This window comes from Rhinopithecus roxellana, chromosome 21 (genome assembly GCF_007565055.1).
Source record: "Rhinopithecus roxellana isolate Shanxi Qingling chromosome 21, ASM756505v1, whole genome shotgun sequence".
In the NCBI taxonomy this organism is placed as follows: Eukaryota; Metazoa; Chordata; class Mammalia; order Primates; family Cercopithecidae; genus Rhinopithecus; species Rhinopithecus roxellana.
In genome coordinates this window covers 51,234,666-51,306,754 of record NC_044569.1, presented here as the reverse complement: position 1 = coordinate 51,306,754, position 72,089 = coordinate 51,234,666, and positions in this window count along the sequence as shown.

Here is a 72,089-nt window from a genome sequence, read left to right as displayed (position 1 = left end):
AAATCTGTGTGATGAAGTCACAGATCAGAAAGCAATCTCTCAGAAACCTTCTCTCTAGTTTTTATGTCAAGATATTTCCTTTTTCTCCAGGGACCCTATGGGCTCCCCAATATCACTTTGCAAATTCCACGAAAAGAGTGTTAGCAAACTGCCTCCTGGCGTCTATGTTGTAACTTTGTGAGACGAATTCACAGATCAGAAAGAAGTTTCTCAGAAATCTCCTTTCACGTTTTGAACTGATGGTATTTCCTTTATTCGCGTAGGAATCAATACGATCCAAAGAAGCCCTTCTCAGGTTCCTCAAAGACAGTGTTAACGGACTGGTCCCTGAAACATAAGTGTAACTCTGTGAGATGGATTCACACATCACCAAGAAGTTTCTTTTTTTTTTTTTTTTTTTTTTTTGAGACGGAGTCTCGCTCTGTCACCCAGGTTGGAGTGCAGGGGCCGGATCTCAGCTCACTGCAAGCTCCGCCTCCCGGGTTTACGCCATTCTCCTGCCTCAGCCTCCCGAGTAGCTGGGACTACAGGCGCCAGCCACCTCGCCCGGCTAGCTTTTTGTATTTTTTTAGTAGAGACGGGGTTTCACCGTGTTAGGCAGGATGATCTCGAACTCCTGACCTCGTGATCCGCCCGTCTCGGCCTCTCAAAGTGCTGGGATTACAGGCTTGAGCCACCGCGCCCGGTCACCAAGAAGTTTCTAAGAAAGCTTCTTTCTAGTTTTCATCTGAGTATATTTCCTTTGTCACCGTAAGCTTCACTGCGCTCAGAAGTATCCCATTGTAGATTTCCAGAAAACTTTGTTAGCAAACTGATCACTGAAGAGAAACGTGTAACTCTGTGAGTTGCATTCACATAAGGCAATGCAGTTTCTCAGGAAGCTTCTTTCCAGTTTTGATCTGAGGATATTTCCTTTTTCACCATAACCCACAATGAGCTCCAAATATCACTTTGCAGAATCCACGACAACACTTTTAGCCAACGGTTCGGAGAAGGGAAGGGTGGGACACTGGGTGATGGAGTCATACATCAGAAAGTAATATCTCAGAAAGCTTCTCTCTAGTTATTATGTGAGGATATTTCCTTTTTCACCATGGGACCCTATCGGCTCCCAAATATCACTTTGCAGAATTTACGACAACAGTGTTAGCAAACAGTTCCAAGAAGGAAAGAGTGGAACCCTGTGTGTTGAAGTCACACAACAGAAAGCAATCTCTCAGAAAGCTTCTCTCTAGTAGTTATCTCAGTGTTTTTCCTTTTTCACCATGGGCTCCTATGGGCTCCCAAATATCACTTTGCAGATTCCACGAAAAGAGTGTTAGCAAACTGCTCCCTTAGATCTAAGTTGTAACTCTGTGACATGAATTCACAGATCACAAAGAAGTTTCTCAGAAAGCTTCTTTCACGTTTTGAGCTGATGATATTTCCTTTATCAGCGTAGGCCTCAATACAATCCAAAGAAGCCCTTCTGAGGTTCCTCAAGGACAGTGTTAATGGACTACTCCATGAAACATCAGGGTAACTCTGTGAGATGAATTCACACATCACCAAGAAGTTTCTAAGAGAGCTTATTTCTAGTTTTCATCTGAGTACATTTCCTTTGTCACCGTAAGCTTCATTGCACTAAGAAGTATCCAATTGCAGATTTCCAGAAAACTGTGTTAGTAAACTGATCAGTGAAGAGAAACGTGTAACACTGTGAGTTGCATTCACGCATGGCAATGCAGTTTCCCATAAGGCTTCTTTCAAATTTTGATCAAAGGATATTTCCTTTTTCAAGATAGCCTCCAATGAGCTCCCAAATATCACTTTGCAAAATCCACGACAACAGTGTTAGCAAACTGTTCCAAGAAGGGAAGGGTGGAACTCTGTGTGATGAAGTCACACATCCGAAAGAAATCTCTCAGAAAGCTTCTGTCTAGTTATTATGTGAGGATATTTGCTTTTTGACAACGGGCCCCGATGGTCTCCCAAATATCACTTTGCAGATTCCACGAAAAGAGTGTTAGCAAACTGCTTCCTGAGGTCTAAGTTGTAACTCTGTGAGATGAATTCACAGATCAGAAAGAAGTTTCTCAGAAAGTTTCTTTCACGTTTTAAACTGATGATATTTCCTTTGTCAGCGTTGGCCTCAATAGGATCCAAAGAAGCCCTTCTCAGGTTCTTCAAAGACTGTGTTAATGGACTGCTCCTTGAAACATAAGTGTAACTCTGTGAGATGAATTCATGCATCGCCACGAAGTTTCTAAGATAGCTTCTTTCTAGTTTTCATCTGAGGATATTTCCTTTGTCACCGTAAGCTTCATTGCGCTAAGAAGTATTTAATTGCAGATTTCCGGAAAATTTTATTGGCAAACAAAATTCTTTTCAATGAAAAGAAACGTGTAACTCTGTGAGTTACATTCACACATGGCAATGCAGTTTCTCCAAAGGCTTCTTTTCAGTTTTGATCTGAGGATGTTTCCTTTTTCACCGTAGCCCTCAATAAGCTCCCAAATATCACTTTGCCGAATCCACGACGACAGTGTTTGCAAACTGTTCCAAGAAGGGAAGGGTGGAACTCAGTGTGATGAAGTTACCCATCAGAAAGCCACCTGTCAGAAAGCGTCTCTCTAGTTCTTATATGAGGATATTTCCTTTTTCACCATGGGCCCCTATGGGCTCGCAAATATCACTTTGCAGAACCCAACACAACAGTGTTAGCAAACTGTTCCAAGAAGCGAGTGGTGGAACTCTGTGTGATGAAGTCACACATCAGAAAGCAATCTCTCTCAAAGCTTCTCTCTAGTTGTTATCTGAGAATATTTCCTTCTTCACCATGGGCCTATAGGGGCTCCCAAATATCATTTTGTACATTCCAAGACAAGAGTGTTAGCACACTGTTCCAAGAAGAGAAGTGTCGAACTCTATGTGATGAAGTCAACCATCAGAAAGTAATCTCTCAGAAAGCTTCTCTCTAGTTATGATGTGAGGATATTTCCTTTTTCACCATGGGCCCCTATGGGCTCCCAACTATCACTTTGCAGAATCCACGACAACAGTGTTAGCAAACTGCTTCCTGAGGTCCAAGTTGTATCTCTGTGTGACGAATTCACTGATCAGAAAGCAATCTCTCCGAAAGCTTCTCTCCTGTTATTATCTGGTTCACTCTTTTCGTGGAATCCGCAAATTGATATTTGGGGCCCATGGTGAAAAAGGAAATATCCTCAGGTGATTACTAGAGTTATGATATTAACTGGTTATTTTGCTCGTTAGTTGATGCAGTTTCTTCCTAGCCTCGATTGTCTTTACATTTTGGCATGTTTTTGCAATGGCTGGTACCTGTTGTTCCTTTCCATGTTTAGGGCTTCCTTCAGGGTCTCTTGTAAGGCAGGCCTGGTGGTGACAAAATCTCTAAGCATTTGCTTATCTGTAAAGGATTTTATTTCTCCCTCACTGATGAAACTTAGTTTGGCTGGATATGAAATTCTGGGTTGAAAATTCTTTTCTTTAAGAACGTTGAATATTGGCCCCCAGTCTCTTCTGGCTTGTAGAGATTCTGCCGAGAGATCTGCTGTTAGTCTGATTGGCTTCCCTTTGTGGGTAACCCGACCTTTCTCTCTGGCTGCCCTTAAGATTTTTTCCTTCATTTCAACTTTGGTGAATCTGGCAATTATGTGTCTTGGAGTTGCTCTTCTCGAGGAGTATCTTTGTCGCGTTCTCTGTATTTCCTGAATTTGAATGTTGGCCTGCCCTACTAGGTTGGGGAAGTTCTCCTGGATGATATCCTGAAGAGTGTTTTCCAACTTGGTTCCATTTTCCCCCTAACTTTCAGGCACCCCAGTGAGACGTAGATTTAGTCTTTTAACATAATCCCATACTTCTTGCAAGCTTTGTTCATTTCTTTTTCTTCTTTTTTCTTTTGGTTTCTCTTCTCGCTTCATTTCATTCATTTGATCCTCAATCGCTGATACTCTTTCTTCCAGTTGATCAAGTCGGTTACTGAAGCTTGTGCATTTGTCACGTATTTCTCGTGTCATGGTTTTCATCTCTGTCATTTCGTTTATGACCTTCTCTGCATTAATTAGTCTAGCTGTCAATTCTTCCCCTCTTTTTTCAAGATTTTTAGTTTCTTTGCCCTGGGTATGTAATTCCTCCTTTAGCTCTGAGAAGTTTGATGGACTGAAGCCTGCTTCTCTCATCTCGTCAAAGTCATTCTCTGACCAGCTTCAATCCGTTGCTGGCGATGGGCTGCGCTCCTTTGCACGGGGAGATGTGTTCTTATTTTTTGAATTTCCAGCTTTTCTGCCCTGCTTTTTCCCCATCTTTGTGGTTTTATCTGTCTCTGGTCTTTGATGATGGTGACGTACTGATGGGGTTTTGGTATAGTGTCCTTCCTGTTTGATAGTTTTCCTTCTGACAGTCTGGACCCTCAGCTGTAGGTCAGTTGGAGATTGCTTGAGGTCCACTCCAGACCCTGTTTGCCTGGGTATCAGCAGCAGAGTTTGCAGAATATAGAATATTGCTGAACAGCGAGTGTACCTGTCTGATTCTTACTTTGGAAGCTTCATCTTAGGGGTGTACTCCACCCTGTGAGGTGTGGAGTGTCAGACTGCCCCTAGTGGGGGATGTCTCCCAGTGAGGCTACTCAGGGGTCAGTGACCCACTTGAGCACGCAGTCTGTCTGTTCTCAGATCTCTACCTCCGTGTTGGGAGATCCACTGCTCTCCTCAAAGCTGTCAGACAGAGTCCTTCACGTCTGCTCAGGCCTCTGTTGCTTCCCCTGTTGTTTTTTTAGCTGAGCCCTGCCCCCAGAGGTGGAGTCTATAGAGACAGGCAGGTTTCCTTGAGCTGCTGTGAGCTCCACCCAGTTCGAGATCCCCAGCGGCTTTGTTTAACTACTTAAGCCTCAGCAATGGCGGGCGCCCCTCCCCCAGCCTCGCTGCTGCCTCGCCGTTAGATCCCTGCAGACTGCTGTGTTTACAATGAGGGAGGCTCCGTGGTCGTGGGACCCTCCCGGCCAGGTGAGGGATATATTCTTCTGGTGTGCCCGTTTGCTTAGAGCACGGTATTGGGGTGGGAGTTACCCGATTTTCCAGGTGTTGTGTGTCTCAGTTCCCCTGGCTAGGAAAAGGGATACCCTTCCCCCTTGCGCTTCCCAGGTGAGGCAATGCCTCTCCCTGATTCATTTCTCGCTGGTCAGGCTGCAGCAACTGACCAGCACCAATTGTCTGGCACTCCCTAGTGAGATGACCCCAGTACCTCAGCTGAAGATGCAGAAATCTCCGGTCTTCTGTGTCGCTCACGCAGGGAGTTGGGAGACTGGAGCTGTTCCTATTCGGCCATGGTAAAAAGAGGCTTTCTCAGAAACTTCTTGGTGATGTGTGAATTCATCTCACAGAGTTACACTTATGTTTTGTGGAGCAGTCCATTAACACTGTCTTTCAGGAGCCTGAAAAGGGCTTCTTTGGATCGTATTGAGGCCTATGCTGATAAACGAAATATCATCAGTTCACAACGTGAAAGAAGCTTTCTGAGAAACTTTCGGATCTGTGAATTCATCTCACAGAGGTACAAATTAGACCTCAGGAAGCAGTTTGCTAACACACTTTTAGTAGAATCTGCAAAGTGATATTTGGGAGCCCATAAGGGAACATAGTGAAAAAGGAAATATCCTCACATAATAACTAGAGAGAAGCTTTCTGAGAGATTGCTTTCTGATGTGTGACTCCATCACACAGAGATTCACCCTTCCTTTCTTCGAACCGTTTGCTAACACTGTTGTCGTGATTCTGCAAAGTGATATTTGGGAGCTCATTGAGGGCTATTGTGAAAAAGGAAATATCCACAGATCAAAACTGGAAAGAAGTCTTCTGAGAAACTGCATTGCCATGTGTGAATGCAACTCACAGAGTTACACGATTCTTTCATTAATCAGTTTGTTAACAAAGTTTTCTGGAAATCTGCAATTAGATATTTCTAAGCGCAATGCAGCTAACGGTGACAAAGTTAATATCCTCAGATGAAAACTAGAAAGAAGCTTTCTTAGAAACTTCTTAGCGATGTGTGAATTCATTTCACAGAGGTACACGTATGTGTCATGGAGCAGTCCATTAACACTGCCTTTGAGGAACCTGAGAAGGGCTTATTTGGATCGCACTGAGGCCTACGCTGATAAAGGAAACATCATCAGCTCAAAACGTGAAAGAAACTTTCTGAGAAACTTCTTTCTGCTCTGTGAATTCATCTCACAGAGTTACACGTTAGAACTCAGGAAACAGTTGTTAACACTTTTTTCGTGGAATCTACAAAGTGATATTTCGGAGCCCATAGGGGCCCATGGTGAAAAAGGAAATATCCTCAGATAATAACTAGAGAGAAGCTTCTGAGAGATTGCGTTCTAATGTGTGATTTCATCACACAGAGTTGCACCCTTTGCTTCTTAGAACAGTTTGCTAACACTGTTATCGTGGATTCTGCAAAGTGATATTTGGGAGCCCATAGGGGCCCAAGGTGAAAAAGAAAATATCACCACATAATAACTAGAGAGAAGCTCTCTGAGAGATAGATTTTTGATGTGTGACTTCATCACACAGAATTCCAACCTTCCCTTCTTCGAACAGTTTGCTAACACTGTTGACAAGGATTTGGCAAAGTGATATTTGGGACCTCACTGAGGGCAATGGTGAAAAAGGAAATATCCTCAGATCAAAAGTGGAGAGAAGCCTTCTGAGAAACTGCATTGCCATGTGTGAATGCAACTCACAGAATTACACGTTTCTCTTCAGTGATCAGTTTTCTAACACTTTTCTGGAAATCTGCAATGGGATGCTTCTTAGTGCAATGAAGATTACGGTGACAAAGGAAATATCCTCAGATGATAACTAGAAAGAAGCTTTTCTAGAAACTTCTGTGTGATGTTTGAATTCATCTAACAGAGTTTCACTTATGTTTCGTGGAGCAGTCCATTAACACTGTCTTTGAGGACCCTGAGAAGGGCTTCTTTGGATCGTTTTGAGGCCTATGCTGATAAAGGAAATATCATCAGTTCAAAACGTGAAGGAATCTTTCTGAGAAACTACTTTCTGATCTGTAAATTCATCTCACAGTGTTACACCTCAGACCACAGGGAGCAGTTTGCTAACACTCTTTTCGTGGAATCTGCAAAGTGAAATTACTGAGCCTGTAGGGGCCAAAGGTGAAAAAGGAAATATCCTCAGATAAGAACTAGAGAGAAGCTTTCTGAGAGATTGCTTTCTGATGTGTGATTTCATCACACAGAGTTCCACCCTTCACTTCTTGGAACAGTTTGCTAACACTGTTGTCGTGGAATCTGCACTGTGATATTTGGCATCCCATAGGGGCCCATGGTGAAAAAGGAAATATTCTCAGATAATAACTATAGAGAAGCTTTCTGAGAGATTGCTTTCTGATGTGTGACTTCATCACACAGAGTTCCACCCTTCCCTTCTTGGAAAAGTTTGCTAACACTGTTGTCGTGGATTCTGCAAGGTGATATTTGGGAGCCCATAGAGGCCCATGGGGAAAAGTAAATATCCTCACGTGATAACTAGAGAGAAGCTATCTGAGAGATTACTGTCTGCTGTGTAACTTCATCACACAGAGTTCCACACTTCCCTTCTTGGAACAGTTTGCTAACACTGTTGGCATGGATTCTGCAAAGAGATATTTGGGAGCCCTTAGGGGCCCATGGTTAAAAAGGTAATATCCTCAGATAATAACTAGAGAGAAGCTTCCTTAGAGATTGCTTTCTAATGTGTGACTTCATCACACAGAGTTACACCCTTCGCTACTTGGAACACTTTGTTAACACTGTTGTCGTGGATTCTGCAAAGTCATATTTGGGAGCTCATTTAGGGCTTTGGTGAAAAAGGAAATACCCTCAGATTAAAACTGGAACGAAGCCTTCTGAGAAACTGCAATGCCATGTGTGAATGCAACTCACAGAACTACACGATTCTCTTCAGTGATCAGTTTGCTAACAAAGTTTTCTGTAAATCTCCTATGGGATACTTCTTAGCGCATTGACGCTCACGGTGAGAAAGGAAATATACACAGATGAAAACTACAAAAAAGCTTTCTTAGAAACTTCTTGGTGATGTGTGAATTCATCTCACAGAGTTCCACTTATGTTTCATGGAGCAGTCCATTTACACTGTCTTTGAGGAATCTGAGAAGGGCTTCTTTGGATCGCATTGAGGCCTACGCTGATAAATGAAATATCATCAGTTCAAAACGTGAAAGAAGCTTTCTGAGAAACTTCTTTCTGATATGTGAATTCATCTCACAGAGTTACAACTTAGACCTCAGGAAGCCGTTTGCAAACACTCTTTTCTTGAAATCTGCAAAGTGATATTTGGGAGCCCATAGTGGCCCATGGTGAAAAAGGAAATATCCTCACCTTATAATTACAGAGCAGCTTTCTGAGAGATTGCTTTCTGATGTGTGACTTCATCATACAAAGTTCCACACTTCCCTTCTTGGAACAGTTTCCTCACCTTATAATTACAGAGCAGCTTTCTGAGAGATTGCTTTCTGATGTGTGACTTCATCATACAAAGTTCCACACTTCCCTTCTTGGAACAGTTTGCTAGCACTGTTGTCGTGGATTCTGCAAAGTGATATTTGGGAGCCCATAGGGGCCCATGGTGAAAAAGGAAATAACCTCACATAGTACCTAGAGAGAAGCTTTCTGAGAGATTGCTTTCTGATGTGTGCCTTCATCACACAGAATTCCCCCCTTCGCTCTGATGGTAGTTTCTTTTGCTGTGCAGAAACTCTTTACTTTAATTAGATCCCATTTGTCAATTTTGGCTTTTGCTGCTGTTGCTTTTCGTGTTTTAGACATGAAGTCCTTGCCCATGCCTATATCCTGAATAGTACTACCTAGATTTTCTTCTAGGGTTTTTATGGTATTAGGTCTAACATTTAAGTCTCTAATCCATCTTGAATTAATCTTCGTATAAGGAGTAAGGAAAGGATCCAGTTTCAGCTTTCTACTTACGGCTAGCCAATTTTCCCAGCACCATTTATTAAATAGGGAATCCTTTCCCCATTTCTTGTTTCTCTCAGGTTTGTCAAAGATCAGATGGCTGTAGATGTGTGGTATTATTTCTGAGGACTCTGTTCTGTTCCTTTGGTATATAGCTCTGTTTTGGTACCAGTACCATGCTGTTTTGGTTACTGTAGCCTTGTAGTATCGTTTGAAGTCAGGTAGCATGACGCCTCCAGCTTTGTCCTTTTGCTTTAGGATTGTCTCGGCAACACGGGCTCTTTTTTGGTTCCATATGAACTTTAAAGCAGTTTTTTCCAATTCTGTGAAGAAAGTCATTGGTAGCTTGATGGGGATGGCATTGAATCTATAAATAACCTTGGGCAGTATGGCCATTTTCACGATATTGATTCTTCCTATCCATGAGCATGATATGTTCTTCCATTTGTTTGTGTCCTCTTTGATTTCACTGAGCAGTGGTTTGTAGTTCTCCTTGAAGAGGTCCTTTACATCCCTTGTAAGTCGGATTCCTGGGTATTTTATTCTCTTTGAAGCAATTGTGAATGGAAGTTCATTCTTGACATGGCTCTCTGCTTGTCTGTTACTGGTGTATAAGAATGCTTGTGATTTTTGCACATTAATTTTGTATCCTGAGACTTTGCTGAAGTTGCTTATCAGCTTAAGGAGATTTTGAGCTGAGACGATGGGGTTTTCTAAATATACAATCATGTCATCTGCAAACAGGGACAATTTGACTTCTTCTTTTCCTAACTGAATACCCTTGATTTCTTTCTCTTGCCTGATTGCCCTAGCCAGAACTTCCAACTCTATGTTGAATCAGAGTGGTGAGAGGGGCATCCCTGTCTTATACCAGTTTTCAAAGGGAATTTTTCCAGTTTTTGCCCATTCAGTATGATGTTAGCTGTGGGTTTGTCGTAAATAGCTCTTATTATATTGAGGTACGTTCCATCAATACGGAATTTATTGAGCGTTTTTAGCATGAAGAGCTGTTGAATTTTGTCAAAAGCTCTTTCTGCATCTATTGAGATAATCATGTGGTTCTTGACTTTGGTTCTGTTTATATGCTGGATTATGTTTATTGATTTGTGAATGTTGAGCCAGCCTTGCATCCCAAGGATGAAGCCCACTTGATCATGGTGGATAAGCTTTTGGATGTGCTGCTGATTCCGGTATGCCAGTATTTTATTGAGGATTTCTGCATCGATGTTCATCAGGGATATTGGTCTAAAATTCTCTTTTTTTGTCGTGTCTCTGCCAGGCTTTGGTATCAGGATGATGTTGGCCTCATAAAATGCATTAGGGAGGATTCCCTCTTTTTCTATTGATTGGAATAGTTTCAGAAGGAATGGTACCAGCTCCTCCTTGTACCTCTGGTAGAATTCAGCTGTGAATCCATCTGGTCCTGGACTTTTTTTGGTGGGTAGGCTATTAATTGTTGCCCCAATTTCAGAGCCTGCTATTGTTCTATTCAGGGATTCAACTTCTTCCTTGTTTAGTCTTGGGAGAGTGTAAGTGTCCAGGAAATTATCCATTTCTTCCAGATTTTCTAGTTGATTTGTGTAGAGGTGTTAACAGTATTCTCTGATGGTAGTTTGTATTTCTGTGGGGTGGGTGGTGATATCCCCTTTATCATTTTTTATTGCATCTATTTGATTCATCTCTCTTTTCTTCTTTATTAGTCTTGCTCGTGGTCTGTCAATTTTGTTGATCTTTTCAAACAACCAACTCCTGGATTCATTGATTTTTTGGAGGGTTTTTTGTGTCTCTATCTCCTTCACTTCTGCTCTGATCTGAGTTATTTCTTCCCTTCTGCTAGCTTTTGAATGTGTTTGCTCTTGCCTCTCTAGTTCTTTTAATTGTGATGTTAGAGTGCCAATTTTAGATCTTTCCTGCTTTCTCTTGTGGGCATTTAGTGCTATAAATTTCCCTCTACACACTGCTTTAAATGTGTCCCAGAGATTCTGGCATGTTATATATTTCTTCTCATTGGTTTCAAAGAACATCTTTATTTCTGCCTTCATTTCGTTATGTACCCAGTAGTCATTCAGGAGCAGGTTGTTCATTTTCCATGTAGTTGAGTGGTTTTGAGTGAGTTTCTTTTTTTTTTTTTTTTTTTTTTTTTTTTTATCTTATACAATTTTAATTTTTGTTAATAATATACACTATTTTTCTCACAAAAGCTATTAACTCTATTGTAACAATTAACTAGTTTTAAAATTAATATATAATAATTGTACATATTTATGGGGTACACTTAATATTTTGATTCATGCATACAATGTGATCAAATTAGGGTAATTAGGATACCGTTTACCTTAAACATTGACCATTTCTTTGTGTTAGGAGTATTCCAAATTTTTTCTTACAGTTATTTTGAAATAGACAATAAGTTATTATTCACTACAGTCACCCTACTGTGCTATTGAACACTAGGCTTCATTCCTCTATCTAACTGTATTTTTGTATCCATTAACCAACCTCATTTCACCTCCTTCTCCCCTCTATGTTTTCTAGCCTTTGGTAACCACCATTCTACTCTCTTCCCTCCATGAGATCAGTATTTTTAGCTGCCATACATGAATGAGAATAAAACATGTTAACTATTAATCTATTTTTAGTGGAAGTCATATTATTGAAAATATTACATATTTTTATTACTGAATATTGTTTTGGAAAAGGCTGATTAGCATGTGACACAGTGATTCAAATGGTTCTAATTAATTTATTTTAGTTTCTGTTTTGAATGACAGCTATTGAAGATACCTCATCAAGGTCCAATATACATTATATGTAATCTACTCATAAAGCAGGTTTATCATTAATATTTGTGGCTATCACTCTATATGTGAAATAATCTTCATAAATTTCATGTTATGAAATAATCTTCCTAAATCTGATTTTGGCAGTTTCGTTAGATAGCAATTGTGCGCAGACAATGACAAGATTGTGCTAATAGAAGACGTGTCACTCTGTCATTTTCTTCTTGATAGGGCCTGCAATCTTCAATTCTCAAATGTCTGTGTTGGCATCTTGTGATGTTATGTCTATTTTGTGAGAGTGAATATAGATAAAATTAGATTATAACAATTCTTAAATCAACTTCAACTACATTATGTTATAGTATATTGAAAGTAAATGAGTGAATTAAAACAATTCTTTTAACTCATTTTTTGAAATTCCCAATCTGTCTCAGTATGTGACTTACCATACATGTCATATGACTATCTGATGCAAAGATAAATTAGGATTTTTGATATTAAATACTAGCAACTTTGAAATTAAGTAATAGTAAATCTTTCTGTTAAATATTAGTATAGTTTAGTTCTCTTACTTCTTTTATGTAGAAATGAATACGAAGTTCTAAATCACTTTCTTATGAACATGTGGTAGCATTATTACCCAAGTAACTTCCCTGACATTATATGACTCTCTTTAGAATATGCTTAGTTTCTAATTTTTTGAAATTGATAATAACTTCAGTTCCAGTCATAAAAAAAATAGTTTATTGTATCAGTGAGAGAAGTGTAGCTTATATTAAGATAACAACCTCAAAATCTTAGAGATTAAACAATAAAGTGTATTTCTTATTTCACTACATGTCCAATGCAGGTGGGTGAGGACATGATCTCTGCTAATTGCAGTCACTTAGCAACACGGGCTATTGAAGATTTCATTTTGACATAGTCTACCATGATGAAATATGTTTAATAATGAACTGGTTCTTAAAGCATCTATACCAAATTATCCATATTATTTTTGTTCTCAGTACATTCGCCAGTACAAATCATGTGATCATGTGACCATGAACGGGTTGGGAAGTACAAGCATACCATGTACTCAAAAAAGGTGGAAAAGTGGAACAGATGGACACCATTTTTTTCCTCAAATTTGTTCTTTGGTTATAAACTGCTCGCTTAAAGAACTGAAGAGGACAAGATAGCACAAGTCAATTTATCTGTGACATAGGTCTTACATAATTACCCAGAATTTTTAATTTGAGTGAGTTTCTTAATCCTGAGTACTCGTTTGATTGCACTGTGGTCTGAGAGACAGTTTGTTATAATTTCTGTTCTTTTACAGTTGCTGAGGAGTGCCTTACTTCCAATTATGTGGTCAATTTTGGAATAAGTACGATGTGGTGCTGGGAAGAATGTATATTCTGTTGATTTGGGGTGGAGAGTTCTATAGATGTCTATTAGGTCTGCTTGGTGCAGAGATGAGTTCAATTCCTGGATATCCTTGTTTACTTTCTGTCTCGTTGATCTGTCTAATGTTGACAGTGGAGTGTTGAAGTCTGCCATTATTATTGTATGGGAATCTAAGTCTCTTTGTAAGTCTCTAAGGACTTGCTTTATGAATCTGGGTGCTCCTGTATTGGGTGCATATATATTTAGGAGGGTTAGGTCTTCCTGTTGAATTCATCCCTTTACCATTATGTAATGGCCTTCTTTGTATCTTTTGACCTTTGATGGTTTCAAGTCTGTTTTATCAGAGACTAGGATTGCAACCCCTGCTTTTATTATTCTCAATTTGCTTGGTAGATCTTCCTCCATCCCTTTATTTTGAGCCTATGTATGTCTCTGCATGTGAGATGCGTCTCCTGAATACAGCAGACTGATGGGTCTTGACTCTTGATCCAGTTTGCCAGTCTGTGTCTTTTAATTGGAGCATTTAGTCCATTAACATTTAAGGTTAATATTGTTATGTGTGAACTTGACTAAAGAGTGTTAGCAAACTGCTTCCTGAGGAATAAGGTGTAACTCTGTGAGATGAATTCACAGATCAGAAAGTAGTTTCTCAGAAAGCTTCTTTCACGTTTTGAGCTGTTTATATTCCCTTTATCAGCGTAGGCCTCAATGCGATCCAAACAAGCCCTTCTCAGGTTCCTCAAAGACAGTGTTAATGGACGGCTCAACGAAACATAAGTGTAACTCTATGAGATGAATTCACACATCATCAAGAAGATTCTAAGAAAGCTTCTTTCTAGTTTTCCTCTCAGGATATTTCCTTTGTCACCGTAGGGTTCATTGAGCTTAGAAGTATCCCAATGCAGATTCCCAGAAAACTTTGTTAGCAAACTGATCACTGAATAGAAACGCGTAACTCTGTGTGTTGCATTCACACATGGCAATGCAGTTTCTCAGAAGGCTTCTTTCCAGTTTGGATCTGAGGATATTTCGTTTTTCACCATCGCCCTCAATGAGCTCCCAAATATCACTTTGCAGAATCCACGACAATAGTGTTAGCAAACTGTTAAAAGAAGAGAAGGGTTGAACTCTGTGTGCTGCAGTCAGACATTAGAAAGCAATGTCTCAGAAAACTTCTCTCTTGTTATTATCTGAGGATATTTCCTTTTTCACCATGGGCCCCTATGGGGTCCCGAATATCACTTTGCAGTTTCCACGAAAAGAGTGTTAGCAAACTGCTTCCTGAGGTCCAAATTCTTACTCTGTGAGATGAATTAACAGATCAGAAAGAAGTTCCTCAATAAGCTTCTTTCACGTTTTGAACTGATGATATTTCCTTCATCAGCGTTGGAGTCAACAAGTTCCAAAGAAGTCCTTCTCAGGTTCCTCAGAGACAGTGTTAGTGGACTGCTTCAAGAAACATAAGTGTAACTCTGTGAGATGAATTCACACATCTCCAAGAAGTTTCAAAGAGAGCTTCTTTCTAGTTTTCATCTGAGGATATTTCCTTCGTCACCATAAGCCTCATTGTGCTAACAAGTATCCCATTGCAGATTTCCAAAAACTGTGTTAGCAAACTGATCCTGAAAAGAAACGTGTAACTCTGTGAGTTGCATTCTCATTTGGCAATGCAGTTTCACAGAAGGCATGTTTCCAGTTTTGATCTGAAGATATTTCCTTTTTATCCGTAGCCCTCAATGAGCTCCCAAATATCAATTTGCACAATCCACGGCAACAGGGTTAGCAAACTGTTCCAAGAAGGGAAGGGTGGAATTCTGTGTGATGAAGTCACACATCAGAAATCAATCTCTCAGAAAGCTTCCTCTCATTATTATCTGGGTAAATTTCCTTTTTCACCATGAGCCCGTATGGGCTAGAAAATATCACTTCGCAGATTCCACGAAAAGAGTGTTAGGAATCTGCTTCCTGAGATAAAGGTGTAACTCTGTGAGATGAATTCACAGATCAGAAGGAAGTTTCTCAGAAAGCTTCTTTCACGTTTTGTACTGACGATATTTCCTTTATCAACGCAGTCCTGAATACGAACCAAATAAGCCGTTCTCAGGTTCCTCAAAGACAGTGTTAATGGACTGCTCTACGAAACATAAGTGTAACTCTGTGAGATGAATTCACACATCACCAAGAAGTTTCTAAGAAAGCTTCTTTCTTGTTTTCATCTTAGTGTATTTCCTTTGTCACCGTAAGCTTCCTTGCGCTAAGAAGTATCTAATTGCAGATTTCCAGAAAACCGTGTTAGCAAACTGATCACTGAAGGGAAACGCGTAACTCTGTGAGTTGCATTCACACATGGCAATGCAGTTTCTCAGAAGGCTACTTTCCGGTTTTGATCTTAGGATATTTGCTTTTTCACCATAGCCCTCATTGAGCTCGCAGATATCACTTTGCAGAATCCACGATTACAGTGTTAGCAAACTGTTCCAAGAAGGGAAGGGTGGAACTCTGTGAGAGGAAGTCACTCATAAGAAAGCAATCTCAAGGAAAGCTTCTCACTAGTAGTTATGTGAGGATATTTCCTTTTTCCCAATGGGACCCTATGGGTTCGGAAATAACATTTTGCAAAAATCCATGACAACAGTGTCAGCAAACTGTTCCAAGAATGGAAGGGTGGAACTCGGTGTGATGAAGTCACAAATCAGAAAGCAATCTCTGGGAAAGCTTCTCTCTAGTTATTATCTGAGGATATTTCCTTTTTCACCATGGGCCCCTATGGTCTCCCAAATATCACTTTACGGAATCCACGACAACAGTGTCAGCAAACTGTTCCAAGAATGGAAGGGTGGAACTCTGTTTGATGAAGTCACACATCAGAAAGCAATCTCTCAGAAAGCTTCTCTCTCGTTATTATCCGAGGATATTTCCTTTTTCAAAATGGCCCCTATGCGCTCCCAAATATGAGTCTGGAGATTCCACAAAAGAGTGTTAGCAAACTGCATCCTGAGGTCTAAGATGTAACTCTGTGAGACGAATTCGCAGTGTTAATGGACTGTTCCACTAAACATATGTGTAACTCTGTGAGATGAACTCACACATCACTAAGAAGTTTCTAAGAAAGCTTCTTTCTAGTTTTCATCTGAGGATATTTCCTTTGTCACCATAAGCTTCATTGCGCTAAGAAGTATTCCACTGCAGATTTCAAGAAAATTGTGTTAGCAAACTGATCACTGAAGACAAACTTGTTATGTGAGGATATTTCCTTTTTCACCATGGGCCCCTAAGGGCTCCTAAATATCACTTTGGAGAATCCACGACAACAGTGTTAGCAAACTACTCGAAGAAGGGAAGTGTGGAACTCTGTGTGATGAAGTCACACATCAGAAAGCAATCTCTCAGAAACCTTCACTCTAGTTTTTATCTGAGGATATTTCCTTTTTCCACATGGACTCCTAATCGCTCCGAAATATCACTTTGCAGATTCCACCAAGAGAGTGTTAGCAAACTGCTTCCTGAGGTCTGAGTTGTAACTCTGTGAGACAATTTCACAGATCAAAAAGAAGTTTCCCAGAAAGCTTTTTTCAAGTTTTGAACTGATCATATTTCCTTTATCAACATAGGCCTCAATACGACCCACAGAAGCCCTTTTGATTTTCCTCAAAGAAAGTGTTAATGGACTGCTCCACGAAACAGAAGTGTAACTCTGTGAGATGCATTCACACATGACCAAAAAGTTTCTAAGAAAGCTTCTTTCTAGTTTTCATCTGACGGTAATTCCTTTGTCACCGTAAGCTTCATTGCGCTAAGAAGTATCTAATTGCAGATATCCAGAATACTGCAATAGCAAAATGATCACTGAAGAGAATCGTGTAAGTCTGTGAGTTGCCTTCACACATATCAAAGCAGTTTCTCAGAAGACTTATTTCCGGTTTTGATCTGAGGATATTTCCTTTTTCACGACAGCCCTCAATGAGCTCCCAAATATCACTTTGCAGAATCCACGACAACAGTGTTAGAAAACTGTTCCAAGAAGGGAAGGGTGGAACTCTGTGTGATGAAGTCACACATCAGCAAGCAATCTATCAGAAAGCTTCTCTCTAGATATAATGTGAGGATATTTCCTTTTTTACAATGGGACCCTATTGTCTCCCAAATATCCCTTTGCAGAATCCACGACAACAGTGTTAGCAAAGTGTTCCAAGAAGGGAAGGTTGGAACTCTGAGTGATGAAGTCACACATTAGAAAGCAATCTCTCAGAAAGCTTCTGTATAGTTATTATGTGGGGATATTTCCTTTTTCACACTGGGTCCCTATGGACTCCCAAATATCACTTTGCAGTTTCCACAAAAAGAGTGGTAGCAAACTGCTTCCTGAGGTCTAAGTTGTAAGTCTGTGAGATGAACTCACTGATCAGAAAGCAGTTTCTCAGAAAGCTTCCTTCAAATTTTGAACTGATGATATTTCCTTTATCAGTGTAGGCCTCAATGTGATCCAAAGAAGCCCTTCTGAGGTTCCTCCAAGACAGTGTTATGGACGGCTCCACGAAACATAAGTGTATGTCTGTGAGATGAATTCACACATCATCAAGAAGATTCCAAGAAAGATTCTTTCTAGTACTCCTCTGAGGATATTTCCTTTGTCACCATAAGCTTCATTGGGCTAAGAAGTATCCCAATGCAGATTTCCAGAAAACTTTGTTAGCAATCTGATCACTGAATAGAAACGTGTAAATCTGTGAGTTGCATTCACACATGGCAATGCAGTTTCTCAGAAGGCTTCTTTCCGGTATTGTTCTGAGGATATGTCCTTGTTCACCACAGCCCTCAATGAGCTCCCAAATATCACTTTGCAGAATCCACGACAACAGTGTTAGCAAACTGTTCCAAGAAGGGAAGGGGGAACTATGTGTGATGAAGTCACACATCAGAAAGCAATCTCTCAGCAAGCTCCTCTTTAGTTGTTATCTCAGGATATTTCCTTTTTCACAATCGGCCCCTAGGGGCCCCAAAATATCACTTTGCGGATTCCACGAAAAGAGTGTTAGCAAACTGCTTCCAGACATCTAGGCATAACTCTTTTAGGTGAATTTACAGAGCAGAAAGAAGTTTCTCAGAAAGCTTCTTTCAGGTTTTGAACCGATGATATTTCCTTTATCAGCGTAGGCCTCAATGATATCCAAAGCAGCCATTCTCAGGTTCCTCAAAGACAGTGTTAATGGACTGCTACACGAAACATAAGTGTAACTCAGTGAGATGAAATCACACATCAAAAAGAAGTTTCTACGAAAGCTTTTTTCTAGTTTTCTCTGAGGATATTTCCTTTGTCACCGTAAGCTTCCTTGCACTAAGAAATATCCCATTGCAGATTTCCTAAAAACTTTGTTAGCAAACTGATCACTGAAGAGAAAGGTGTAACTCTGTGAGTTGCATTCACACATGGCAATGCAGTTTCTCAGAATTCTTCTTTCCAGTTTTGATCTGAGGATATTTCCTTTTTCACCATAGAGCTCAATGAGCTCCCAAATATCCCTTTGCAGAATCCACGACAACAGTGTTAGTAAACTGTTCCAAGAAGGCAAGGGTGGAGCTCGGTGTGATGAATGCACAAACCAGAAAGAAATCTCTCAGAAAGATTCTCTCTAGTTATTATCTGAGGATATTTCCTTTTTCACCATGGGCCCCTATGGACTCCCAAATATCACTTTGCAGATTCCACGAAAAGAGTGTTAGCAAACTGCTTCCTGAGGAATGAGGTGTAACTCTGTGAGATTAATTCACAGATCAGAAAGAAGTTTCTCAGAAATCTTCTTTCACGTTTTGAACTGATGATAGTTCCTTTATCAGCGTAGGCCTCAATGCAATCCAAAGAAGCCCTTCTCAGGTTCCTCAAAGACAGTGTTAATGGATGGCTCCATGAAACGTAAGTGTAAGTCTGTGAGATGAATTCACACATCATCAAGAAGATTCTAAGAAAGCTTCTTTCTAGTTTTCCTCTGAGGATATTTCTATTGTCACCGTAAGCTTCATGGCGCTAAGAAGTAATCCAATGCAGATTTCCAGAAGACTTTGTTAGCAAAGTGATCACTGAATAGAAACTTGTAACACTGTGAGTTGCATTCACACATGGCAATGCAGTTTCTCCGAAGGCTTCTTTCCAGGTTTGATCTAAAGATGTTTCCCTTTTCACCATAGCCCTCAATGAGCTCCCAAATATCACTTTGGAGAATCCATGACAGCAGTGTTAGCAAACTGTTAATAGAAGAGAAGGGAGGAACTCTGTGTGTTGCAGTCAGACATCAGAAAGCAATGTCTCAGAAAACTTCTCTCTATTTATTATCTGAGGATATTTCCTTTTTCGCCATGGGGCCCTATGGGCTCCCAAATATCACTTTGAAGATTCCACGAAAAGAGTGTTTGCAAACTGCTTCCAGAGGTCCAAAGTGTAACTCTCTGGGATGAATTCACAAATCAGAAAGAAGTTTCTCAGAAGGCATCTTTGACGTTTTGAACTGATGATATTTCCTTTATCAGTGTAGGACTCTACACGATCCAAATTAGCCCTTCACAGGTTCCTCAAAGACAGTGTTAGTGGACTGCTCCATGAAACATAAGTGTAACTCTGTGAGATGAATTCACACACCACCAAGAAGTTTCTAAGAACGCTTCTTTCTAGTTTTCATCTGAGGATATTTCCTTTGTCACCCTACGCTTCATTGCGCTAAGAAGTATCCAATTGCAGATGTCCAAAAAACTGTGTTAGCAAACTGATCACTGAAGAAAAACATGTAATTCTGTGAGTTGCATTCACACTTGGCAATGCAGTTTCTCAGAAGGCTTCTTTTCAGTTTTCATCTCAGGATATTTCCTTTTTCACCACAGAGCTCAATGAGCTCCCAAATATAACTTTGTAGAATCCACGACAACAGTGTTAGCAAACTGTTCCAAGAAGGGAAGGGTGTTACTCTGTGTGATGAAGTCACACATCAGAAAACAATCTCTCAGAAAGCTTCTCTCTAGTTATTACGTGAGGATATTTCCTTTTTCACCATGGGACCCTATGAGCTCCCAATAATCACTTGGAAGAATCCACGACAACAGTGTTAGCAAACTGTTCCAAGAAGGGAAAGGTTGAACTTTGTGTCATGAATTCACACATCAGAAAGCAATCTCTCAGAAAGCTTCTTTCTGGTTATTATGTGAGGATATTTCCTTTTTCACCATGGGCCCCTATGGGCTCCCTAATATCACTTTGCAGTATCCACGACAACAGTGTTAGCAAACTGTTCCAAGAAGGGAAGGGTGGAATTCTGTGTGATGAATGCACAAATCAGAAAGAAATCTCTCAGAAAGCTTCTCTCTAGTTTTTATCTGAGGTTATTTCGTTTTTCACCATGGGCCCCTATGGACTCCCAAATATCACTTTGCATATTCCATAAAGAGAGAGTTAGCAAACTGCTTCCTGAGGAATAATGTGTGACTCTGTGAGATGAATTCACATATCAGAAAGAAGTTTCTAAGAAAGCTTCTTTCACGTTTTGAAGTGAGGATATATCCTTTTCCAGCGTAGGCCTCAATGCGATCTAAAGAAGTCCTTCTCAGGTTCCTCAACGACAGTTTTATGGACGGCTCCACGAAACATAAGTGTAACTCTGTGAGATGAATTCACACATCACCAAGAAGATTCTAAGAAAGCTTCTTTCTAGTTTTCCTCCTAGGATATTTCCTTTTGTCACCATAAGCTTCATTGTGCTAAGAAGTATCCCATTGCAGATTTCCTGAAAACCGTGTTAGCAAGCTCATCACTGAAGAGAAAAGTGTAAATCTGTGAGTTGCATTCACACATGGCAATACAGTTTCTCAGAAGGTTCCTTTCCAGTTTTGATCTGAGGATTTTTCCTTTTTCACCATAGCCCTCTGTGAGCTCCCAAATATCACTTTGCAAAATCGACGACAACAGTGTTAGCAACCTGTTCCAAGAAGGGAAGGGTGGAACTCTGTGTGATGAAGTCAAACATCAGAAAGCAATCTATCAGAAAGCTTCTCTCTAGTTATTATGTGAGGATATTTACTTTTTCACCATGGGCCCCTATGGGCTCCCAAATATCACTTTGCAGATTCCACGAAAAGATTGATCGCAAACTGCTTCCTGAGTTCAAAGTTGCAACTCTATGAGATGAATTCACATATCAGAAAGAAGTTCCTCAGGAAGCGTCTTTCACGTTTTGAACTGATTATATTTCCTTTATCAGCATAGGCCTCGTTACGATCCCAAAAAGCCCTTCACAGGTTCCTCAAAGATAGTGTTAATGGACTGCTCCACGAAACATAAGTGTAACTCTGTGAGATGAATTCACACATCAAAAAGAAGTTTCTAAGAAAGTTTCTTTCTAGTTTTCATCTGAGGATATTTCCTTTCTCACCATAAGCTTCATTGCGCTAAGTAGTATCCCATTGCAGATTTCCAGAAAACTTTGCTAGCAAACTGATCACTGAAGAGAAACGTGTAACTCTGTGAGTTGCTTTCACACATGACAATACAGTTTCTCAGAAGGCTTCTTTCCAGTCTTCAACTGAGGATATTTCCTTTTTCACCAAACCCCTCAAAGAGCTCCCAAATATGACTTTGCAGAATCCAGAACAACAGTGTTAGTAAACTGTTCCAAGAAGGGTAGGTGGAACTCTGTGTGATGAAGTCACACAACAGAAAGCAATGTCTCAGAAAGCTTCTCTCTAGTTATTATCTGAGGATATTTCCTTTTTCATCATAGCCCTCAATGAGCCCCCAATTATCAGTTTGCACAATCCACGAAACAGTGTAAACAATCTGTTTCAAGAAGGGAAGGGTGGAACTCTGTGTGATGAAGTCACACATCAGAAAGCAATCTCACACAAAGCTTCTCTCTAGTTATTATCTGAGGATATTTCCTTTTACACCATGGGCCCCTAGGGCCCCCAACTATCACTCTGCAGATTCCATGAAAAGAGTGTTAGCAAACTGCCTCCTGAGGTCTAAGTTGTAACTCGGTGAGATGAGTTCACAATTCAGAAAGAAGTTTCTCAGAAAGCTTCTTTCACGTTTTGAACTGATGATATTTCCTTTATCAGTGTAGGCCAGAATACGAACCAAAGAAGCCCTTCTCAGATTCCTCAAAACAGTATTAATGGACTGCTCCACGAAACCTAAGTGTAATTCTGTGAGATGAATTCACACATAACTAAGAAGTTTCTAAGAAAGATTCTCTCAAGTTTTCCTGTGAGAATATTTCCTTCGTCACCGTTAGCTTCATTGTGCTAAGAAGTATCCAATTGCAGATTGCCAGAAAACTGTGTTAGCAAACTGTTCACAGAAGAGAAACGTGTAACTGTGGGAGTTGCATTCCCATATGGCAATGCCGTTTCTCAGAAGGCTTCCTTCCAGTTTTGACCTGAAGATATTTTCTTTTTCACCATAGCCCTGAATGAGCTCCCAAATATCTCTTTGCAGAATCCACGAAACAGTTTTAACAAACTGTTCCAAGAAGGGAAGGGTGGAACTCTGTGTGATGAAGTAACCCATCAGAAAGCAATCGCTCAGAAAACTTCTCTCTGGTTATTAAGTGAGGATATTTATTTTTCACCATGGGCCCCTATGGGCTCCCAAGTATCACGTTGCAGAATACACGACAACAGTGTCCTCAAATTGTTCCAAAAAGCGAAGGGTGGAATGCTGTGTGATGCAGTCACACATCAGAAAGCAATCTCTCAGAAAGGTGCTCTGTATTTCTTATGTGAGGATAATTCCTTTTTCACAATGGGCCCCTATGGGTGCCCAAATATCTCTTTGCAGGATCCACGAAAAGAGTGTTAGCAAACTACATCCTCAGGTCTAAGTTGTAACTCTGTGAGATGAATTCACAGATCAGAAAGAAGTTTCTCAGAAAGCTTCTTTCACGTTTTGAACTGACGATATTGCCTTTATCACCCTAGGCCTCAATACGATCCAAAGAAGCCCTTCTCAGGTTCCTCAGAAACAGTGTTAATGGACTGCTCCACAAAACATAAGTGTAACTCTGTGAGATGAATTCACACATCACCAAGAAGTTTCTAAGAAACCTTCTTTCTAGTTTTGATCTGAAGGTATTTCCTTTGTCACCTTAAGCTTCATTGCGCTAAGAAGTATCTAATTGCAGATATCCAGAAAACTGTGTTAGCAAACTGATCACCGAAGAGAAACGTGTAACTCTGTGAGTTGCATTCACACATGGCAATGCAGTATCTCAGAAGGCTTCTTTCCAGTTTTGATTGGAGGATATTTCCTTTTTCGCCTTAGCCCTCAAAGAGCTGCCAAATATCACTTTGCAGAATCCACGACAACAGTGTTAGCAAACTGTTCCAAGAATGGAAGGGTGGAACTCTTTGTGATGAAGTCACACATCAGAAAGCAATCTCTCAGAAAGCTTCTCTCTAGTTTTTATGTGAGGATATTTCCTTTTTCACCATGGGCCCCTATGGGCTTCCAAATATCACTCTGCAGATTCCACCACAACAGTGTTAGCAAACTGTTCCAAGAAGGGACGGGTGGAACTCTGTGTGATGAATTCACACATCAGAAAGCAATCTCTCAGAAAGCTTCCCTCTGGTTATTATGGGAGGATATATCCTTTTACACCATGGGAAACCTATGGGCTCCCAAATATCACTTTGCAGATTCCACGAAACGAGTGTTAGCAAACTGCTTCCTGAACTCTATGTTGTATCTCTGTGAGATGAATTCACAGATCAGAAAGAAGATTCTCAAAAAGTTCCATCACGTTGTGAGTTGATGATATTTCCTTTTTCAACATAGGCCTCACTACGATCCAAAGAAGCCCTTCTCAGGATCCTCAAAGGCAGTGTTAATAGAGTGTTCCAAGAAACATAAGTGTAACTCTGTGAGATGAATTCACACATCACCAAGAAGTTTCTAAGAAAGCTTCTTTCTAGTTTTCATCTGAGGATATTTCCTTTGTCACCGTAAGCTTCTTTGCGCTAAGAAGTATGTAATTGCAGATTTCCAGAAAACTGTGTTATCAAACAGACCACTGAAGAGAAACGTGTAACTCTGTGAGTTGCATTCACACATGGTAGTGCAGTTTCTCAGAAGGCTTCTTTGCAGTTTTCATCTGAGGATATTTCCTTTTTCACCAAAGCCCTCATTGAGCTCCCAAATATTACTTTGCAGAATCTATGACAACGGTGTTAGCAAACTGTTCCAAGAAGGGAAGGGTGGAACTCTGTGTGATGAAGACACACATCAGAAAGCAATCTCTCAGAAAGCTTCTCTCTAGTTATTTTCTGACGATATTTCCTTTTGCACAACAGTTCCCTATGGGCTCACAAATATCACTTTCCAGATTCCACGAAAAGAGTTTTATAAAACTGCTCCCTGAGGTCTAAGGTGTAACTGCGTGAGATGAATTCACAGTTCAGAAAAAATATTCTCAGAAAGCTTCTTTCACGTTTTGAACTGATGATATTTCCTTTATCAGCGTATGCCTCAATACGAAACAAAGAAGCCCTTCTCAGGTTCCTCAAAGACAGTGTTAATGGACTGTTCCATGAAACATAAGTGTAACTCTGTGAGGTGAATTCACAAATCACCAAGAAGTTTCTAAGAAAGCTTCTTTCTAGTTTTCATTTGACGGTATTTCCTTTGTCACTGGAAGCTTCATTGCGCTAAGGGTGGAATTCTATGTGATGTAGTCACACATCAGAAAGCAATCTCTCAGAAGGCTTCTCTCTAGTTATTATGTGAGGGTATTTGCTTTTTCACCATGGGCCCCTATGGGCTCCGAAATATCACTTTGTAGAATCCAGGACAACAGTGTTAGCAAACTGTTCCAAGAAAGGAAGGGTGGAACTATGTGTGATGAAGTCACACATCAGAAAGCAATATCTCAGAAAGCTTGTCTCTATTTATTATCTGAGGATATTTCCTTTTTCACCATGGGCCCCTATGGGCTCCCAAATATCGCTTTGCAAATTCCATGAAAAGAGTGTTAGCAAACTGCTTCCTGAGATTTAAAGTGTAATTCTGTGAGATGAATTCACAGATCAGAAAGAAGTGTCTCAGAAAGCTTCTTTCACGTTTTGACCTGATGATATTTCCCTTTTCAGCGTAGGCCTCAATATGATCCAAAGAAGCCCTTCTCAAGGTTCTCAAAGGCAGTGTGAATGGACTGTTCCAGGAATCATCAATGTAACTCTGTGAGGTGAATTCACACATCATCAAGAAGTTTCTAAGAAACCTTCTTTCTTGTTTTCATCTGAGGACATTTCCTTTGTCACAGTAAGCTTCTTTGTGCTAAGAAGTATCTAATTGTAGATTTCCAGAATACTGTGTTAGCAAACTGATCACTGAAGACAAAGTTGTAACTCTGTGAGTTGCATTCACACATGGCAATGCAGTTTCTCAGAAGGCTTCCTTCCAGATTTGATTGAGGATATTTCCTTTTTCACCATAGCCCTCAATGAGCTCCCAAATACCACTTTGCAGAATCCATGACAACAGTGTTAGCAAACTGTTCGAAGAAGGGAAGGGTGGAACTCTGTGTGATGAAGTCACACATTAGAAAGCAATCTCTTAGAAAGCTTCTCTCTAGTTATTATGTGAGGATACTTCCTTTTCACCATGGGCCTTTATGGTCTCCCATATATTTCTTTGCAGAATCCACGACAGCAGTGTTAGGAAACTGTTCTCAGAATGGTAGTGTGGAACTCTTTGTGATGAAGTCACACATCAGAAAGCAATCTCTCAGACAGCTTCTCTTTAGCCATTATCTGAGGATATTTCCTTTTTCACCATGGGCCCCTATGGGCTCCCAAATATCACATTGCAGATTCCACGAAAAGAGTGGTAGACAACTGCTTCCTGAGGTCTATGTTGTAAGATTGTGAGATGAATTCACAGATCAGAGAGAATATTCTCAGAATGTTTCTGTCACGTTTTGAATTGATGATTTTTCCTTTATCACCGTACGCCTCAATAGGATCCAAAGAAGGCATTCTCAGGTTCCTCAAAGACAGTGTTAATGGACTGCTCCATGAAACATAAGTGTAACTCTGCGAGATGAATTCACACATCACCAAGAAGTGTCTAAGAAAGCTTCTTTCTAGTTTTCCTCCGAGGATATTCCCTTTGTCACTGTAAGCTTCATTGCGCTAAGAAGTATCCCATTACAGATTTCCTGAAAACTTTGTTAGCAAAGTGATCACTGAGGAGTATCCTTTAAATCTGTGAGTTGCATTCACCCATGGCAATGCCATCTCTCAGAAGGCTTCTTTCCAATTTAGATCTGAGGATATTTTCTTTTTCACCATAGCCCTCAATGAGCTCCCAAATATCAGTTTGCAGAATCCAGGACGACAATGTCAGCAAACTGTTCCAAGAAGGGAAGGGTGCAACTCTGTGTGATGAAGTCACACATCAGAAAGCAATCTCTCAGCAAGCTTCTCTCTAGTTATTTTGTGAGGACATTTCCTTTTTCACCATGGTCCCCTGTGGGCTCCCAATATCACTTTGCAGAATCCACGACAACAGTGTTAGTAAACGGTTCCAAGAAGGGAAGAGTGGAACTCTGTGTGATGAAGTCACACATCACAAAGCAATCTCTCAGAAAGCTTCTCTCTACTTATTATTTGACGATTTTTTCTTTTTTACTATGGGCCCCTATGGGCTCCCAAATTTCACCTTGCAGATTCAACGAAAAGAGTGTTAGCAAACTGCTTCCTGAGGTTTCAGTTGTAATTCTGTGATATGAATTCACAGATCAGAAAGAAGTTTCTTAGAAAGCTTCTTTCACGTTTTGAACTGATGATATGTCCTTTATCAGCATAGGCCTCAATGCGATCTAAAGAAGCCCTTCTCAGATTCCTCAAAGACAGTGTCAGTGGACTGCTCCACGAAACATAAGTGTAGCTCTGTGAGATGAATTCACACATCACCAAGAAATTTCTAAGAAATCTTTCTAGTTTTCATCTGAGGATATTTGCTTGTCACCGTAAGCGTCGTTGCGCTAAGAAGTATCTAATTGCAGATTTCCAGAAAACTTTGTTAGCAAACTGATCAGTGAAGAGAAAAGTGTAACTCTGTGAGTTGCATTCACACATGGCAATGCAGTTTCTCAGAAGGCTTCTTTCCAGTTTTGATCTGAGGATATTTCCTTTTTCACCGTAGCCCTCACTGAGCTCCCAAATATTAAGTTGCAGAATCCACGACAACAATTTTAGTAAACTGTTCCAAGAAGGAAAGGGTGAAACTCTGTGTGATGAAGCCACACATCAGAAATGAATCCGTCAGAAAGCTTCTCTCTAGTTATTATGTGAGGATACTTTCTTTTTCACCATGGGCCCCTCCGGGCTCCTAAATATCACATTGTAGAATCCAAGACAACAGTGTTAGCAAAGTGTTCCAAGACGGGAAGTGTGGAACTCTGCGTGATGAAGTCACACAACAGAAAGCAATCTCTCACAAAGCTTCTCTCTTCTTATTATGTGAAGATATTTCCTTTTTCACCAAGGGCCCCTTTAGGCTCCCAAATATCACTTTGCGGAATCCACGACAACAGTGTTAGCAAACTGTTCCAAGAAGGGAAGGGTGGAACTCTGTGTGATGAAGTCACACAAAAAAAGTAATCTCTCAGAAAGCTTCCCTTTAGTTACTATCTTGGGATATTTCCTTATTCACCATGGCCTAGTATGTACTCCCAAATATCCCTTTGCACATTCCACGAAAACACTGTTAGCAAACTGATTCCGTAGGTCTAAGTTGTAACAATTTTAGATGAATTGACAGAACAGAAGGAAGTTACTCAGAAAGCTTCTTTCACATTTTGAACTGATGATATTTCCTTTATTAGCGTAGGCCTCAGTACGATCCAAAGAAGCCCTTCTCAGGGTCCTCAAAGACAGTGTTAATGGATTGCTCAACAAAACAGAAGACTAACTCTGAGAGGTGAATTCACACATCATCAAGAATTTTCTAAGAAAGATTCTTTTTGTTTTCATCTGAAGTTAATTCCTTTGTCAACGTAAGCTTCATTGCATTAAGATATATCTAATTGCAGATTGACAGAAAACTGTGTTAGCAAACTGATCACTGAAGAGAAACGTGTAACTCTGTGAGTTGCATTCACACATGGCAATACAGTTTCTCAGAAGGCTTCTTTCCAGCTTTGATCTGAGGATATTTCCTTTTTCACCTTAGCCCACAAAGGGCTCCCAAATATCACTTTGCAGAATCCACGAAAACAGTGTTAGCAAACTGTTCCAAGAAGGGAATAGTGGAACTCTATGTGATGAAGTCACACCTCAGAAAGCAATCTCTCAGAAAGCGTCTCTCTCGTTACTATCTGTGGATATTTCCTTTTTCACCGTGGGCCCCTATGCGCTCCCAAATATCACTTTGCAGATTCCACGAAAAGAGGGTTAGCACACTGCTTCCTGAGTTCTAAGGTGTAACTCTGTGAGATGAATTCACAGATCAGAACCAAGTTCCTCAGAAAGCTTCTTTCACGTTTTGAACTGATGATAATTCCTTTATCATCGTAGGCCTCAATGCTATCCAAAGAAGCCTTTCTCAAGATCCTCAAAGACAGTGTTAATGGACTGCTCCACGAAACATAAGTGTAACTCTGTGGGATGAATTCACACATCACCAAGAAGTTTCTGAGAAAGATTCTTTGTAGTTTTTCTCTGAGGATACTTCCTTTGTCATCGTAAGCTTCATTGTGCTTAGAAGTATCCCATTGCCGATTTCCAGAAAACTTTGTTACCAAAGTAATCCCTGAAGAGAAAAGTGTAAATTTGTGAGTTGCATTCACACATGGCAATGCAGTTTCTCAGAAGGCTTCTTTCCAGTTTTGATCTGAGGTTATTTCCTTTTTCACCATAGCCCTAAATGATCTCCCAATATCACTTTGCAGAATCCACGACAACAGTGTTAGCAAACTGTTCCAAGATGCGAAGGGTGGAACTCTGTGTGATGAAGTCGCACATCAGAAAGCAATCTCTCAGAAAGCTTCTCTCTAGATATAATCTGTGGATATTTCCTTTTTCACCATATCCCCCTATGGGCTCCCAAATATCACTTTGCAGAATGAACGACAACAGTGTTAGCAAAGTGTTCCAGGAAGGGAAGGGTGGAACTCTGTGTGATGAAGTCACACATCAGAAAGCAATCTCTCAGAAAGCTTCCTCTAGTTATTATGTGAGGATATTTCCTTTTTCACCATGGGCCCCTATGGGCTCCCAAATATCACTTTGCAGATTCCATGAAAACAGTGTTAACAAACTGCTTCCTGAGGTCTAAGTTGTAACTCTGTGGGATGAATTCACACATTATAAAGAAGAATCTCAGACAGCTTTTTTCAAGTTTTGAATTGATGATATTTCCTTTATCAGCGTAGGCCTCAATAAGATCCAAAGAAGCCCTTCCCAGGTTCCTCAAAGACAGTGCTAATGGACTGTTCCACGAAACATAAGTGTAACTCTGTGAGATGAATTCACACATCACCAAGAAGTTCCTAGGAAAGCTTCCTTCTAGTTTTCATCTGAGGACATTTCCTTTGCACCGTGAGCTTCATTGCACTAAGATGTATCTAATTGCAGATTTCCAGAAAGCTTTCTTAGCAAACTGATCACTGAAGAGAAAGTGTAACTCTGTGAGTTGCATTCACACATGGCAATGCAGTTTCTCAGAAGGCTTCTTTCCTGTTTTGATCAGTGGATATTTCCTTTTTCACCATGTTCCCCTATGGGCTCCCAAATATCACTTTGCAGAATCCACGACAACAGTGTTAGCAAAATGTTCCAGGAAGGGAAGGGTGGAACTCTGTGTGATGAAGTAACACATCAGAAACCAATCTCTCCGAAAGATTCTGTCTAGTTATTATGTGAGATTATTTCATTTTTCACCATGGGCCCCTATGGGCTCCGAAATATCACTTTGTAGATTCCACGAAAAGAGTGGTAGCATACTGCTTCCTGAGGTCTAAGTTGTAAGTCTGTGAGACGAATTCACAGATCAGAAAGAAGATTCTCAGAATGTTACTTTCACTTTTCGAACTGATGATATTTCCTTTATCAGCGTACACCTCAAAACGATCCAAAGAAGCCCTTCTCAGGTTACTCAAAGACAGTGTTAATGGACTGCTCCATGAAAGAGAAATGTAACTCTGTGAGATGAATTCACACATCACCAAGAAGTTCCTAGGAAAGCTTCCTTCTAGTTTCCATCTGACGACCTATCTTTTGTCACCGAGAGCTTCATTACGCTAAGATGGATCTAATTCCAGATTTCCAGAAAACTGTGTTAACAAACAAACTAATGAAGGGAAACGTGTAACTATTTGAGTTGCATTCACACATGGCAATGCAATTTCTCACAAGGCTTCTTTCCTGTTTTGATCTGAGGATATTCCTTTTTCACCATGTTCCCCTATGGGCTCCCAAATAACACTTTGCAGAATCCACGACAACAGTGTTAGCAAACTGTTCCACGAAGGGAACGGTGGAACTCTGTGTGATGAAGTCACACATCAGAAAGCAATCTCTCAGAAAACTTCTCTCTAGTTATTGTGTGAGGATATTTACTTTTACTCCTTGGGCCCCTATGGGCACCCAAATATCACCTTGGAGATTCCACAAAAAGAGGGTTACCACACTGCTTCCTGAGGTCTATGGTGTAACTCTGTGAGATGAATTCACAGATCAGAAGGAAGTTCCTCACCAAGCTTCTTTCACGTTTTCAACTGATGATAATTCCTTTATCAGCGTAGGCCACAATGCGATCAAAAGAAACATTTCTCAGGTTCCTCAAAGACAGTGTTAATGGACTGCTCCACGAAACATAAGTGTAACTCTGGGAGCCGAATTCACACATCATCAAGAAGTTTCTAAGAAAGATTCTTTGTAGTTTTCCTCTGAGGATACTTCCTTTGTCACCGTAAGCTTCATTGTGCTTAGAAGTATCCCATTGTCCATTTCCAGAAAATTTGTTAACAAACGGATCCCTGAAGAGAAAAGTTTAACTCTGTGATTTGCATTCACACATGGCCATGCAGTTTCTCAAAAGGCTTCTTTCAAGTTTTGATCTGAGGATATTTCCTTTTTCACCATAGCCCTCAATGAGATCCCAAATATCACTTTGCAGAATCCACGACAACAGTGTTAGCAAACTGTTCCAAAAAGGGAAGGGTGGAACTCTGTGTGATGAAGTCACACACCAGAAAGCAATCTCTCAGAAAGCTTTTCTCTAGTTATTATGTGATGATATTTCCTTTTTCACATTGGCCCCTACGTGCTCCCAAATATAACTTTGTAGATTCCACGAAAAGAGTGTTTGCAAATGGCTTCCTGAGGTCTAAGTTGTAACTCTGTAAGATGAATTCACAGATCAGAAAGAAGCTTCTCTGAAAGCTTCTTTCACGTTTTGAACTGATGATATTTCCTTTATCAGTGTAGGCCTCAATGCGATCCAAGGAAGCCCTTCTCAGGTTCCTTAGAGACAGGGTTAATGGAGTACTCCAGGAAACATAAGTGTAATTCTGTGAGATGAATTCACATATCCCCGAGAAGTTTCTACGAAAGCTTCTTTCTAGTTTTCTTCTGAGGATATTTCCTTTGTCACCGTAAGCTTCATTGCAGTAAGAAGTATCTAATTGCAGATTTCCAGAAAACTGTGTTAGCAAACTGATCACTGAAGAGAAACGTGTATCTCTGTGAGTTGCATTCTCACATGGCAATGTAGTTTCTCAGAAGGCTTCTCTCCAGTTTTTATATGAGGATATTTCCTTTTTCACCATAGCCCTCAAGGAGCTCCCAAATATCACCTTGCAGATTCCACGACAACAGTGTTTCTAAACTGTTCCAAGAAGGGAAGTGTGGAACTCTGTGTGATGAAATCACACATCAGAAAGCAATTTCTCAGAAAGCTTCTCTCTAGTTATTATCGGAGGATATTTCCTTTTTCACCATAGCCCTCAATGAGTTCACAAATATCACTTTGGGGAATCCACGACAACAGTGTTAGCAAACTGTTCCAAGTAGGGAAGTTTGGAACTCTATGTGATGAAGTCACACATCAGAAAGCAATCTCTCAGAAAGCTTATCTCTAGTTATTATCCGAGGATTTTTCCTTTTTCACCATGGGCCCCTATGGGCTCCCAAATATCACTTTGCAGATTCCACGAAAAGAGTGATAGCAAACTGCTTCCTGAGGTCTAAGTTGTACTTCGGTGAGATGAATTCACAGATCAGAAAGAAGTTTCTCAAAAAGCTTCTTTCACGTTTTGAACTGATGATATTTCCTTTATCAGCGTAGGCCTCAATACGATCCAAAGAAGCCCTTCTCAGGTTCCTCAAAGACAATGATAATGGAATGCTCCATGAAATATATTTGTAACTCTGTCAGACGAATTCACACATCACCGAGAAGTTCCTAAAAAGCTTCTTTCTAGTTTTCATCTGAGGATATTTCCTTCATCACCATAAGTTTCAATGCGCTAAGAAGTATCCCATTGCAGATTTCCAGAAAACTGTGTTAGCAAACTGATCACTGAAGGGAAAAGTGTAACTCTGTGAGTTGCATTTACTCATGGCAACTCAGTTTCTCAGAAGGCTTCTTTCCAGTTTTGATCTGAGGATATTTCCTCTTTCACCATAGCCCTCAATGAGCTCCCAAATATCACTTTGCAGAATACACGACAACAATGTTAGCAATCTGTCCCAAGAAGAGAATGGTGGATCTGTGTGTGATGAAGTCACACATCAGAAAGCAATCGCTCAGAAAACTTCTCTCTGTTTATTAAGTGAGGATATTTTCTTTTTCACCATGGGCCCCTATGGGCTCCGAAATATCACTTTGCAGAATACAGGACAACAGTGTCAGCAAACTGTTCCAAAAAAAGAAGGGTGGAACACTGTGTGATGCAGTCACACATCAGAGAGCAATCTCTCAGAAAGGTTCTCTGTATTTCTTATGTGAGGATAATTCCTTTTTCACCATGGGCCCCTATGGGCTCCCAAATATCATTTTGTAGATTCCAAGATAAGAGTGTTAGCAAACTGCATCCTCAGGTCTACGTTGTAACCCTGTGAGATGAATTCACAGATCAGAAAGAGGTTTCTCAGACTGCTTCTTTCACGTTTGGAACTGATGATATTTCCTTTATCAGCGTAGGCCTCAATACGACCCAAGAAGCTCTTCTCAGGTTCCTCAAAGACAGTGTTAATGGACTGCTCCACGAAACATAAGTGTAACTCTGTGAGATGAATTCACACATCACCAAGAAGTTTCTAAGAAGCCTTCTTTCTAGCTTTCATCTGAGGATATTTCCTTCGTCACCGAAAGCTTCACTGCACTAAGAAGTATCTCATTGCAGATTTCTAGAAAACTTTGTTAGCAAACTGAACCCTAAAGAGAAAAGTGTAAATCGGTGAGTTGCATTCACACATGGCAATGCAGTTTCTCAGAAGGCTTCTTTCCAGTTTTGATCTGAGGATATTTCCTTTTTCACCATAGCCCTCAATGAGCTGCCAAATATCAATTTACAGAATCCACGACAACAGTGTTAGCAAACTGTCCCAAGGACGGAAGGGTGGAACTGTGTGTGATGAAGTAACACATCAGAAAGCAATCTCTCAGAAAACTTCTCTCTGTTTATTAAGTGAGGATATTTTCTTTTTTACCATGGACCCCTATGGGCCCCCAAATATCACTTTGCAGAATACACGAGAACAGTGTCAGCAAACTGTTGCAATAAGGGAAGGGTGTAACTCTGTGTGATGAAGTCACACATCACAAAGCAATCTCTCAGAAAGGTTCTCTGTATTTATTATGTGAGGATAATTCCTTTTTCACCATGGGCCCCTATGGGATCCCAAATATCACTTTGCAGATTCCACGAAAAGAGTGTTAGCAAACTGCATCCTCAGGTCTAAGTTGTAACTCTGTTAGAAGAATTCACAGATAAGAAAGAGGTTTCTCAGAAAGCTTCCTTCCTTTTGAACTGATGATATTTCCTTTATCAGCGTAGGCCTCAATACGATCCAAGAAGCCCTTCTCAGGTTCCTCAAAGACAGTGTGAATGGTCTCCTCCACGAAACATAAGTGTAACACTGTGAGATGAATTCACACATCACCAAGATGTTAATAAGAAAGCTTCTTTCTAGTTTACTTTTCTTTTTTTTTTTTTAATTATACTTTAAGTTCTAGGATACATGTGCATAACGTGCAGGTTTGTTACATATGTATATTTGTGCCATGTTGTTGTGCTGCACCCATCAACTCGTCAGCACCCACGAATTCATCATTTATATGAAGTATATTTCCCCAGTGCAATCCCTCCCCCTTCCCCCCTCCCCATGATAGGCCCCAGTGTGTGATGTTCCCATTCCCGTGTCCAAGTGATCTCATTGTTCAGTTCCCACATATGAGTGAGGACATGCGGTGTTTGGTTTTCTCTTCTTGTGATAGTTTGCTAAGAATGATGGTTTCCAGCTGCATCCATGTCCCTACAAAGGACGCAAACTCATCCTTTTTTATGGCTGCCTAGTATTCCATGGTGTATATGTGCCACATTTTCTTAATCCCGACTGTCACAGATGGACATTTGGGTTGATTCCAAGTCTTTGTTATTGTGAATAGTGCCACAATAAACATACGTGTGCATGTGTCTTTGTAGTAGAATAATTTATAATCCTTTGGGTACATACGCAGTAGTAGGATGGCTTGGTCATATGGTACATCTAGTTCTAGATCCTTGAGGAATTGCCATACTGTTTTCCATAATGGTTGAACTAGTTTACAATCCCACCAACTGTGTAAAAGTGTTCCTATTTCTCCACATCCTCTCCAACACCTGTTGTTTCCTGATTTTTTAATGATTGCCATTCTAACTGGTGTGAGATGGTATCTCATTGTGGTTTTGATTTGCATTTCTCTGATGGCGAGTGATGAAGAGCATTTTTTCATGTGTCTGTTGGCTGTATGAATGTCTTCTTTTGAGAAATGTCTGTTCATATCCTTAGCCCCCTTCTTGATGGGGTTGTTTGTTTTTTCTTGTATATGTGTTTGAGTTCTTTGTAGATTCTGGATATTAGCCCTTTGTCAGATTAGTAGATTGCAAAAATTTTCTCCCATTCTGTAGGTGGCCTGTTCACTCTGATGGTAGTTTATTTTGCTGTGCAGAAACTCTTTAGTTTAATTAGATCCCATTTGTCAATTTTGGCTTTTGCTGCCATTGCTTTTGGTGTTTTAGCTATGAAGTACTTGCCCATGCCTATGTCCTGAATGGTACTACCTAGATTTTCTTCTAGGGTTTTTATGGTATTAGGTCTAACATTTAAGTCTCTAATCAATCTTGAATTAATTTTTGTATAAGGAGTAAGGAAAGGATCCAGTTTCAGCTTTCTACTTATTTCTAGCCAGTTTTCCCAGCACCATTTATTAAATAGGGAATCCTTTCCCCATTTCTTGTTTCTCTCAGGTTTGTCAAAGATCAGATGGCTGTAGATGTGTGGTATTATTTCTGAGGACTCTGTTCTGTTCCATTGGTCTATAGCTCTGTTTTGGTACCAGTACCATGCTGTTTTGGTGACTGTAGCCTTGTAGTATAGTTGAAGTCAGGTAGCACGACGCCTCCATCTTTGTCCTTTTGCCTTAGGATTTTCTTGGGAATGCGGGCTCTTTTTTGGTTCCATATGAACTTTAAAGCAGTTTTTTCCAATTCTGTGAAGGAACCCTTTGGTAGCTTGATGGGGATGGCATTGAATCTATAAATAACCTAGGGCAGTATGGCCATTTTCACGATATTGATTCTTCCTATCCATGAGCATGGTATGTTCTTCCATTTGTTTGTGTCCTCTTTGATTTCACTGAGCAGTGGTTAGTAGTTCTCCTAGAAGAGGTCCTTTACATCCCTTGTCAGTTGGATTCCTAGGTATTTTATTCTCTTTGAAGCAATTGTGAATGGAAGTTCATTCCTGACTTGGCTCTCTGCTTGTCTGTTACTGGTGTATAAGAATACTTGAGATTTTTGCACATTAATTTTGTATCCTGAGACTTTGCTGAAGTTGCTTGTCAGCTTAAGGAAATTTTGGGCTGAGACGATGGGGTTTTCTAAATATACAATCATGTCATCTGCAAACAGGGACAATTTGACTTCTTCGTTTCCTAAGTGAATACCCTTGATTTCTTTCTCTTGCCTGATTGCCCTAGCCAGAACTTCCAACACTATGTTGCATAGGAGTGGTGAGAGAGGGCATCCCTGTCTTGTACCCGTTTTCAAAGGGAATTTTTCCAGTTTTTGCCCATTCAGTATGATATTAGCTGTGGGTTCGTCATAAATAGCTCTTATTATTTTCAGGTACGTTCCATCAACACCGAAATGTATTGAGCGTTTTTAGCATGAAGAGCTGTTGAATTTTGTCAAAAGCCTTTTCTGCATCTATTGAGATAATCATGTGGTTCTTGACTTTGGTTCTGTTTATATGCTGGATAATGTTTATTGATTTGTGAATGTTGAACCAGCCTTGCATCTCAGGGATGAAGCCCACTTGATCATGGTGGATAAGCTTTTGGATGTGCTGCTGAATCCGGTTTGCCAGTATTTTATTGAGAATTTTTGCATCGATATTCATCTGGGATATTGGTCTAAAATTCTCTTTTTTTGTGTGTCTCTGCCAGGCTTTGGTATCAGGATGATGTTGGCCTCATAAAATGCGTTAGGGAGGATTCCCTCTTTTTCTATTGATTGGAATAGTTTCAGAAGGAATGGTACCAGCTCCTCCTTGTACCTCTGGTAGAATTCAGCTGTGAATCCATCTGGTCCTGGACTTTTTTTGGTGGGTAGGCGATTAATTGTTGCCTCAATTTCAGAGCCTGCTATTGGTCTATTCAGGGATTCAACTTCTTCCTGGTTTAGTCTTGGGAGAGTGTAAGTGTCCAGGAAATTATCCATTTCTTCTAGATTTTCTAGTTGGTTTGCGTAGATGAGTTTATAGTATTCTCTGATGGTAGTTTGTATTTCTGTGGGGTGGGTGGTGATATCCCCTTTATCATTTTTTATTGCATCTATTTGATTCATCTCTCTTTTCTTCTTCATTAGTCTTGCTAGCGGTCTGTCAATTTTGTTGATCTTTTCAAAAAACCAACTCCTGGATTCATTGATTTTTTGGAGGGTTTTTTGTGTCTCTATCTCCTTCACTTCTGCTCTGATCTGAGTTATTTCTTGCCTTCTGCTAGCTATTGAATGTGTTTGCTCTTGCCTCTCTAATTCTTTTAATTGTGATGTTAGAGTGTCAATTTTAGATCTTTCCTGCTTTCTCTTGTGGGCATTTACTGCTATAAATTTCCCTCTACACACTCTACACACTGCTTTAAATGTGTCCCAGAGATACTGGCATGTTGTATCTTTGTTCTCACTGGTTTCAATGAACATCTTTATTTCTGCCTTCATTTCGTTATGTACCCAGTAGTCTTTCAGGAACAGGTTGTTCAGTTTCCATGTAGTTGAGCGGTTTTGATTGTGTTTCTTAGTCGTGAGTTCTAGCTGGATTGCACTGTGGTCTGAGAGACAGTTTGTTATAATTTCTGTTTTTTACATTTGCTGAGGAATGCTTTACTTCCAATTATGTGGTCAATTTTGGAATAAGTGCGATGTGGTTCTGAGAAGAATGTATATTCTGCTGATTTGGGGTGGAGAGTTCTATAGATGTCTATTAGGTCTGCTTGGTGCAGAGATGAGTTCAATTCCTGGATATCCTTGTTAACTTTCTCTCTCGTTGATCTGTCTAATGTTGACAGTGGAGTGTTGAAGTCTCCCATTATTATTGTATGGGAGTCTAAGTCTCTTTGTAAGTCTCTAAGGACTTGCTTTATGAATCTGGGTGCGCCTGTATTGGGTGCGTATATATTTAGGATAGTTAGCTCTTCCTGTTGAACTGAACCCTTTACCATTATGTAATGGTCTTCCTTGTCTCTTTTGATCTTTGTTCGTTTAAAGTCTGTTTTACCACAGACTAGGATTGCAACCCCTGCTATTTTTTGTTCTCCATTTGCTTGGTAGATCTTCCTCCATCCCCTTATTTTGAGCCTATGTATGTCTCTGCATGTGAGATGGGTCTCCTGAATACAGCAGACTGATGGGTCTTGACTCTTTATCCAGTTTGCCAGACTGTGTCTTTTAATTGGAGCATTTAGTCCATTTACATTTAAAGTTAATATTGTTATGTGTGAACTTGATCCTGCCATTTTGATATTAGCTGGTTATTTTGCTCGTTAGTTGATGCAGTTTCTTCCTAGCCTCGATGCTCTTTACATTTTGGCATGTTTTTGCAACGGCTGGTACCGGTTGTTCCTTTCCATGTTTAGGGCTTCCTTCAGCGTCTCTCTGAGGATATTTCCTTTGTCACCGTAAACTTCATTGCGCTAAGAAGTATCCCATTGCAGATTTCCAGAAAAATGTGTTAGCAAACTGATTACTGAAGAGAAACATTTAACTCTGAGAGTTGCATTCACACATTGCAATGCAGTTTCTCAGAAGGCTTCTTTCCAGTTTTGATCGGAGGATATTTCCTTTTTCATCACAACCCTCAATGAGCTCCCAAATATCACTTTGCAGATTCCACGACAACAGTGTTAGCAATCTGTTCCAAGAAGGGAATGGTGGAACTCTGTGATGAAGTCTCACATCAGAAAGCAATCTCTCAGAAAGCTTCTCTCTGGTTATTATGTGAGGATATTTCATTTCTCACCATTTGCCTCTCTGGGCTCCCAAATATCCCTTTGCAGAATCCACGACAATAGTGTTAGCAAACTGTTCCATGAAGGAAAGGGTGGAACTCAGTGTGATGAAGTCACACATCAGAAAGCAATCTCTCAGAAAGCTTCTCTGTAGTTATGATCTGAGGCTATTTCCATTTTCACCATGGCCCCCTATGTGTTCCCAAATATCACTTTGCAGATTCCACGAAAAGAGTGTTAGCAAACTGCTTCCTGAGGTCTAAGGTGTAACTCTGTGAGAGGAATTCACAGGTCAGAAAGAAGTTTCTCAGAAAGCTTCTTTCACATTTTAAACTGATGATATTTCCTGTATCAGCCAGGCCTCAATACGATCCAATGAAGCCCTTCTCAGTTTCCTCAAAGACAGTGTTATTGGACGGCTCCACGAACATAAGTATAACACTCTGATATGAAATCACACATCACCAAGAGGTATCTAAGAAAGCTTCTTTCTAGTTTTCATCTGAGGATATTACCTTTGTCAACGTACACTCCATTCTGCTAAGAAGTATCCTATTTCAGATTTCCAGAAAACTGTGTTAGCCAGCTGAACACTGAAGACAAACGTGTAACTGTGAGTTGCATTCACACATAGCAATGCAGTTTCTCAGAAGGCTTCTTTCCAGTTTAGATCTGAGTATATTTCCTTTTTCACCATATCCCTCAATGAGCTCCCAAATAGCACTTTGCAGAATCCCCGACAACAGTGTCAGCAAACTGCTCCAAGAAAGGAAGGATGGAATTCTTTGTGATGAAGTCACACATCAGAAATCAGTCTCTGAGAAAGCTTCTCTCCAGTTATTATCTGAGGATATTTCCTTTTTCACCATGGGCCCCTATGGGTTCCCGAATATCACTTTGCAGATTCCGCGAAAAGACTGTTAGCAAACTGCCTACTGAGGTCTAAGTTGAAACCCTGGGAGATGAATTCGCAGATCAGAAAGAAGTTTCTCAGAAAGCTTCTTTCACATTGTGAACTGGTAATATTTCCTTTATCACCGTTGGCCTCAATGCGATCCAAAGATGCCCTTCTCTGGTTCCTCAAGACAGTGTTAATGGACTGCTCCAGGCAACATAAGTGTAACTCTGTGAGAAGAATTCACACATCACCAAGAAGCTTCTAAGAAAGCTTCTTTCTCATTTTCATCTGAGGTTATTGCCCTTGTCACCATAAGCTTCATAGCGCTAAGCAGTTATCCATTGCAGATTTCCAGATAACTGTGTTAGCAAAGTGATCAATGAAGAGAAACTTGTAACTCTGTGAGCTGCATTCACACATGGCAATGTAGTTTCTCAGAGGGCTTCTTTCCAATTTTAATGTGAGGATACTTCCTTTTTCACCATAGCCCTCAATGCACTCCCAAATATCACTTTGCAGAATCCACGACAACAGTGTTATCAAACTGTTCCAAGAAGAGAAGGGTGTAACTCTATGTGATGAAGTCACACATCAGAAAGCAATCTCCAAGAAAACTTCCCTCTAGATATTATGGGGGGATACTTCCTTTTTCGCAATGGGCTCCTATGGGCTCCCAAAAATCACTTTGCAGAATCCACGACAACAGTGTTGGCAAACTGCTCCAAGAAGGGAAGGGTGGAACTCTGTGTGATGAAGTCACACATCAGAAAGCAATCTCTCAGAAAGCTTCTCTCTAGTTATTATGTGAGGATATTTCCTTTTCCACCATGGGCCCCTAAGGGCTCCCAAATATCACTTTGCATTTTCCACGAAAAGAGTGTTAGCAAACTGCTTCCTGAGGTCTATGATGTAAGTCTGTGAGATGAACTCACTGATCAGAAGGAGGTTTCTCAGAAAGTTTCTAACACGTTTTGAACTGATGAAATTTCCTTTATCAGCGAAGGACTCAATGAGATCCAAAGAAGCCTTTCTCAGGTACCTCAAAGAGAGTGTTAATGGACTGCCCCACGAAACATAAGTGTAACTCTGTGAGATGAATTCACGCAACACCAAGAAGTTTCTAAGAAAGCTTCTTTCTAGGTTTCATCTGAGGATATTTCCTTTGTCACCGTAAGCTTTATTGCGCTCTGAATTATCTAATTGGAGATTTCCAGAAAAATGTGTTAACAACCTGATCACTGCAGAGAAACGTGTAACACTATGAGTGGCATTCACACATGGCAATGCAGTTTCTCAGAATGCTTCTTTCCAGTTTTAATCTGAGGATATTTCCTTTTTCACCAGAGCCCTCAATGAGCTCCAAAATATCAATTTGCAGAATCCAGGACAACAGTGTTAGCAAACTGTTCCAAGAAGGGAAGTGTGGAACTCTGTGTGATGAAGTCACACATCAGAAAGCAATCTCTCAGAAAGCTTCTCTGTAGATATTATGTGAGGATACTTCTTTCTTCACCATGGGCTCCTATGGGCTCCGATATGTCACTTTGCAGTATCCTCGACAAAAGTGTTAGCAAACTGTTCCAAGAAGGGAAGGGTGGATCTTTGTGTGATTAAGTCACACATCAGAAAGCAATCTCTCAGAAAGCTTCTCTCTAGTTATTATCTGAGGATATTCCTTTTTCACCATGGGCCCCTAAGGGCTCCCAAATATTACTTTGCAGTTTCCACGAAAAGAGTGTTAGCAAAATGCTTCCTGAGGTCTAAGTTGTAAGTCTGTGAGATGAACTTACTGATTAAAAGAGGTTTCTCAGACGGCTTCTTTCACGTATTGAACTGATGAAATTTCCTTTATTAGCGTAGGCCTCAATGCGATCCAAAGAAGCCATTCTCAGGTTCCTCAAAGACTGTGTTAATGGACTGCTCCACGAAACATAAGTGTAACTCTGTGAGATGAATTTACACATCACCAAGAAGTTTCTATGAAAGCTTCTTTCTAGTTTTCATCTGAGGATATTTCCTTTGTCACCGTAAGCTTCATTGCGCTATGAAATATCTAATTGCAGATTTTCATAAAACTGTGTTAACAAACTGCACAGTGAAAAGAAACGTGTAACTCTCTGAGTTGAATTCACACATGGCAATGCAGTTTCTCAGAAGGCTTCTTTCCAGTTTTAATCTGAGGATATATCCTTTTTCACCAATTCCCTCAATGAGCTCCCAAATATCACTTTGCACAATCCACGACAACAGTGTTATCAAACTGTTCCAAGAAGGTAAGCGTGGAACTCTGTGTGATGAAATCACATATCAGAAGGCAATCTCTCAGAAAGCTTCTGTCTTGATATTACGTGAGGATACTTCCTTTTTCACCATGGGCCGCTATGGGCTCCCAAATATCACTTTGCAGAATCCACGACAACAGTGTTAGCAAACTGTTCCATGAAGGGAAATGTTGAACTCTGTATGATGAATTCACACATCAGAAACGAATGTCTCAGAACGCATCTCTCTATTTAATATATGAGGATATTTCCTTTTTCACCATGGGCCCCCATGGGCTCCCGAATATCACTTTGCAGATTCCACGAAAAGAGTGTTGGCAAGCTGCTTCCTGAGGTCTAAGTTGTAACTCTGTGCGATGAACTCACAGATTAGAAAGTAGTTTCTCAGAAAGCTTCCTTCACGTTTTGAAAAGATGTTATTTCCTTTATCAGCGTAGGCCTTTGTCACCGTAAGCTTCGTTGCGCTAAGAAGTATCTAAACACAGATTTCTAGAAAACTGTGTTAGCAAACGGATCACTGAAGAGAAACGTGTAACTTTTTGAGTTGCATTCACACATGGCCTTGCAGTTTCTCAGAAGGCTTCTTTATAGTTTTCATCTGAGGATATTTCCTTTTTCACCACAGCCCTCAATGAGCTCCCAAATATCACTTTGCAAAATCCCCAACAACAGTGTTAGCAAACTGTTCCCGGAAGGGAAGGGTGGAAGTCTGTGTGATGAAGTCACATATCAGAAAGCAATCTCCCAGAAAGCTTCTCTCTAGTTTTTATGTGAGGATAATTCCTTTTTCACCCTGTGCCCTAAGGGCTCCCAAGTATCACTTTGTAGAATCCAAGACAATAGTGTTAGCAAACTGTTCCAAGAAGAGAAGGGTGGAACTCTGTGTGATGAAGTCACACATCCGAAAGCAATCTCTCAGAAAGCTTCTCTCTAATTTTTATGTGAGGATATTTCCTTTTTCACCAAGGGCCCCTATCAGCTCCCAAATATCACTTTGCAGTTTCCACGAAAAGAGTGTTAGCAAACTGCTTTCTGAGGTCTAAGTTGTAAGTCTGTGGTTGAACTCACTGATCAGAAAGAAGTTTCTCAGAAAACTTCTTTCACGTATTGAACTGATGATATTTCCTTTATCTGCGTAGGCCTCAATGCGATCCAAAGAAGCCCTTCTCAGTTTCCTCAAAGACAGTGTTAATGGACTGCTCCACGAAACATAAGTGTAACTCTTTGAGATTAATTCACTCATCACCAAGAAGTTTCCAGGAAAGCTTCTTTTTAGTTTTCCTCTGAGGATATTTCCTTTGTCACCATAAGATTCATTGCGCTAAGTCGTATCCCATTGCAGATTTCGCGAAAACTGTGTTGGCAAACTGATGACTGAAGAGAAAGGTGTAACTCTGTGAGATGCATTCACACATGGCAATGCAGTTTCTCAAAAGGCTTCTTTCCAGTTTTGCTCTGAGGATATTTCCTTTTTGACCATACCCCTCAATGAGCTCCCAAATATCACTTTGCAGAATCCACGACAACACTGTTCGCAAACGTTCCAAGAAGGGAAGGGTGGAACTCTGCGTGATGAATTCACACATCAGAAAGCAATCTCTCAGAAAGCTTCTCTCTAGTTATCATGTGAGGATATTTCGTTTTTCATAATAGGCCCCCATGGGCTCCCAAATATCACTTTACAGAATCCACGACCACAGTGTTAGCAAACTCCTCCAAGAAGGGAAGTGTGGAACTTTGTGTGATGAAGTCACACATCAGAAAGCAATCTCTCAGAAAACTTCTCTCTAGTTATTACGTGAGGATATTTCCTTTTTCACCATGGGCCCTTATGGGCTCCCAAATATCACTTTGCAGATCCACGACAACAGTGTTACCAAACTGCTTCCTGAAGTCCAATTTGTATCTCTGTGAGATGAATGCACAGATCAGAAAGAAGTTTCTCAGAAAGCTTCTTTCACGTTTTGAACTGATGATATTTCCTTTATGAGCATAGGCCTCATTGCAGTCCAAAGTAGCCCTTCTCAGGTTCCTCAAAGACAGTAGTAATGGACTGCTCCACGAAGCATAAGTGTAACTCTGTGAGACTAATTCACACATCACCAAGAAGTTTCTAACAAAGCTTCCTTCAACTTTTCATCTGAGGATAATTCCTTTGTCAAGATAAGCTTCATTGGGCTCAGAAGTATTTATTTGCAGATTTCCAGAAACTGTGTTAGCAAACTGATAACTGAAGAGAAACGTGTAACTCTGTTATTTGCATTCAAACATGGCAATGCAGTTTCTCAGAAGGCTTCTTTCCAGTGTTGATCTGAGGGCATTTCCTTTTTCACCATAGCCCTCAATGAGCTCCCAAATATCACTTTGCAGAATCCTCGACAACAGTGTTAGCAAACTGTTCCAAGAAGGGAAGGGTGGAACTCTGTGTGATGAAGTCACACATCAGAAATCAATCTCTCAGAAAGCTTCCCTCTAATGATTATGTGAGGATATTTCCTTTTTCACCATGGGCCCTTATGGGCTCCCAAATATCACTTTGCAGATCCACGACAACAGTGTTATCAAACTGCTTCCTGAAGTCCAAGTTGTATCTCTGTGAGATGAATGCACAGATCAGAAAGAAGTTTCTCAGAAAACTTCTTTCACGTTTTGAAGTGATGATATTTCCTTTATGAGCATAGGCCTCATTGCAGTCCAAAGTAGCCCTTCTCAGGTTCCTCAAAGATAGTGCTAATGGACTGCTCCACGAAACATAAATGTAACTCTGTGAGATGAATTCACACATCACCAAGAAGTTCCTAGGAAAGCTTCTCTCTAATTTCCATCTGTCGACATTTCTTTTGTCACCACGAGCTTCATTGCTCTAAGATGTATCCAATTGCAGATTTCCAGAAAACTTTTTTAGCAAACTGATTACTGAAGGAAAGTGTAACTCTGTGAGTTGCATTCACACATGGCAACGCAGTTTCTCAAAAGGCTTCTTTCCAGTTTTCATCTGAGGATATTTCCTTTTTCACCATAGCCCTCAATGAGCTCCCAAATATCACTTTGCAGAATCCACGACAACTGTGTCAGCAAACTGTTCCAAGAAGGGAAGGGTGGAACTCTGTGTGAAGAAGTCACACATCAGAAAGCAATCTCTCAGAAAGCTTCCCTCTATTTATTATCTAAGGATATTTCCTTTTTCACCATGGGCCCCTTCGTGTTCCCAAATATCACTTTGCAGATTCCATGAAAAGAATGTTAGCAAACTGCTAACTGTGAGATGAATTCACAGATCAGAAAGAAGTTTCTCAGAAAGCTTCTTTCACGTTTTGAACTGATGATATTTCCTTTATCAGCATAGGCCTCAAAGCGATCCAAAGAAGCCCTTCTCAGGGACCTCAAAGACAGTGTTCATGGACTGTTCCACGAACCATTTGTGTAACTCTGTGAGATGAATTCACACATCACCAAGAAGTTTCTAAGAAAGCTTCTTTCTATTTTTTATCTGAGGATAACTCCTTTGTTACCATAAGCTTCAGAGCTCAATAAGTATCCAATTGCAGATTTCCAGAAAACTGTGTTAGCAAACTGATCACTGAAGAGAAACGTGTAACTCTATGAGTTGCATTCACACAAGGGAATGTAGTTTCTCAGAAGGCTTCTTTAAAGTTTTGATCTGAGGATATTTCCTTTTTCACCATAGCCATCAAGGAGCTCCCAAATATCGCTTTTCAGAATCCACGACAACAGTGTTAGCAAACTGTTCCAAGAAGGGAAAGGTGGAACTCTGTGTGATGAAGTCACACATCAGAAAGCAATCTCTCAGAAAGCTTCTCTCTAGTTATTAAGTGAGTATGTTTCCTTTCTCAACATGGGCCCTATGGGGTCCCAAATATCACTTTGCAGAATCCATGACAACAGTGTTAGCAAACTGTTCCAAGAAGGGAAGGGTGGAACTCAGTGTGATGAAGTCACACATCAGAAAACAATCTCTCAGAAAGATTCTCTCCAGTTATTATCTGAGGATATTTCCTTTTTCACCATGGGCCCCAATGGATACCCAAATATCACTTTGCAGATTCCACGAAAAGAGTGTTATCAAACTGCCTCCTGAGGTCTAAGGTGTAACTCTGTGAGATGAATTCACAGGTCAGAAAGAAGTTTCCCAGAAAGCTTCTTTCACGTTTTGAACTGATGATATTTCCTTTATCAGCGTAGGACTAAATGAGATCCAAAGAAGCCCTTCTCAGGTTCCTCAAAGACAGTGTTAATGGACTTCTCCACGAAACATAAGTGTAACTCTGTGAGATGAATTCAAACATCACCAAGAAGTTTCTAAGAAACCTTCTTTGTAGTTTTCATCTGAGGATATTTCCTTTGTCATCGTAAGCTTCATTGCGCTTAGAAGTATCACATTGCAGATTTCCAGAAAACTGTGTTAGCAAACTGATCACTGAAGGATAACGTGTAACATTATGAGTTGCATTATCACATGGCAATGCAGTTTCTAAGAAGGCTTCTTTCCACATTTCATCTGAGGATATATCCTTTTTCACCATAGCCCTCAAAGAGCTCCCAAATACGACTTTGCAGAATCCACGAAAACAGTGTTAGCAAACTGTTCCAAGAAGGTTAGGGTAGAATTCGGTGTGATGAAGTCACACATCACAAAGCAATCTATCAGAAAGATTCTCTCTAGTTATTATCTGAGGGTATTTCCTTTTTCACCATGGGCCCCTATGGGCTCCCAAATATCACTTTGCACATTCCATGAAAAGAGGGTTAGCAAACTGCCTCCTGAGTTCTAAGTTGTAACACTGTGAGCTGAATTCAGAGATCAGAAAGAAGTTTCTCAGAAAGCTTCTTTTACATTATGAACTGATGATATTTCCTTTATCAGCGTCGGCCTCAATGCGATCCAACTAAGCCCTTCTCAGTTTCCTCAAAGACATTGTTAATGGACTGCTCCACGAAACATAATTGAAACTCTGTGAGATGAATTCACACATCACCAAGAAATTTCTAAGAAAGCTTTTTTCTAGTTTTCATCTGAGGATATTTCCTTTGTCACCGAAAGCTTCATTGCGCTACAAAGTATCCCATTGCAGATTTCCAGAAAACTGTTAGCAAACTGATCACTGAAGAGAAACGTGAAAATCTGTTAGTTGTATTCACACATGGCAATGCAGTTTCTCAGAAGGCTTCTTTCCAGTTTTGACCCGAGGATATTTACTTTTTCACCATAGCGCTCAATGAGCTCCCAAATATCACTTTGCAGAATCAACGACAACAGTCTTAGCAAACTGTTCCAAAAAGAGAAGGGGGGGGAACTATGGGTGATGAAGTCAAACATCAGAAAGCAAGCTCTCAGAAAGCTTCTCTCTAGTTATTATGTGAGGATATTTCCTTTTTCACCATGCGCCCCCATGGGCTCTGTTATATCACTTTGCAGAATCCCCGACAACAGTGTTAGCAAACTGTTCCAAGAAGGGAAGGGTGGAACTCTGTGTCATGAAGTCACACATCAGAAAGCAATCTCTCAGAATGCTTCTCTCTAGTTATTATCTGAGGATATTTCCTTTTTAACCATAGGCCCCTATGGGCTCCCAAATACCACTTTGCAGAATCCACGACCACAGTGTTAGAAATTTGTTCCAAGAAGGGAAGGGTGGAACTCCGTGTGATGAAGTCACACATCAGAAAGCAATCTCTCAGAAAGTTCTCTCTAGTTACTATGGGAGGATATTTCCTTTTTCACCATTGGCCCTTATGGGCTTCCAAATATCACTTTGCAGATTCCACGAAAAGCGTGTTAGAAAACTGCTTACTGAGGTCTAAGGTTTAACTCTGTGAGATGAATTGACAGATCGCAAAGAAGTTTCTCAGAATGCTTCTTTCACGTTTTGAACTGATGGTATTTCCTTTATTAACGTACGACTCAATGCGATACAAAGAAGCCCTTCTCAGGTTCCTCAAAAACAGTGTTAATGGACTGCTCCACGAAACATAAGTGTAACTATGTAAGATAAATTCACACAATACCAAGAAGTTTATATGAAAGCTTCTTTCTGGTTTTCACCTGAGGACATTTCCTTTGTCACCGTGAGGTTCATTGCACTAAGAAGTATCCCATTGCAGATATCCAGGAAACTGTGTTAGCAATCTGATCACTGAAGAGAAACGTGTAACTCTGTGAGTTGCATTCACACAGGGCAATGCATTTTCTCCGATGGCTTCTTTCCAGTTTTGATCTGAGGTTATTTCCTTTTTCACCATAACCCTCAATGAGCTCCCAAATATCACTTTGCACAATCCGCGACAACAGCGTTAGCAAACTGTTCCAAGAAGGGAAGGGTGGAACTCTGTGTGATGAAGTCACACATCAGAAAGCAATCTCTCAGAAAGCTTCTCTGTAATTATTATCTGAGGATATTTCCTTTTTCACCATAGCCCTTAATGAGCTCCCAAATATCACTTTGCAGAATTGACGACAACAGTGTTAGCCAACTGTTCCAATACGGGTACGGTGAAACTCTCTGTGATGAAGTCACACAACAGAAAGTAATCTCCCAGAAAGCTTCTCTCTCGTTCGTATATGAGCATTTTTTCTTTTTCACCGTAGCCCTCAATGAGCTCCGAAATATCACTTGGCAGGATCCACGACAACCGTGTCAGCAAACTGTTCCAAGAAGGGAAGGGTGGAACGTTGTGTGATGAAGTCACACTTCAGAAAGCAGTCTCTCAGAAAGCTTCTCTCTAGTCATTATCTGGGGAAATTTCGTTTTTTATCTTGAGCCCGTATGGAGTCGCAAATATCAATTTGCAGATTCCACGAAAAGAGTGTTAGGAAACTGCTTCCAGAAGTCTAAGGTGTAACCCTCTGAAATGAATTCACAGATCAGAAGGAAGTTTCTCTGAAAGCTTCTTTCACGTTTTGAACTGATGATATTTCCTTTATCAGCATAGTCCTGAATATGAACAAAAAAACTCTTCTCAGGTTCCTCAAAGACAGTGTTAATGGACTCCTCCACAAAACGTAAGTGTAACTCTGTGAGATGAATTCACACATCACCAAGAAGTTTCTAGGAAAGCTTCTTTCTGGTTTTCATCTTAGTGTATTTCCGTTGTCACCGTAAGCTTCATTGCTCTAAGAAGTATCCCATTGCAGATTTCCAGAAAACTGTGTTAGCAAACTGATCACTGAAGGGAAACATGTAACTGTGTGAGTTGCATTCACACATGGCAATGCAGTTTCTCAGAAGGCTTCTTTCCGGTTTTGATCTGAGGAAATTTTCTTTTCACCGTAGCTTTCAATGAGCTCCCAAATATCACTTTGCAGAATCCACGACAACAGTGTTAGCAAACTGTTCCAAGAAGGAAAAGGTCGAACTCTGTGTGATGAAGTCACACATCAGAAAGCAATCTCTCAGAAACCTACTCTCTAATTATTATCTGAGGATTTGTCCTTTTTCAGGATAGCCCTCAATGAGGTCCCAAATATCACCTGGCACAATCCACGACAACAGTGTTAGCATACTGTTCCAAGAAAGGAGGGTGGAACTATGTGTGATGAAGTCACACATCAGAAAGCAATCTCTCAGAAAGTTTCTGTCTAGTTGTTATCTGAGGATATTTCCTTTTTCTCCATGGGACCCTACTGTCTCCCAAATATCACTTTGCAGATTCCACCAAGAGATTGTTAGCAAACTGTTTCCTGAGGTCTAAGTTGTAACTCTGTGAGATGAATTGACAGATCAGAAAGAAGTTTCTCAGAAAGCTCCTTTCACGTTTTGAACTGATGATAATTCCTTTATCAACGTAGTCCTCAATACGATGCATAGAAGCCCTTCTCAGTTTCCTCAAGGACAGTGTTAATGGACTGCACCACGAAACATAAGTATAACTCTGTGAGATGAGTTCACACATCACCAAGATGTTTCTAAGAAAGTCTCTTTCTAGTTTTCATCTGAGGATATTTCCTTTGTCACTGTGAGGTTCATTGCACTAAGAAGTATCCCATTGCAGATTTCCAGAAAACTGTGTTAGCAATCTGATCACTGAAGAGAAACGTGTAACTCTTTGAGTTGCATTCACACAGGGCAATGCGGTTTCTCCGAAGGCTTCTTTCCAGTTTTGATCTGAGGATATTTCCTTTTTCACCATAACCCTCAATGAGCTCCCAAATATCACTTTGCACAATCCGCGACAACAGTGTTAGCAAACTGTTCCAAGAAGGGAAGGGTGGAACTCTGTGTGATGAAGTCACACATCAGAAAGCAATCTCTCAGAAAGCTTCTCTGTAATTATTATCTGAGGATATTTCCTTTTTCACCATAGCCCTCAATGAGCTCCCAAATATTACTTTGCAGGATTGACAACAACAGTGTTAGCAAACTGTTCCAATTAGGGTACGGTGGAACTCTGTGTGATGAAGTCACACAGCAGAAAGTAATCTCCCAGAAATCTTCTCTCTCCTTCGTATATGAGGATTTTTTCTTTTTCACCGTAGCCCTCAATGAGCTCCGAAATATCACTTGGCAGAATCCACGACAACCGTGTTAGCAAACTGTTCCAAGAAGGGAAGGGTGGAACTTTGTGTGATGAAGTCACACTTCAGAAAGCAGTCTCTCAGAAAGCTTCTCTCTAGTTATTATCTGGGGAATTTCGTTTTTTACCTTGAGCCCGTAGGGACTCGCAAATATCAATTTGTAGATTCCACGAAAAGAGTGTTAGGAAACTGCTTCCAGAGGTCTAAGGTACAACTCTCTGTGATGAATTCACAGATCAGAGGGAAGTTTCTCAGAAAGCTTCTTTCACGTTTTGAACTGATGATATTTCCTTTATCAGCGTAGTCCTGAATACGAACCAAAAAGCCCTTCTCAGGTTCCTCAAAGACAGTGTTAATGGACTCCTCCACAAAACGTAAGTGTAATTCTGTGAGATGAATTCACACATCACCAAGAAGTTTCTAGGAAAGCTTCTTTCTGGTTTTCATCTTAGTGTATTTCCTTTGTCACTGTAAGCTTCCTTGCGATAAGAAGTATCTAATTGCAGATTTACAGAAAACTGTGATAGCAAACTGATAACTGAAAGGAAACGTGTAACTCTGTGAGTTGCATTCACACATGGCAATGCATTTTCTGAGAAGGCTTCTTTCCAGTTTTGATCTGAGGATATTTCCTTTTTCACCATAGCCCTCAATAAGCTCGCAGATATCACTTTGCAGAATCCATGATAACAGTGTTAGGAAACTGTTCCAAGAAGGCAATGGTGGAACTCTGTGAGAGGAAGTCACACTTCAGAAAGCAATCTCAAGGAAAGCTTCTCACTAGTTATTATGGGAGGATATTTCCTTTTTCACAATGGGCCCCTATTGGCTCCCAAATATCACTTTGCAATATCCACGACAACAGTGTTAGCAAACTGTTCCAAGAATGGAATGGTGGAACTCTGTGAGAGGAAGTCACACTTCAGAAAGCAATCTCTCAGAGGGTATTTCCTTTTTCACCATAGCCCTCAATGAGCTCCCAAATATCCCTTTCTAGAATCCACGACAAGAGTGTGTTCCTAGAAGGGAAGGGTGGAACTCTGTGTGATGAAGTCACCCATCAGAAAGCAATCTCTCAGAAAGCTTCTCTCTAGTTATTATCTGAGGATATTTCCTTTTTCACCATGGGTCCCTATGCGCTCCCAAATATTACTTTGCACATTCCACGAAAAGAGTGACAGCAAACTGCTTCCTGAGATGTAAGTTGTAACTCTGTGAGGTGAATTCACAGATCATAAAGAAGTTTCTCAGAAAGCTTCTTTCACGTTTTGAACTGATGATATTTCCTTTATCAGCATAGGCTTCAATACGATCCAAAGAACACTTCTCAGGTTCCTCAAAGACAGTGTGAATGGACTGCTCCACGAAACAAAAGTGTAACTCTGTGACATGAATTCACACATCGTCCAGCAGTTTTTAAGAAAGCCTCTTTCTAGTTTTCATTTGAGGATATTTCCTTTTTACCCTAAGCTTCATTGCGCTGAGAAGTATCCCATTGCAGGTTTCCAGAAAACTGTGTTAGCAAACTGATCACTGAAGAGAAATGTGTAGCTCTGTGGGTTGCATTCACACATGGCAATGCAGTTTCTCAGAAGGCTTCTTTCCAGTTTTGATCTGAGGCTATTTCCTTTTTCACCATAGCCCTCAATGAGCTCCCAAATATCACTTTGCCGAATCCACGACAACAGTGTGAGCAAACTGTTCCAAGAAGGGAAGGGTGGAACTCTGTGTGATGAAGTCACACATCAAAAAGCAATCTCTCAGAAAGCTTCTATCTCCTTATTAAGTGAGGATATTTCCTTTATCGCCATGGGCCCCTATGGGCTCCTAAATATCACTTTGCAGAATCCACGACCACAGTGTTAGCAAACTGTTCCAAGAATGGAATGGTGGAATTCTGTGAGAGGAAGTCACACTTCAGAAAGCAATCTCTCAGAAAGCTTCTCTCTAGTTATTATGTGAGGATAATTCCTTTTTCAACAAGGGTACCTATGGGCTCCCAAATATCACTTAGCAGAATATACGAAAACAGTGTTAGCAACCTGTTCCAAGAAGGGAAGGGTGGCAAACTGTGTGATGAAGTCACACATCAGAAAGCAATCTCTCAGAAAGTTTCTCTGTAGTTATTATCTGCCGATATTTCCTTTTTCAACGTGGGCCCCTATGGGCTTCCAAATATCACTTTGCAGATCCTACCAAAAGAGTGTTAGCAAACTGCTTCCTGAGGTCTAAGTTGTAACTCTGTGAGATGAACTCACAGACGAGAAAGAAGTTTCTCAGAAAGCTTCCTTCACGTTTTGAACTGATGATATTTCCTTCATCAGCTTAGGCCTCAATACGATCCAAAGAAGCCCTTCTCAGGTTCCTCAAAGTCAGTGTTAATGGACTGCTCCACGAAACATAACTGTAACTCTGTGAGATGAATTCACACATCACCAAGAAGTTTCTAAGAAAGCTTCTTTCTAGTTTTCATCTGAGGATATTTCCTTTGTCACCGTAAGCTTCATTGCACTAAGAAGTATCCAGTTGCAGATTTCCAGAAAATTGTGTTAGCAAACTGATCACTGAAGAGAAACGTGTAACTGTGTGTGTTGCATTCACACATGGCAATGCAGTTTCTCAGAAGGATTCTTTCCAGTTTCGATCGGAGGATATTTCCTTTTTTACCATTGCCCTCAATGAGCTACCACATAACCCTTTGCAGAATCCATGACAACAGTGTAAGCAAACTGTTCCAATAAGTAAAGTTTGCAACTCTGGGTGATGAATTCACACATCAAAAAGGAATCTCTCAGAAAGCTTCTCTCTAGGTATTATGTGATGATATTTTCCTTTTCACCACGGGCCCCGTTGGGCTCCCAAATATCACTTTGCAGAATCCACGACAACAGTGTTAGCAAAATGTTCCATGAAGGGAGGCGTGGAACTCTGTGTGACGAAGTCACACATCAGAAAGCAATCTCTGATAAAGCTTCTCTCTAGTTATTATGTGAGTATGTTTCCTTTGCACCATGGGCCCTTTGGACTGCCAAATATCACTTTGCATATTCCACGAAAAGAGTGTTAGCAAACTGCTTCCTGAGGTCTAAGTTGTAACTCGGTGAGATGAATTCACAGATGAGAAAGAAGTTTCTCAGAAAGCTTCTTTCACGTTTTGAACTGATTATATTTCCTTTATCAGCGTAGGCCTCAATGCGATCCAAAGTAGTCGTTCGCAGTTTCCTCCAAGACAGTGTTAAAGGACTAATCCAAGAAACATTAGTGTAACTCTGTGAGATGAATTCACAGATCACCAAGAAGGTTCTAAGAAGCTTCTTTCCTATTTTCCTCTGAGGATATTTCCTTTGTCACCGTAAGCTTCATTGCTCTCAGAAGTATTTAATTGTAGATTTCCAGAAAACTCTGTTAGTGAACTGATCACTGAAGAGACGAATGTAACACTGTGAGTTGCTTTCACCAATGGCCACGCAGTTTCCCAGAAGGCTTCTTTCCAGTTTTGATCTGAGGATATTTCCTTTTTCACCATAGCCTTCAGTGAGCTCCCAAATATCTCTTTGCATTATCAAAGACAACAGTGTTAGCAAAGTTTTCCTAGAAGGGAAGGGTAGAACTCTGTGTGATGAAGTCACACATCAGAAAGCAATCTCTCAGAAAGCTTCTCTCTAGTGATTATTTGAGGATAGTTCCTTTTTCACCATTGGCCCCTATGGGCTCCCAACTATCACTTTGCAGAATACACGACAACAGTGTTAGAACACTGTTCCAAGGAGGGAAGGGTGGAACTCTATATAATGAAGTCACACATCAGAAAGCAATCTCTCAGATAGCTTCTCTCTAGTTATTATGTGAGGATATTTCCGTTTTCACCATGGGCCCCTATGGGCTCCCAAATGTCACTTTGCAGAATCCATGACAACATTGTTAGCAAACTGTTCCAAGAAGGGAAGTGTGGAACTCTGTGTGATGAAGTCACACATCAGAAAGCAATCTCTGAGCAAGCTTCTCTCTAGTTATTATCTGAGGATATTTCTTTTTTCACCAAGGTCTCCTATGGACTCCCAAATATCACTTTGCAGATTCCACGAAAAGAGTGTAAGCAAACTGATTCCTGAGGTCTAAGGTGTAACACTTTTAGATGAATTCACAGATCAGAAAGAAGTTTCTCAGAAGGCTTCTTTCAGGTTATGAACTGACGATATTGCCTTTATCAGCGTAGGCCTCAATGGCATCCAAAGAATCCCTTCTCCGCTTCCTCAAAGTCAGTGTCAATGGACTGCTCCACGAAACAAAAGTTTGACTCTGTGAGATGACTTCACACATCACCAAGAAGTTTCTCAGAAAGTTTCTTTCTAGTTTTCCTCTGAGGATATTTCGTTTGTCACCGTAATCTTCCTTGGTTCACTTCTTCATTTCTTAGTAATCTTCACTTCTTAGTATCACCTTGCAGATTTCCGGAAAACTTTGTTAGCAAACTGATCACTGAAGAGAAACGTGTGACTCTGTGAGTTGAATTCACAGATGGCAATGCAGTTTCTCAGAAGGCTTCTTTCCATTTTTGTTCTGAGGATATTTTCTTTCTCACCATAGCCCTCAATGAGCTCCCAAATATCACTTTGCAGAATCCACGACAAAAGTTTTATCAAACTATTCAAGAATGGAAGGGTGGAACTCTGTGTGATGGTCTCACTTCAGAAAGCTTCTCTCTAGTTATTAAGTGAGGATATTTAATTTTTCACCATGGGCCCCTATGGGCTCCCAAATATCACTTTGCAGAATACACAACAAGAGTCTTAGAACCTGTTCCATGAAGGAAAGGGTGCAACTCTGTGTGATGAAGTCACACATCAGAAAGCAATCTCTCAGAAAGCTTCTCTGTAGTTATTATGTGAGGACATTTTCCTTTTAGACCATGGGCCCCTATGGGCTCCTACATATCGCTTTGCAGAATCCATGAGAACAATGTTAGCAAACGGTTCCAAGAAGGGAAGGGTGGAACTCAGTGATGAAGTCACACATCAGAAAGCAATCTCTCAGAAAGCTTCTCTCTACTTAGTATGTGAGGATATTTCCTTTTTCACCATGTGCCCCTGTAGGCTTCCAAATATCACTTTGCAGATTCCACGAAAAGAGTGTTAGCAAACTGCTTCCTGGGGTCTAAAGTGTAGCTCTGTGAGATGAATTGACAGATCAGAAAGAAGTTTCTCAGAAAACTTCTTCCCCGTTTTGAACTGATGAAATTTCCTTTATCAGCTTAGGCCTCAATGCAATCCAAAGAAGCCCTTCCCAGGTTCCTCAAAGACAGTGTTAATGGACTGTTCCACAAAACATTAATGTAACTCTATGAGATGAATTCACACATCACCAAGAAGATTCTAAGAAAGCTTCATACTAGTTTTCCTCTAGCGATATTTCCTTTGTCACTGTAAGCGTCATTGCTCTAAGCAGTATCCAGTTGCAGATTTGCAGAAAACTGTGTTAGCAAACTGATCATTGAAGGGAAACATGTAACTCTGTGAGGTGCATTCACACATGGCAATGCAGTTTCTCAGAAGGCTTCTTTCCCGTTTTGATCTGAGGATATTTCCTTTTTCACCATAGCCCTCAATGAGCTCCCAAATATCACTTTGCAGAATCCACGACACCAGTGTTAGCAAATTGTTCCAAAAATGGAAGTGTGGAACTCTGTGTGATGAAATCACACATCAAAAAGGAGTCTCTCAGAAAGCTTCCCTCTAGTTATTATGTGGGGATATTTCCTTTTTCACCATGGGTCCCTAAGGGCTCCCAAATATCACTTTGCAGAATACTCGACAAGAGTGTTAGCAAATTGTTCCAAGAAGGGAAGGGTGGAACTCTGTTAGATGAGGTCACACATCAGAAAGCAATCTCTCAGAATGGTTCTCTCTAATTATTAAGTGAGGAAATTTCCTTTTTCAGCATGGACCCCTAATGGCTCCCAAATATCACTTTGCAAATTCCACGAAAAGAGTGGAAGCAAACTGCTTCCTGAGGTCTAAGGTTTAACTCTGTGAGATGAATTCACAGATCTGAAAGAAGGTTCTCATAAATTTTCTTTCAGGTTTTTAACTGGTGATATTTCCTTTACCAGCGTACGCCTCAATGCTATACAAAAAAGGCCTTCTCAGGTTCCTCAAAGACAGTGTCAATGGACTGCTCCACGAAACATAAGTGTAACCCTGTGAGATGATTTCGCACATCCCCAAGCAGTTTCCAGGAACGCTTCTTTCTAGTTTTCATCTGAGGATATTTCCTTTGTCACCGTAATCCTCATTACGCTAAGAAGTATCCCATTGCAGATTTCCAGAAAAGTCTTAGCAAACGGATCAATGAAGAGAAACGTGTAACTCTGTAGGTTGCATTCACACGTGCCAATGCAGTTTCTCTGAAGGCTTCCTTCCAGTTTTGATCTGAGGATATTTCCTTTTTCACCATAGCCCTCAACGAGCTCCCACATATCACTTTGCAGAATCCGCGACAACAGTGTTAGCAAACTGTTCCAAGAAGGGAAGGTTGGAATTCTGTGTGATGAAGTCACACATCAGAAGCAAGCTCTCAGAAAGCTTCTCTCTAGTTATTATGTTAGGATATTTCCCTTTTTACCATGGGCCCCTATGGGCTCCGAAATATCGCTTTTCAGCATCCACGACAAAAGTGTCAGCAAAATGTTCCAAGAAGGGAAGGGTGGAAGTCTGGGTGATAAAGTCATACATCAGAAAGCAATCTCTCAGAAATCTTCTCTCTAGTTATTATCTGACGATATATCCTTTTTCAACATGGCCCTCAATGAGCTCCCAAATATACCTTTGCAGAATGCACGACAACAGTCTTAGCAAACTGTTCCAAGAAGGGAAGGGTGGAACTCTGTGTGATGAAGTCACACATCAGAAAGCAATGTCTCAGAAAGCTTCTCTCTTGTTATTAGGTGAGGATATTTCCTTTTTCACCTTGGGCCCCTATGGGCTCCCAAATGTCACTTTGCAGATTCCATGAAAAGAGTGTTAGCAAACTGCTTTCTGAGGTCTAATTTGTAAGTCTGTGAGATGAATTCACGTATCAGAAAGAAGATTCACACAAAGCTTTTTTCACGTTTTGAACTGATGATATTTCCTTTTCAGCATAGGCCTCAATACCATACAAAGAAACCCTTCTGAGGTTCTCAAAGACAGTGTTAATGGACTACTCCACGAAACATAAGTCTAACTCTGTGAGATGAATTCACACAGCTCCAAGAACTTTCTAAGAAAGATTCTTTCTAGTTTTCTTCTGAGGATATATCTTTTGTCACCATAAGCTTCATTGTGCTAAGAAGTCACTAACTGCAGATTTCCAGAAAACTGTGTTAGCAAACTGATCACTGAAGAAAAACGTGAAATTCTGTGAGTTGCATTCACACATATCAATGCAGTTTCTCAGAGGGCTTCCTTCCAGGTTTGATCTGAGGATATTTCCTTTTTCACCATGGGCCCCTATTCGCTCCCAAATATCACTTTGCAGAATCCACGACAACAGTGTTAGCAAACTGTTCCAAGAAGGAAAGGGTGGAACTCTGTGTGTGGAAGTCACACATCAGAAAGCAATGTCTCAGAAAGCTTCTCTCTAGTTATTATTTGAGGATATATTCTTTTTCGCCATGGGCCCCTATGGGCTCCCAAATATCACTTTGCAGATTCCATGAAAACAGTGTTAGCAAACTGCTTCCTGAGGTCTAAGTTGTAACTCTGTGGGATGAATTCACAGATTAGAAAGAAGAATCTCAGACAGCTTTCTTCAAGTTTTGAATTGATGATATTACCTTTATCAGTGTAGGCCTCAATACGAACCAAAGAAGCCCTTCTCAGGTTCCTCACAGACAGTGCTAGTGGACTGCTTCATGAAACATAAGTGTAACTCTGTGAGATGAATTCACAAATCACCAAGAAGTTCCTAGGAAAGCTTCTTTCTAGTTTTCATCTGAGGACATTTCCTTTGTCACCGGGAGCTTCATTGCGCTAAGAAGTATCTAATTGCAGATCTCCGGAAAACTGTGTTTGCAAACTGACTACTGAATGGAAACTAGTAACTCCGTGAGTTGCATTCACACATGCTAATGCAGTTTCTCAGAAGGCTTCCTTCCTGTTTTGATCAGTGGATATTTCCTTTTTCACCATGTTCCCCTAAGGGCTCCCAAATATCACATTGCCGAATCCATGACACTAGTGTTAGCAAACACTTCCAAGAAAGGAAGGGTGGAACTCTGTGTGACGAAGTCACACATCAGAATGTAGTCTCTCAGAAAACTTCTCTCTAGTTATTATTTGAGGATATTTCCTTTTACTCCTTGGCCCCTATGGGCTCCCAAATATCACTTTGCAGATTCCACGAAAAGAGGGTTAGCACACTACTTCCTGAGGTCTAAGGTGTAACTCTGTGAGATGAATTCACAGATCAGAAAGAATTTTCTCAGAAAGCTTCTTTTACGTTTTGAACTGATGATATTTCCTTTACCAGCGTAGGCCTCAATGCGATCCAAAGAAGCCCTTCTCAGGTTCCTCAAAGACAGTGTTAATGGACTGCTCCATGAAATATAAGTGTAACTCTGTGAGATGAATTCACACATCACCAAGAAGTTTCTAGGAAAGCTTCTTTGTAGTTTTCCTCTGAGGATATTTCCTTTGTCACTGTAAGCTTTGTTGCGCTTAGAAGTACCCCATTGGCGATTTCCAGAAATCTTTGTTAGCATACTCATACCTGAAGAGAAAAGAGTAAATCTGTGAGTTGCATTCACACATGGCAATGCAGTTTCTCAGAAAGCTTCTTTCCAGTTTTGATCTGAGGATATTTCCTTTTCACCATAGCCCTCAATGAGCTCCCAAATATCACTTTGCAGAATCCATGACAACAGTGTTAACAAACTGTTCCAAGAAGGGAAGGGTGGACCTCTGTGTGATGACGTCACACATCAGAAAGAAATCTCTCAGAAAGCTTCTCTCTAGTTATTAAGTGAGGATATTTACTTTTTCACCATGGGCCTCTATGGGCTCCCATATATCACTTTGCAGAGTCCACGACAACAGTGTTAGCAAACTTTTCCAAAAAGGGAAGGGTGGCACTCTGTGTGATGAAGGCACACATCAGGAAGCAATCTCTCAGAAAGCTTCTCTCTAGTTGTTATCTGAGGTTATTTCCTTTTTCACCATGTTCCGCTATAGGCTCCCAAATATCACTTTGTAGAATGAACGACAACAGTGTTAGCAAAATGTTCCAGGAAGGGCAGGGTGGAACTCTGTGTGATGAAGTCAAACATCAGAAAGCAATCTCTCTCAAAGCTTCTCTCTATTTATTATGTGAGGATATTTCCTTTTTCACCATGGGCCCCTAAGGGCTCCCAAATATCACTTTGCAGATTCCACGAAAAGAGTGGTAGCAAACTGCTTCCTGAAGTCTAAGTTGTAAGTTGTGAGATGAATTCACAGATCAGAAAGAAGAATCTCAGACAGCGTTTTTCAAGTTTTGAATTGATGATATTTCCTTTATCAGGGTAGGCCTCGATACGATCCAAAGAAGCCCTTCTCAGGTTCCTCAAAGACAGTGCTAATGGAGTGCACCACGAAACATAAATGTAACTCTGTGAGATGAATTCACTCATTACCAAGAAGTTCCTAGGAAAGCTTCTTTCTAGTTTCCATCTGACGACATTTGTCTTGTCACCGTGAGCTTCATTGTGCTGAGATGTATCTAATTGCAGATTCCCAGAAAACTGTTTTAGCAAATTGATCACTGAAGAGAAACGTGTAACTGTGTGAGTTGCATTCACACATGGCAATGTAGTTTCTTAGAAGGCTTCTTTCCTGTTTTGATCTGAAGATATTTCTTTTTCACCACAGCCCTCAATGAACTCCTACATATAACTTTGCAGAATCCACGACAACAGTGTTAGAAAACTGTTCCAAGAAGAGAAGGGTGGAACTCTGTGTAATGAAGTCACCCATCAGAAAACAATCTCTCAGAAAGCTTCTCTAGTTATTATGTGAGGGTATTTCCTTTTTCACCATGGGCCCCTATGGGCTCCCAAATATCACTTTGCAGAATCCACGACAACAGGGTTAGCAAACTGTTCCAAGAAAAGAAGTGTGGAACTCTGTGTGATGAAGCCACCCATCAGAAAGCAATCTCTCAGAAAGTTTCTCTCTTCATATTGTGAGGATATTTCCTTTTTCACCATATCCCCCTATGGGCTCCATATATTACTTTGCAGATTCCAAGAAAAGAGTGCTAGTAAACTGCTTCCTCAGGTCTAAGGTGTAACTCTGTGAGATGAATTCACAGATCAGAAAGAAGTTGCTCAGAAAGCTTCTTTCACGTTTTGAACTGATGATATTTCATTTATCAGCGTAGGCCTCAATGCGATCCAAAGAAGCCCTTCTCAGGTTCCTCTAAGACAGTGTTAATGGACTGCTCCACGAAACATAAGTGTAACTCTGTGAGATGAATTCACACATCACCAAGAAGTTTCTAAGAAAGCTTCTTTCTAGTTTTCATCTGAGGATATGTCCTTTGTCACCGTAAGTTTCATTGTGCTAAGAAAGATCCGATTGCAGATTTCCAGAAAACTGTGTTAGCCAACTGATCACTGAATAGTAACATGGAACACTGTGAGTTGAATTCACAAATGGCAATGCAGTTTTTCAGAAGGCTTCTTTCCAGTTTTGATCGAGGATATTTACATTTTCTCCACAGCCCTCCATGAGCTCCAACATATCACATTGCAGAATCCACGACAACAGTGTTAGCAAACTGTTCCAAGAAGAGAAATGTGGAACTCTGTGTGATGAAATCAACCATCAGAAAGCAATCTCTCAGAAAGTTTCTCTCTAGTTATTATGTGAGGATATTTCCTTTTTCACCATGGGCCCCAGTGGGCTCCCTACTATCACTTTGCAGAATCCACGACAACAGTGTTAGCAAACTGTTAAAAGAAGGGACGGGTTGAATTCTGTGTGCCGCAGTCAGACATTAGAAAGCAATGTCTCAGAAAACTTCTCTCTAGTTATTATCTGAGGATATTTCCTTTTTCACCATGGGCCCCGATGGGGTCCCAAATATCACTTTGCAGTTTCCACGAAAAGAGTGTTAGCAAACTGCTTCCTGAGGTCCAAATTCTTACTCTGTGAGATGAATTCACAGATCAGAAAGAAGTTTCTCAGGAAGCTTCTTTCACGTTTTGAACTGATGATATTTCCTTTATCAGCGTTGGATTCAACAAGTTCCAAAGAAGCCCTTCTCAGGTTCCTCAAAGACAGTGTTAGTTGACTGCTTCACGAAACATAAGTGTAACTCTGTGAGATGAATTCACACATCTCCAAGAAGTTTCAAAGAAAGATTCTTTCTAGTTTTCATCTGACGATATTTCCTTCGTCACCATAAGGTTCATTGCGCTAAGAAGTATCCCATTGCTAATTTACAAAAACTGTGTTAGCAAATTGATCACTGAACAGAAACGTGTAACTCCATGAGTTGCATTCTCACGTGGCAATGCAGTTTCTTAGAAGGCATGTTTCCAGTTTTGATCTGAGGATATTTCATTTTTCACCATAGCCCTCAATGAGCTCCTAAATATCACTTTACAGAATCCACGACAACAGTGTTAGCAAACTCTCCCAAGAAGGGAAGGGGAGAACTCTATTTGATGAAGTCACATATCAGAAAGAAATCTCTCAGAATGGTTCTCTCTAGTTTTTATGTGAGGATATTTGCTTTTCCACCATGGGCCACTATGGGCTCCCAAATATCACTTTGCAGAATCCACGACAACAATGTTAGCAAACTGTTCTAAGAAGGGAAGGGTGGAACTCTGTGTGATGAAGTCACACATCAGGAAGCAATCTCTCAGAAAGCTTCTCTCTAGTTATGATGTGAGGATATTTCCTTTTTCACCTTGGGACCCTATGGGCTCCCAAATATGACTTTGCCAAATCCACGACAACAGTGTTAGCAAACTGTTCCAATAAAAGAAGGGTGGAACTCTGTGTGATGAAGTCACACATCAGAAAGCAATCTCTCAGAAAGCTTCTCTCTAGTCATCATCTGAGGATATTTCCTTTTTCACGATGGGCCCCTATGGGCTCCCAAATATCACTTTGCAGATTTCACGAAAAGAGTTTTAGCAAACTGCTTCCTGAGGTCTAAATTGTAACTCTGTGAGATGAATTCAGAGATCAGAAAGAAGTTTATCAGAAAGCTTCTTTCACGTTTTGAACTGATGATATTTCCATTATCAGCCTAGGCCTCAATGCAATCCACAATGCCCTTCTCTGTGAGAGGTATTCAGAGATCAGAAAGAAGTTTATCAGAAAGCTTCTTTCACGTTTTGAACTGATGATATTTCCATTATCAGCCTAGGCCTCAATACAATCCAAAGATGCCCTTCTCAGGTTGCTCAAAGACAGTGTTAATGGACTGCTCCACAAAACATAAGTGTACCTCTGTGAAATGAATTCACAGATCACCAAGAAGTTTCTAAGAAGGTTTCTTTCTAGTTTTCTTCTGAGGGTGTTTCCTTTGTCACCATAAGCTTCATTGCGCTAAGAAGTATCTAATTGCAGACTTCCAGAAAACAGTGTTAGCAAACTGATCACTGAAGAGAAATATGTAACTCTGTGAGTTGCATTCACACATGGCAATGCAGTTTCTCAGAAGGCTTCTTTCCAATTTTGATCTGAGGATATTTCCTTTTTCACCATAGCCCTCAATGAGCTCCCAAATATCACTTTGCAGAATCCACGACAACAGTGTTAGCAAACTGTTCCAAGAAGTGAAGGGTGAAACTCTGTGTGATGAAGTCACACATCAGAAAGCAATCTCCAAGAAAGCTTCTCTCTAGTTATTATGTGAGGGTATTTCCTTTTTCACCATGGGCCTCTATGGGCTCCAAAATATCACCTTTCCGATTCCACGAAAAGAGTGTTAGCAAGCTGCTTCCTGAGTTCCAATTTGTAACTCTGTGAGATGAATTCAAAGATCAGAAACAACTTTCTCAGAAAGCTTCTTTCACGTTTGGAACTGATGATATTTCCTTTATCAGCGTAGGCCTCAATGCGATCCAAAGAAGCCCCTCTCAGCTTCCTCAAAGACAGTGTTAATGGACTGCTCCACGAAACATAAGTGTAACTCTGTGAGGTGAATTCATACATCACCAAGAAGTCTCTCAGAAAGCTTCTTTCTAGTTTTCATCTGAGGATATTTTCTTGTCACCGTAAGCTTCATTGCGCTAAGAGGTATCTAATTGCAGATTTCCAGAAAACTGTGTTAACAAACTGATCATTGAAGAGAAACGTGTAATATTGTGAGTTGCATTCACATATGGCAATACAGTTTCTCAGAAGACTTCTTTACAGTTTAGATCTGAGGATATTTCCTTTTTCATCATAGCCCTCAAGGAGCTCCCAAATGTCTCTTAGCAGAATCCACGATAACAGTGTTGGCAAACTGTTCCAAGAAGGGAAGGGTGGAACTCTGTGTGATGAAGTCACATATCAGAAAGCAATCTCTCATAAAGCTTCTTTATAGTTATTATGTGAGGATATTTCCTTTTTCACTGTGGGCCCCCATGTTCTCCCAAATATCACTTTGTAGATTCCACGAAAGAAGTGTTAGCAAACTGCTTCCTGAGGTCTGAGTTGTAAATCTGTGAGATGAATTCACAGATCAGAAAAAGTTTCTCAGATAGCTTCTTTCACGTTGTGAACTGATGATATTTCCTTTATCAGCAGTAGCCCTCAAACGATCCAAAGAAGCACTTCTTAGTTTCCTCAAAGACGGTGTTAATAGACTGCTCCACGAAACAGAAGTCTAACTCTGTGAGATGAATTCACACGTCACCAAGAAGTTTCTAAGAAAGCTTCTTTCTAGTTTTCATCTGGGGATTTTTTCTTTGTCACCGTAAGCTTCATTGCGCTAAGAAGTATCCCATTGCAGATTTCCAGAAAACTGTGTTAGTAAAGTAATCACTGAAGAGAAAGTGTCACTCTGTGAGTTGCATTCACACATGGCAATGCAGTTCCTCAGAAGGCTTCTTTTCAGTTTTGATCTGAGGATATTTCCTTTTTCACTATAGCCCTCAAAGAGCTCCCAAATATGACTTTGCGGAATCCACGACAACAGTGTTAGCAAACTGCTCCAGGACGGGATGCGTGGAACTCTGTGTGATGAAGTCACACGTCAGAAAGCAGTCTGTCAGAAACCTTCTCTAGTTATTATGTGAGGTTATTTCCTTTTTCACCATGGGCCCTAATGGGATGCCAAACATCACTTTGCAGATTCCACGACAACAGTGTTAGCCAACTGTTCCAAGAAGGGAAGGGTGGAACTCTGTGTGATGAAGTCACACATCAGAAAGCAATCTCTCAGAATTCTTCTCTCTAGTTATTATGTGTGGATATTTCCTTTTTAATCATGGGCCCCTATGGGCTCCCAAATATCACTTTGCAGATTCCACGAAAAGAGTGTTAGCAAACTGCTTCCTGAGGTCTAAGGTGTAACTCTGTGAGATGAATTCACTGATCAGAAAGAAGTTTCTCAGAAAGTTTCTTACACGTTTTGAACTGATGATATTTCCTTTTAGCATAGGCCTCGATACGATCCAAAGAAGCCCTTCTCAGGTTCCTCAAACACAGTGCTAATCGACTGCTCCAAGAAACATAAGTGTAACTCCTTGAGATGAATTCACACGTCACCAAGAATTTTCTTTTTTTTTTTCTTTTTTTCTTTTTTATTATACTTTAAGTTCTAGGGTACATGTGCATAACGTGCAGATTTGTTACATGTGTATACTTATGCCATGTTGGTGTGCTGCACCAATCAACTCGTCAGCACCCATCAATTCATCATTTATGTCATGTATAACTATCAAATGCAATCCCTCCCTCCTCCACCCTCCCCATGATAGGCCCCAGTGTGTGATGTTCCCCTTCCCGAGTCCAAGTGATCTCATTGTTCAGTTCCCACCTATGAGTGAGAACATGTGGCGTTTGGTTTTCTCTTCTTGTGATAGTTTGGTAAGAATGATGGTGTCCACCTGCATCCATGTCCCTACAAAGGACGCAAACTCATTCTTTTTTATGGCTCCATAGTATTCCATGTTGTATATGTGCCACATTTTCTAATTAAACTAAAGAGCTTTTGCACAGCAAAAGAAACTACCATCAGAATGAACAGGCAACCTACAGAATGGGAGAAAATTTTTGCAATCTACTCATCTGACAAAGGGCTAATATCCAGAATCTACAAAGAACTCAAACAAATATACAAGAATAAAACAAACAACCCAATCAAAAAGTGGGCAAAGGATATGAGCAGACATTTCTCAAAAGAAGACTTTCATACAGCCAACAGACACATGAAAAAATGCTCATCATCACTCGCCATCAGAGAAATGCAAATCAAAACCACAATGAGATACCATCTCACACCAGTTAGAATGGCAATCATTAAGAAGTCAGGAAACAACAGGTGTTGGAGAGGATGTGGAGAAATAGGAACACTTTTACAGTGTTGGTGGGATTGTTAACTAGTTCAACCATTATGGAAAACAGTATGGCAATTCCTCAAGGATCTAGAACTAGATGTACCATATGACCCAGCCATCCCACTACTGGGTATATACCCAAAGGTTTATAAATTATTCTGCTAGAAAGACACATGCACACGTATGTTTATTGCAGCACTATTCACAATAGCAAAGACTTGGAATCAACCCAAATGTCCATCTGTGACAGACTGGAATAAGAAAATGTGGCACATATACACCATGGAATACTATGCAGCCATAAAAAAGGATGAGTTTGCGTCCTTTGTAGGGACATGGATGCAGCTGGAAACCATCATTCTTAGCAAACTATCACAACAAGAGAAAACCAAACACCACATGTTCTCATTCATAGGTGGGAACTGATCAATGAGATCACTTGGACTTGAGAAAGGGAACATCACACAACGGGGCCTATCACGGGGAGGGGGTGGGGGGAGGGATTGCATTGGGGAGTTATACATGATATAAATGACGAATTGATGGGTGCTGACAAGTTGATGTGTGCAACACAACAACAAGGAACAAATATACATATGTAGCAAACCTTCACGTTATGCACATGTACGCCAGAATTTAAAGTAAATAAAAAGAAAAAAAAAAAACAAAAAAAAAGAAAGCAATCTCTCAGAAAGCTTTTCTCTAGTTATTATGTGAGGGTATTTCCTTTTTCACCATGGGCCCTTATGGGCTCCCAAATATCCCTTTGCAGAATCCACGACAACAGTGTTAGCAAACTGTTCCAAGAAGGGAAGGGTGGAACTCTGTGTGATGAAGTCACACATCAGAAAGCAATCTCTCAGAAAGCTTCTCTCTAGTTATTATGTGAGGATATTTCCTTTTTCAACATTTGCCCCTATGGGCTCCCAAATATCACTTTGCAGAATCCAAGACAACAGTCTTAGCAAACTGTTTCAAGAAGGGAAATGTGGAACTCTATTTGATGAAGTCACACATCAGAATGCAATCTCTCAGAAAGCTTCTCTCTAGTTATTATGTGAGGATATTTCCTTTTTCAACATTTGCACCTATGGGCTCCCAAATATCACTTTGCAGAATCCACGACAACAGTGTTAGCAAACTGTTCCAAGGAGGGAAGGGTGGAATTATGTGTGATGAAGTCACACATCAGAAAGCAACCTCTCAGAAAACTTCTCTCTAGTTATTATGTGAGGATATTTCCTTTTTCAACATGGGCCCCGATGGGCTCCCAAATATCACTTTGGACATTCCATGAAAAGAGTGTTAGCAAACTGCTTCCTGAGGTCTACGTTGTAACTCTGTGAGATGAATTCACAGATCGGAAAGAAGATTCACAGAAAGCTCCTTTCATGTTTGGAACTGATGATATTTCCTTTATCAGCGTAGGCCTCACTGCGATCCAAAGAAGCCCTTCTCAGGTTCCTCAAAGACAGTGTTAATGGACTGCTCCACGAAACATAAGTGTAACTCTGTGAGATGATTTCACACATCACCTAGGAGTTACTAAGAAAGCTTCTTTCTAGTTTTCATCTGGGGATATTTCCTTAGACAGCATAAGCTTCATTGCGCAAAGAAGTAGCTAATTGCAGATTTCCAGAAAACTGTGTTAGCAAACTGATCACTGAAGAGAAACGTGTAACTCTGCGATTTGAATTCACACACGGCAATGCAATTTCTCAGAAGGCTTCTTTCCATTTCTGATCTGAGGATATTTCCTTTTTCACCATAGCCCTCAATGAGCTCCCAAATATCACTTTGCAGAATCCACGACAACAATGTTAGCAAAGTGTTCCAAGAAGGGAAGGGTGGAACTCTGTGTGATGAAGTCACACATCAGAAAGCAATCTCACAGAATGCCTCTCTCTTGTTATTATGTAAAGATATTTCCTTTTTCACCATGGGCCCCTTTGGGCTCCCAAATATCACTTTGCAGAATCCACGACAACGTTGTTAGCAAACTCTACCAAGTAGGGTAGGGTGGAACTCTATGTGATGAAGTCACAGATCAGAAAGCAATCTCTCAGAAAGCTTCGCTCTAGTTACTATGTGAGGATATTTCCTTTTTCACCATGGGACCCTATGGGCTCCCAAATATCACTTTGCAGATTCCACGAAAAGAGTGTTAGCAAACTGCTTCCTGAGGTCTCAGTTGTAACCCTATGGATGAGTTCACAGATCAGAAAGAAGTTTCTCAGAAAGCTTCTTTCACGTTTTGAACTGATGATATTTCTTTATTGGCGTAGCCCTCTATACGATCCAAAGAAGCCCTTTTCAGTTTTTTCAAAAACAGTGTCAATGGAATTCTCCTCGTAACATAAGTGTAACTCTGTGAGTTGAATTCACACATCACCAAGAGATTTCTAAGAAAGATTCTTTGTAGTTTTCATCTGAGGGTATTTCCTTTCTCACCACAAGCTTCATTGCGCTAAGAAGTATCTAATTGCCGATTTCCAGAAAACTGTGTTAGCAAACTGATCACTGAATAGAAACGTGTAAATCTGTGAGTTGCATTCACACGTGGCAATGCAGTTTCTCAGAAGGCTTCTTTCCAGTTTTGATGTGAGGATATTTCCTTTTTCACCATAGCCCTCAATGAGCTCCCAAATATCACTTTGCAGAATCAACGACAACAGTGTTAGTAAACTGATCCAAGAAGGGAAGGGTGGATCTCTGTGTAATGAAGTCACACATCAGAAAGCCATCGCTCAGAAAGCTTCTCTCTAGTTATTATCTGAGGAAATTACGTTTTTCACCATTTGAACCTGTGGGCTCCCATATATCACTTGGCAGATTCCACGAAAAGAGCGTTAGTAAACTGCTTCCTGAGGTCTAAGGTGTAACTCTGCGAAATGGATTCACAGATCAGAAAGAAGTTTCTCAGAAAGCTTCTTTCACGTTTTGAACTGATAATATTTCTTTTATCAGCATAGGCCTCAATGCAATCCAACGAAGCCCTTCTCAGGTTCCTCAAAGACAGTGTAAATGGACTGCAAAAGGAAACATAAGTGTAACTCTCTGAGATGAATTCACACATCACAAAGAAGTTTCTAAGAAAGCTTCTTTCTAGTTTTCATCTGAGGATCTTTCCTTTGTCACCATAAGCTTCATTGCGCTAAGAAGTATCCCATATCAGATTTCCAGAAAACTGTGTTAGCAAACTGATCACTGAAAGAATCGTGTAACTCTGTGAGTTGCATTCTCACATGGCAATGCAGTTTCTCAGAAGGCTTCTTTCCAGTTTTGATCTGAGGACATTTCCTTGTTCACCATAGGCCTCAATGAGCACCCAAATTTCACTTTGCAGAATCTTCGACAACGGTGTTACCAAACTGTTCCAAGAAGGGAAGGTGGAACTCTGGGTGATGAAATCACACATCAGAAAAGCAATCTCTCAGAAAGCTTCTCTCTAGTTATTATCTGAGGAAATTTCCTTTTTCACCATGGGCCCCTATGGCTCCCAGATATCACTCTGCATATTCCACGAAAACAGTGTTAGCAAACTGCTTCCTGAGGTCTAAGTTGTAACTCTGTGGGGTGAATTCACAGATTAGAAAGAAAAATCTCAGACAGCTTTTTTCACGTTTTGAATTGATGATATTTTCTTTATCAGCGTAGGCCTCAATACGATCCAAAGAAGCCCTTCTCAGGTTCCTCAAAGACAGTGCTAGTGGACTGCTCCACGAAACATAAGTGTAACTCTGTGAGATGAATTCACAAATCACCATGAAGTTCCTAGGAAAGCTTCTTTCTAGTTTTCTTCTGAGGATACTTCCTTAGTGATCGTAGGCTTCATTGTGCTTAGAAGTATCCCATTGCCGATTTCCAGAAAACTTTGTTAGCAAACTGATCCCTGAAGAGAAAAGTGTCAATCTGTGAGTTGCATTCACACATGGCAATGTAGTTTCCCAGAAGGTTTCTTGGAAGTTTTGATCTGAGGATAATTCCTTTTTCACCAAAGCACTCAATGAGCTCCCATATATCACTTTGCAAAATCCATGACAACAGTGTTAGCAAACTGTTCCAAGAAGGGAAAGGTGGAACTCTGTGTGATGAAGTCACACAACAGAAAGCAATCTCTCAGAAAGCTTCTCTCTAGTTATTATGTGAGGATATTTCCTTTTTCACCATGGGCCCCATGGGATCCCAAATATCACTTTGCAGAGTCCACGACAACAGTGTTAGCAAACTGTTTCAAGAAGGGACGGGTGGAAGTCAGTGTGATGAAGTCACACATCAGAAATCAATCTCTCAGAAACCTTCTCTCTAGATATTATCTGAGGATATTTCCTTTTTCACCATGTTCCCCTATGGGCTCCAAAATATCCCTTTGCAGAATGAACAACAACAGTGTTAGTAAAAGGTTCCATGAAGGGAAAGGTGGAACACTGTGTGATGAAATCACACATAAGAATGCAATCTCTCAGAAAGCTTCTCTCTAGTTATTATCTGAGGATATTTCCTTTTTCACCACGGGCCCCTATGGGTTCCCAAATATCACTTTGCAGATTCCACGAAAACAGTGATAGCAAACTTTGTCCTGAAGCCTAAGTTGTAACTCTGTGAGATGAATTCACAGATCAGAAAGAAGTTTCTCAGAAAGCTTCTTTCACGGTGTGAACTGATGATATTTCCTTTATCAGCGTGGGCCTCACTACATTCCTTAGAAGTCCTTCCCAGGTTCCTCAAAGACGGTGTTAATGGACTGCTCCACGAAATATAAGTGTAACTATGTGAGATGAATTCACACATCACCAAGAAGTTCCTCGGAAAGCTTCTTTCTAGTTTTCATTTGAGGACATTTCCTTTGTCACCGTAAGGTTCATTGTGCTAAGTATCCCATTGCAGATTTCCAGAAAACTGTGTTAGCAAACTGAACACTGAAGAGAAACCTGTAACTCCGTGAGTTGCATTCACACATAGCAATGCGGTTTCCCAAATGGTTTCTTTCCAGTTTTGATCTGAGGATATTTCCTTCTTCACCATAGCCCTCAATGAGCTCCCAAATATCACAGTGCAGGATCCACGACAAAAGTGTTAGCAAACTGTTCCAATAAGGGAAGGTTGGAACTCTGGGTGATGAAGTCACACATCAGAAAGCAATCTCTCAGAAAGCTGCTCTATAATTATTATGTGAGGATATTTCCTTTTTCACCATGCACACCTATGGGCTCCGAAATATCACTTTGCAGAATCCACGACAACAGTGTTAGCACACTGTTTCACGAAGGGAAGGGTGGAACTCTGTGTGATGAAGTCACACATCAGAAAGCAATCTCTCAGAAAGCTTCTCTCTAGTTATTATGTGAGGATATTTCCTTTTTACCCATGGGCCCCTATGGGCTCCCAAATATCACTTTGCAGATTACACGAAAAGAGTGCTAGCAAACTGCTTCCTGAGGTCTAAGTTGTAACTCTGTGAGATGAATTCACAGATCAGAAAGTAGTTTCTCAGAAACCTTCTTTCACGTTTTGAACTGATGAAATTTCCTTTATCAGCGTAGGCCTCTATGCGATCCAAAGAAGCCCTTCTCAGATTCCTCAATGACAGAGTAAATGGACTGCTCCACGAAACATAAGTGTATCACTGTGAGATGAGTTCACACATAACCAAGAAGTTCCTAGGGAAGCTTCTTTCTAGTTTTCATCTGAGGATACTTCCGTTGTCAATGTAAGCTTCATTGCGCTAAGAAGTATCCCATTGCAGATTTCCAGAAAACTGTGTTAGCAAACTGGTCACTGAAGAGAAAATTGTAACCCTATGAGTTGCATTAACACATGGCAATGCAGTTTCTCAGAAGGCTTCTTTCCAGTTTTGACCTGAGGATATTTCCTTTTTCAACATAGCCCTCAATGAGATCCCAAAAATCTCTTTGCAGAAACCACGACAACAGTGTTAG